This window comes from Aquila chrysaetos, chromosome 21, assembly GCF_900496995.4.
Source record: "Aquila chrysaetos chrysaetos chromosome 21, bAquChr1.4, whole genome shotgun sequence".
In the NCBI taxonomy this organism is placed as follows: domain Eukaryota; kingdom Metazoa; phylum Chordata; class Aves; order Accipitriformes; family Accipitridae; genus Aquila; species Aquila chrysaetos.
In genome coordinates this window covers 1,565,292-1,626,239 of record NC_044024.1, presented here as the reverse complement: position 1 = coordinate 1,626,239, position 60,948 = coordinate 1,565,292, and the positions used below count along the sequence as shown (strand labels likewise).

General features: G+C 57.2%; 1 protein-coding gene across 1 annotated transcript; it reads right to left on the bottom strand.

The window, feature by feature from the left end:
• Positions 1–5,587: 5,587 nt before the first annotated feature.
• NALF2 (NALCN channel auxiliary factor 2) lies at positions 5,588–37,871 on the bottom strand. Its single transcript, XM_029997016.1, has 4 exons — positions 36,986–37,871; positions 14,175–14,346; positions 12,902–13,595; positions 5,588–6,567 (listed from the first exon to the last, which is right to left on the bottom strand). Exons 1-3 carry the CDS (start codon positions 37,778–37,780, stop codon positions 13,177–13,179), a joined length of 1,386 nt encoding a protein of 461 aa, XP_029852876.1. The 5' UTR covers positions 37,781–37,871; the 3' UTR covers positions 5,588–6,567; positions 12,902–13,176.
• Between the last annotated feature and the right edge of the window lie 23,077 nt (positions 37,872–60,948).

The following is a 60,948-nucleotide window of genomic DNA, read 5'->3' as shown; positions in this document are numbered from 1 at the left end:
TTCTTGCACTTAACACTTCCCTCTCCAAAGGGAAACCAGATCCTACACACTTTTCCTTACAGGAAGCTGCCCAAAGGGCAGTGCCAGGGATGGATCCATGTTGGATAGCACTAGGTGAATACACATGGCATGTCTGTGTTGCTCCCCTAACACAACGCCAAATTCACCTCCAGAATCTCCTTCTGTGAACCCTCACCTTCACCAGCTGAAGACTCTTGATTGCTCTCACCAGGAGTGAGTTTTCTTAATGTACAGCTAATGTCATAACAGGGATTAGGTGTTTGTGGAGGAGGACAGAAACAGGACACTGATCTGAGGGGTCATGGCTGGAACGGGGTTGCAAGTGGGAATACTCCTTGGGGCCCAAGAAGAGCAGGGGGTTGACAGGGAATAAAAAAAAAAGTGGACTTCTTTTTAGATAAGACAGTTTGACTGGAAATAACTCATAACTAAGCACATCCCACCTTCCAGATCTATTTGCTCATTAGGGCAACAGGAGGAGGATTGTGTCCAGGTCTTCCCAAACTCAGCCCACAACATCCAGCCTAACCTCACCTAACTCCTCTGCTGCTGTCTAAAGAGAAGTTCCCAGGACGGGACAAGCACATTCCCGCTGATAACCACCAAATCTTCTCAGCAGCTGGGGATCTGCCCTTCTGTAGAAGGGGAACAAAATGACCGAGGCCATCCCACTTCCAGTGCTTCACTCTCAGGCTTTAACAATATTTTTTTTTATTATTTTTTATTTTCAGAATACTGGGACCTACAGTTTCACCTGATATGGTTTAATTAACACGGTTTTCAGGTAAACTCCTGTCTCAGGGCAAGCTCACAAAAGAGGACGATCATCCAAGTCCCACATGGCACCAGCAACACCTTCTCCTGGGCCTGACCCTCTCCTTGAAATATGCATCTCTGTCAATAAAGATGAAAGAAAGGAAAGGAACTTCCACTGCTTTCACATGAAGGCAGAAGAAACACCCCTTCCCAGCCCTTTCCCATCAAGGGGCTTCACTTCCGTACAATTAAAGCTGAATTAATAAGGACACTGATGTTTTCAGTGGAGGAGACACATCAGTATGACCTTGATCTTCCTCAGTTACTGAAACAGATCTAACAGAATGACACAGACCATCGTGCAGTGTCAAGGCCATGATCCAAAGCGGGCAAGAGACAGACAGACCAGGAAAAATAGAGCAAGAGAGGAAGAAGTCACACAGCAAAACCCACCTGGCTTATAGCATCTAACATATAAAATCCAGATAAATCCACTTTCTACAGCTCATCTAGGCAACTCCTGCTCTGCTATGGCAAGGGGGTTGCTAATGACAAATAAATTGTAAGCTCTTACTTAATGCAAATTTTAGACAAAAAGAAGAGAACAAAGGAGTCCTCCAGGCAAAAAAAAAAAAATGTGGAAAATTATGATCATTAATAATTTCTTCAACTCTTAACTACAAGATTTTCATCAGTTTTCTGAGGTGGCATCACACTAACTTCCCAGTCACAAAATCCATAAACCCACAAAAAATACCTGTTTGGCCACATAAAAATAAACAAAGAACTCCTCGCCAACAGCAGGGTGCTCTGATTTGAATATACCCAGAACATACAGACTTTGAAAGGCCTAGAAACATCCTTGAGCTTCCTGGTAGGTAGAAAACAGAGCTTGAAACAGCATTCTTACACTGAAGAGTCAGAAGAACAAGAAAACACAGGCTCTCTCTTCAGGATTCTTACTCTCCCGTACTCAAATGTTGCTGTGAAAAATGAGGCTCTTGAGCACAGTTTTAGATCTGCGGTAACAAGTTGCCTGATTTTCATGAGTCCTGAGTAATTCTCCACCCGGGGAGGACAGAGAAGCTCCAGGAGCTCTGAAATTGCTCAGAAATGGAATTACACAGTTAGCATGGTTTTTACACGCACATGCTTGAAAATGATACTTTTTTTCCTTTTTTGATAAACCAGAATGCAGAACCTATATAAATGTATAAATAAGCACTATATAAATAAGTAGAGAAACAAAGGGAACTCCTAGTTCACATCCAGAAGAGATGATGTTAGAAATCCAGACCCCATCCATGATTTCAGTGTCCGGAAAGTCCCATCTTGCACCTCAAAGCATTTCCAAGCCTGGAGTTTGATTTGGGTCTGCAGTGCTTTGTAATGTTTTCTAAGGGGTGCAGCATTTTCCATCCTCTTTCCCGCAGAAATATTTTTTACACTGCCCGTTTCAGTTTTTATGGACTCACAAGGCAAATTTACAGCTGAGAAACTTCTCTCTCGCTCCATGCTGCCTTCCAACTTTGATGTCCGCAGGCCTATAGACATGAAAATTTATATTCAACTTAACTCACATCAACTTCAAACCCCTGCTAATGAAATCCCTGGGAACCGGCATGTTCCTGGGTGGATTTTCAGCTGCTGCATCAGCTTGGGCACCACGTGCCCACCGAGACCCTTCCCCACGCTTTGCCCAGTGCTCATTGCAAGTTCAGGAACAGCATCGCTGCTCCCCGGGCTGGGCAGGCACATACCTTCTTGCCCCCTTCTCCAGCCCCATAAATCCTGAGGTCTTTTTATATGGCGGCCAAGCCCCAACAGGTCCCTCTTTCAGGGCATCCTGGAGGCAGGGAGACAGGGCACGCTTGCGGTACCTCTCTTCCGAGGGGAGAGATGCTTGGGGTCTGTCACACCACGGGCGGCCTGGAGAGGCTGGGCAAGGGATGCGGTGTCTCAGACGACGAGATGCAGGGACACCAGAAGGAGCCGCCGAGAACAAATAACTGCGCAAGCACGCACCACGGCACTCCAGCAGTCACTGCCATGGGAGCGGGGATACCGGCGGAGCAGCTGGGTCCGAGAATGCAGCTACACAAATTCAGCAGTTAAACATCAATGCAGAGCTGTTACGTAAAGAGATACTGGGAAATGCCTTGCATCTGGCTCAGAAATCCCATTAATTGCGTGTTGCCGTATGCTTGCCCTGCTCTTGTAGGGCTCCCCTAAACATCTGCCACGGCAGCACACGCGGCACCCTGAGCCCAGCCCAGCAGAACCACCCCGCGGTGTTACCTCCTGCAGCCTCAGCAAGCAGCTCAAGCGACATCTCCCACCCTTTGCCTGCGTTCTCCCTGCCAGACCAGAGACTCAACCTTTTCATCTCCAGCAGCAGGTCCATTTTCAAAGGCTTCGTAGCAAACAGCCACCACCTACCCAGTGCGGCAGAGATGCCAGCCGGTGCTTTCTCATCGCTGCAGCAGGAGGTCGGTAGGAACAAACGATGGCATGTGATTTGCCGGGACCTGTCCTGCCAGCAGCGCTCCCAAAGGAAAAAGTGATCCCAAGCACATTTTCTGAGAAATCTGGTGCTGTCTGTATCCTGAGACTATTTAGCAGCTCAAGCCCTTTGCAGGACTCTCATGTGTAGTTTCTAGAGCCCAGCTGAGGCCCAGAGCTGCTCAAATTGGGGCAGTTCAGGACACACCCATGAGGAACCACTATTGAAAGCACCTTAAAAGCAAGTGGGGAGCCCTGCAAACCTTAGGCAATGGCTGAGTTGGATTTAATTGCCTACAGCAGGATAGATGCTAACCTGAGACACCTGAGTGCTATTCTGGAGAGAGCCGCTGGCGTATGCTTTTCTGTTTGTCTGTGGGGCTAAGCATGATCCCCTCTATGCAAATAGTAAGAGACCCCCCTTGTTCTGTTAGCTGGCCATCATGCTTCTCCATTACAAATTCACGCTTCATCCTGGAAATCATCTTGACTTTGCCTTATCTTTACACCTTGGTGGCACCAGCACATGGTACTCTCTGAAAATCAAAACAATAGGCTGGCACAGAGCAGGACAAAAGGATTTTAGAAAAAAGGACCCCAGCATTGCTGATTTGCATCAACTGTGCTCCTGTATGGCATCTACACTGTCCCCTCACTTCCCTACCAGAGCTGTGAAGGTTTCCTGAGAAATTGGGTGGGAATTCACACAGTTATTGCTGCTGGAGACCTTGTGAGGGGTAGCAGATGACTTAATGTGACTTAAGAAACAAGCGAGCAGCACGGTTTCAGTTAAAAATGGGCTGGGATAATGTTGATCTCTAGTTGCCCTAACTGGGAGTAGCACCGTGACCGTCCCGACTGCCCGTCCCAGTGTCCCGAACCTCCTGCCTCTGGGTTTTGTGGACAAAAAGACAACCAGGCGGTTGCGTCAATGAAATGGCTCCCTCTGAAAGGAGGTGTGATGCCATCTTCTACCCAGCTAGTGGGTACCCTGAGCAAAGCATTGTGGAAATGAAAATCAGGTACCGATCCATCTGCTACCATTAGTGGCCAGGGAAGAGATGCGTACCTGCGTAAAAAGGTGCGCGGGTCAGGACAGGCAGTCCTGGAATACTTTGGATTTTTTGCAGCTGAAGGGCTGAATATGGATATTGGCTCCACGCGGGGCAAAGAGGAGAGAAGAGCCAACGGTGTCCCCGCAGGCAAAAGGAGAGGAAAGGGGACGGTGCAGCAGCAGGAACCCTGGGCTCAGCCCAGCCGGGCGCCAGCAGCCCCGGCTCCACGCCTGAGCACAAGCCTTCCAGCACAGCATCCCGCTCCTGGGCCGGCTCCTCTCTTTGAGGAACTCGAGAAAATAGATTTTTTGGTTTTTTTTCCTTTCTAAGCCACAAAGGAAACCGGTCTCTTGTAGACGATTTGGTGTGGGCAGAGGGGAATGAGAACCTTGCGAGAGGCCAGAAAATGACACCTTCAGTTCTAGCCGTGATATATCCCGCTAATTATTTACCCACCCAGCCCCGCATGGAGCTACACACCGGACACCCCACTCCCTGGCCGTGCTCTCTGTGCCTCCCTGCCTGCACCCACCACTTCTTCTTCTCTGCCCCAGTTTCACAGCAGAGCCGATGCCTCCCAGTGCCCTCCCCTCGTGTTCGCCTTCTGCACCAATCTGCTTTTTAAAAAATTATTTCTATCTCCGTCCAATGTCCTTCCTTTTTTTGCTCTCTTTTCCTCGTCTTCTTTCCAAACTAAGGATTTTCAGCTCGGGGTAGGAATGGCCAAAGTGTAACTTCAGAGTTTTATTACATGGCCTTTTGCAGCCTGGCATGCAGCATTCAATTTGGAGCGGAGTGTCCTAGCTCTGTTGCATGCCGAGATCTGTTGTCCAGATGAATTAATTCCAGATTATATGTGGGTGTGGACTTCAGCTGGGCAAAATTTGGATACCCTGGTTTAGTCATTATTCTCTGATGAATCTCTTGGTGACAGTCTTTGCCCCTATTGTTCTGAGGTGAGCCCCATGGCAAGAAATGTGAAGGCAAGAAACAAAAGAATATAAAGAAAGGTTACGAAATCAAATTCAGTAAGGCAGGGTTATTGTCCCTCCATTCTGCCTCTTCTGTCCTCCATGTGAGATTGGATTTCGCAGGAAAAAAACACCCGTAGGACAGACAGACCGAGTTTGCAGGGCAGGTTCTGGTGGGGAGCAGGGGGCCGGCAGCCCGTCCCACCGTGTCTCCCTGGACGGCGAGCAGCACGCCGGGACCTACACGGCCCAAATTAAACCGCAGAGAAAGGGAGGAGGATGTTATCATCAATTCTTAACATTTTATTTCTTTACTGGGTTAAACAAGGAGCGGAGAAAACCTCTGCCCCAAAATACAACAGAACTGAAAGCATTACAGGTACAGAGACTATTGAACACAGAGAGTAGTAGGATAATATTTTTAATACAACTGAATTATAGCATGGTTTTGTGTTTTTGTTGGGTTTTTTTGTTTGTTTTCTGTCAAACCATTTTGGAAAATAAATGTAATAGGAACTAGTGCAAAAAAGTTCTAAACATGAAGCACAGTGTATAAAATGGCATAAGAAAACTGTCCCCTCGAGGACACAGTCACTTTCTTATGACAGAGGGGAGAAAGAGAAACAGAAGGGGGGTGGGAACAGAGAGGGAGGGTCCGGGAGGCAGAGGAAGAAAGCTGGAAAGAAAGAGAAACCGGGCAGGGGGATTAGAAAGAATATTTTGACTTCAGCAGTATGGTTGGTTTTGTTGGTTTTTTTCACCCCGCCACCACGTACTGTAAAAGGACCTTTTTTGTTGTAGGTCTGAGCTCTGTAACCACCGACATTTCACGAGCACTTGAGAAGGGTTCGGTCACAAGCAGCCTGGTCACACACACACAGGCAAAGCCATCCCGGTCCCTGCCGAGGTCCCCCCCGCGCCTCGTGCCCGCCGGCGTGCCGGGACCCCCCAGCCCGGCCCTCGCCGGCAGCAGAGGGGCAGAGAGAGACCTCGCCTCGGCTGCCAGAAACGGCATCTCCCGTGCTCCCAACGGAGAAGGGCAAGAGGGCAAGGATGCTTTCTTTGGGGCTCTCTTCGGTGCTCTCCCTTAAAACGGTTCTTGTTGAACCGCGGCGGTTGCTTCTCTTGCTTTGTGGCATCCCCGCCGGACCAGCGCATTGAATTTCTTCCAAATTTAAACTCCCGTGAACGTACGGGAGTATCTCAGGTTTTGAAGGCATCCCGCAACTGTGATGTCTGAATGTACTGAAGGCTAGAAGAAGCTGGATTCATTTTGGTTTGGAAAAGAAAAGAGAGCTTGGTTAGAGGGATGGCTGGGGGCACCCGCCACCGGCCGAGGACCTAGGGAAGAAGAGATGCTTCCTCCCAGGCATCTCAGCAGCGAATTCCCACGGGGAACGTGCCCCTGCGGTTCCCAAGGTGTGTTATCCAGGACTGAAACCATCCCGGTAAGAAAGGCAGCTCTCCAGTTTGCTTTCACCACGGAGCCGCTCAGCCTACTGCCCCCAAGAAACTGGCTGGATGCTATTTTAAGTAGAGCTGGTTGGAATTCCTTACAAATTGCTATTCTCTCCGAATCCACTGCCACCAGTTCCAACTGTGCGAGCAGAAAAAGTGTGATTGATTTTTTTCATTTTATTTTTTGAAAATGAAAGGTTTTGTGGGAAAGAGCTGTTCTTGATACATTTCTCAATTTGAAAAAAATTGGTCATAATTATCAATATGGCTTGTTTTGACAAGTTTCAAAATAAAAAAAAATAACTGTCTGGCTTGAAATGTCTTTTTGTTTCGCAACTCAAGCACGTACAGTTCCCAAATACGTTTAAAAATGGTAAAACCAACCCCAAATTTCATAAGCCAAACCTAATTTTTTTTTTGAGTTTCAGTTTACAACAAGCAAAGTTGTCGACTTCCCGGGCCGAAAAAGAATCATCATAAAATGCTAACGAGACTGGAAACCACTCCTGACCTTGTTTCGAACAAAAGTACTAGATACGCAGCGTATGAAAGGAAGCTGGAGGAATGGCGTTTAGTAACTCAGCCCATCTGCCCGTGAACACCCAGTCCTGCGAGCGAGGGCTGAGAGCTTTGATAAAATCCCCAACAACTTTTAAAAGGAATTATTTAATTTTATTTACGATCCTTATTTGAAAATGATTTATCCTTCGCGTACGACCACAGCCTTTCCTTTGCTCCCTTCATCCCAGAAGGGCAGAACTGAAGATCCCTTTGGAAACTGCTGATGCCGGTGACCTCCCTCGCAGGGTCTCAGTGCAGCTGTGCACGACCCGGGATGGAGGAAAACCTCCTCCTTCCCCTACGCCCAGCGGGATGAGCATCCACCAGCCTACGTCCCGGGAGGAGGTAGCTGCACGTCCTGCAGGGACCACGCTGCGGAAGGCCTCATGTGGGACCCCCCCCCCGCCAAGGACCAGCCCGCGTTTTTGGGAGCCCCATTTTGGGGAGGATGCTCTTCTCCGCTCAGCCGTGAGGAGCGTGGTTGGTGCTGGCTTCGTTGTTTGAGATGGAGCCTGGGGCTGCAGGAATGGTGTAAACCGCTGGGATTTTTCAGGAGTCAGGTGCTGGCTCTTGGCTGGCACTCAGAGGGCAAGCAGAGCAGGCTTATTCCTATCCACCTCCCTGCAGTGATGTGCAGGACTGGAAGCAATCACCCAAAGAGCCACATGGACCAAGAACACCCCAAAAGAGCTGCTGAAAACCTTCACTCCTGAAAGAAACCTAAAGGATGCTTGGACCTGTGCAGCCCCCCCAGAGCCGCCGTGATCCAGGAGCTCCAAAGAGGCTCCTCCTGGGGCGAGAAGGGGCCATCACGGGGTTTCGTCACCCCGCTGGGATGCCCAAGAGCTGACTTTTTGTTTGATGGGCTAAAGTAGATCGTTATTAACGTCATGCCTAAACATTAGCCACTGCCCTTCCTAACTTTCCAAGTATAATTTAAGAGAGATTTATAGCCCCATGGATGGGAAGCCACAGGGCAGCTCAAAAAGTCCATAAACAAAATTGTCTGCCACATCACATAGATTTTAATAGGGATTTTCGCAGAATCCAACTATGTTTGTCTCTACCAATGTCTATAGGCATTCCTTTCCAGGGTGGTAGCGAGGTATCATGTTATAATTTATCACAAGCCGCTGCATGACTTTTTGAGGGCAGAGCCTTCAATCCCAAGGCTGAGCACAAGGCAGTGCCCCCTCGCTGCAGGACGGGGGGGACCCTGTCCCACCGGCAGCGCAAACGGCCCCGCTCCGTGCTGTAACTCACCCACCTCCCCGGCAAACGCGGCGCGGGGAGACCTCGCCGGCCAGAAGGGACCCACAGAGCTCGGCAATGGGAAGCTCCGTCGCATCGCCGAGGAGGATCCTGCCCTGGGAGCAGCAGATATCAGGGATTTTCTTTTTTCTTTTTTTAAACGCGGGCAGAGGAACCCTCTCCCAGCATCGCCTGCAGTCCTGAGTGGCAGTGAATGAACTGCCCTGACATCTCCTATTGAAGCAAAGCAAAATGTGTTGAACAAAAACCATTTCAAGATGTTTTCTGAGTGTTGCCAAGTTACTCAACATGTTCTGCTTTAGTTGTCAGATGCTTTCAAAGCGATTTCCCTAACTCAGAGCACGAATGGTGAGGGCTCTCCCTGGGAATCTTTTGCCTGGGGCTACCATGGATCTGTATTTTCATAAGAAAAAGGCTCAACTAATGATTAATCTTCACCAGAGGAAGCAGGGCCTTTCTTTGGGATTTTTCTTCAGTTATTTTTAATTAATTTGTACAACTGGCAGTTACATTAAAGTGCAAAACCCAGGACTAACGCTCCAGCCGGGCAGGACCCAGCTACCTTTCCTCCTGCAGCCCTGTCTGCTCTGCCCGCACCCGCTCCTGCATCCAGATCCCCCCCGGGACAGCATCACCCCTCGGCTCCCCCAGGCAGAGAAAGCCTCTTGCCAAGGAGGGCAGGGAGGAATCACTGCTTTCCGATGGGCATTTTTCTCCGAGCAGAGAGAAGTTTATCCACTGAAGGAAAGGTTGAGGTTTACATATTAATACCAATGCGTGGCGCCTTCTTTGGGGGGAAGAAAATAAGATCATTGAATTGAAAAGGAGAAAGCACCTTGGTTTGAAATTCCTGGCAGGATAAATCCTGGTGTTTTCCAAGGTCCCAGGAGGCTGCAGGAGCGCAGCTCTGCCAAGGGCTCCTGGTCCCAGGCCTGCGTTGGGCACAGGAGGGGCTCGGGCTGAAGCCTACCTGCACGCACAGGGCAGAGAAACCATTTCTCTCCTTATCCCAGGCACATTCACTCCACATTTTAATAAAAATAATGTCAGTGGTATTAACGGAGACATGTTAACGTCTCCTTTCTGGACTTTTCTTTTATATAGCAAAGAGAAAGCTAATATGGATGGAGGATTATTAAGGTTGTAATGTCAGACCAAAGAGAAGGTTTTTATCCGACAGCCTTATAATGATGGACTGCGACATACACCGCTTCCAGCTGCTCCGTCCTGTTCTGTGAACAGCCTAGTCTGGATTCATTTAACGAGATTGGCAAAGTGTTGAATACAGCATATGGTGCCCTAAAACCACAGAACTTATTGACAGCAGCCCAGACTCGCTAAATAAAAGAACTCCTTCCAAAAGCCTTGGTCTGTGAAGACTCAGCACTTTCCTTCCAGTCACACTAGGTAAAATCCCAGCCCTGCGCCTGCCAGCGCGGCTCCGCACCCCGCGCGCTCCCCCTGCCCGCGGACCCGGCAGCATCCCTGCCGACCCGGCACGTTATCCTCACGTGAACACCTCCCGGGAAGCCGCAGCTTGGAAAACGTGCGGATCTCCTCCGGCTACAGCCTAACTGCCTCCTCGCTCCCCGGCTGACGAGGCTGACGCAACGACACCTCCTCAGTAATCACGCTAAAGACCCCATTTTTGAAATGGCTCAGCTTTCAGATTCTTTGGGATGGAGCGTGGGCTCCCCGCCTCCCGAGATGAAGCTCATCAGCTGGTGTTATGGAAGGTGACGACATTTGTCACAGCTCCCAGGTTATTCCAGCAAAACCCTGCCAGCCTCCCCTAGTCCCTGAAGATAACTTGGGCTAATCTGACCTCGCTCCCGCAGCTCCGTGGCAATCGCCCGTCACAAAACCTCCGCGCTCGGAGCCACCACAACCCGCCCCAGCCTGGACTGATGCCAACGCGCTGGTCCATCACTCCGCTCGCCGGCGGTGCAGAACAGCTTCCAGGCAAGCAGAAGGGCACGAACCCCTCAAGAACGGTCTTTGCACGGGGTTTACACACGCACACGGGGTGCAGAAGAGCGAGCCGGTAACACCACGTCGCCTGCGAGCGTGCGGGCTCGGGCGCTGCTCAGCGTCACACCAGCAGACAATGAATAGGGCCAGTGACTCAGGGCCACTTGCTGACGCACCACACTGGGCTATTCTTCTCTCTCTAGATGAGTCGTTCGAAGATTGGATGCAGCCTATCTCTGAGAGAGGCGCCTGGAATTAGCTTAACTCTTGGCAGTACATGAAAAATCTAATTTCCTTAAGAGTGAACCGGATCCGGCTGTCTCGAGGCAGGCACAGGACTGTGCTCCCTCCCTCGGTCTGGCTGTATGCTTTTGCTAGTCATCAAAGCAGCTACACGACTCACGTCTTAGCAGCAGAGCAAACGGAGGACTCAGATCCCTGTTTGCTGAACTGTTGCATGTCCCAAGTTCTCAGATTGGTGTGAACTAGACTGAAAATAGACAGATGCTGTGAGGAATAGTCAAACGAGAATCGTCCTACCTTTTCTGGGTAGCAACAGCAAGGAAATCTGCTCGGGAAACACTCTCTGCATCTTCTGTGACCACCACCTCTCCCAGCCCGATAACCAAGGGACAGCGGGTTCACAGGCTTTTTTATCTGCGGGACTTTGGTAACAGGCAACTGATAATGTGTAAACATTACCCCAAAGCTCTGAGATTCAAGTCAAAGCAGAAATCAAACATTCAGCTGCTTCTCAGAGCCTCTTTGGTCTGGAAATGGGCTGGAAACGTCAGGAAACCTGTCCTTCCCATGAGATGCCCGGTACTTCCTTCTTCCAGCCGGGTAGGAAGTAGCTTTGCTCATGGGGCTCTGCTTGGTTTTGCTTCACCTCAACAGACCAGAAACCACAAAGCTCTTACAGTCCTCAACTCCGTGACTTCTTGGACCCTCGCAGGGACCTGGGATCGGTTTGAGATGCAGCAGGACATTCCTCCTGCTCCAGCAGCGATCCACCCTGGGCTCTGCTGTCGGCTCCCCGTCAAGAGGCAGCCTAGAAACAGACGGACCGTCACACGTCCTCTGTAGGCAACGAGCAAGTTCACATCCGAATCGTGACCGGGACATTTTGCAGCTGACTAGTGCTAAAACGCACCCTCCTCCTTCCCCTCGCCCACAGCCAGAATAAACTTTCTCGTCTCTGGTGCCTGGCCCGGCGGCGCAGCGCCGTCCCCCGTGCACCACCTCACAGTATTCATGCTGGGAACAGTTCCCGGTGGGTGGGTGGAGAACTTGGGAGTTTCCTAGGAAAGCAGGATCTGATGTCTGTTTGGGGCTGAATCCCTGGATATGCTGAGCTCAGGTTAAAAAAAAAACCAAAAAAAAACCACTAAGTGAGCCAAATGAGGCTGCACCAGCCAGCACCTTGCCCGGCTGAGTCCAGCTGCCCCAGCTGGGCTCCTAGAAATTTTCTTATCTGGGGGGCATCTGTGGATAGAAAGTATTCATAAAAACTCTCTTCCCCAGCTGGGCTTTATTAGCGCCTCTTCTTTGTGTGGGAGACTCTCCCTACAAGCCAGATTTCTCCAGCCCTTTTTGCCCAGTCCTTCTGCCATCCAGTCGATGATTTGTAGCTGGGAAGCATGGAAGGATGCCTTCTGATGCCCCGCATCCAACTGTTAACGACGCGCGATTCCCCTCCCTCTCTTAGCCTGTGCACTGCTGGAGTCACATCTCCCTAACTCCTCTCGGACACCAGCCACTCCGGTCAGGAAAGAAAGCAAAAAAGGTTAAACCAAATCATGGGGACACTTGGCAAAGTGGGACGTGGGAATGCTGGGGACGTCCCTCCTGCTCCATGCCTCCCCCCTCCCTCTCCACCTCCTTGCACAGAGGAGCAGGAGAGGCAAGGCTGGAGGAGCAGGTCGGGGACGTAACGAGACGAACCCCGAGTAGTACCACAGTGTAGCATAAAAGCGTCCCACTCCTGTCCCCCAAATCCCACCAGCGAGGGGAATGCCGCGCTGAGGACGCTGCACCCCGCGAGGATGGCTCTGCCTTGAGTCGGTGGGTTTGTCCCCTGGGACAGGAGGAGCGGGGGGGCAAGGCTGTGCCAAGAGGGGCTGCCTCCCTGCCCGCCTGGCCCTTCGGGATTTACAGACCGAGGAGGAAAAGAAATGGGTGCTGGGCCGACCGTCAAACCCTTGGCATGTCGCTGGCAGGTAAGGTGCGGGCGCCCAAGGCACTCGCGGCAGGCGGCCGGGAGATGCGCGGCAGTCCCACGGGGACACCTCTTCCCAAGGGACCCCCCTCCCCTCCGCTCCCCCCGTGCCGTACCTTCCCGCGCCGGCGCCTCGGCGAGGCCGGGCACGCCACGCTGCCCGGCTGCTACTGACCGAACCCTTCTCAAAGCCGAGTCCCGCAGCCCTGTGCGCATTAGAGACTCTTCATCACGGGGATGCCCCGCGGCGAGCAGCTCTTGGGGGTATGTGCGGGGGTGTGTGTGTGTGCGTCACCCCCAATCCCGTGCCTCCCATTGGAGGAATAGCATGTGCCCCCCTTAGTGGAAAAAGATCTGGCGTTCTTCTTGGAGGTCGGCTTTCCCCTCCGTGTCACTCGTCCCGTGCCACGCTCTCCTCCAGGGCGGGCAGGGCCTCCAGGCTAAGCCCTCCGCCGGCCGCCCCGCCGCCGCCGTGCACGCTCGAGAAGGACACCATGGTGTGGAGAAGCATCAGGACCAGCACGCACAGTCTGATCCTGCTGCTGCCGAGGCGAGACCCTGCGGAGACCGGCAGCAAGGATGGGGAGTGGGGCTGGTGGTACTGGTGGTGGTGGTGGTGGTGGTGGTAGAGGTGGTAGTGGTTCTGCCGCTGGTGATGGAGGTGGGGGTCGTGGCGGTGGAAATGGAGTGACTCTGACGCGGTGGATTCGGGGGATGTGTTGCCGTTGCTGTCTGGGGGGTGGTCGCAGGAGTCCCATTGCACCTCGCAGCACTTGGCCTCCTCGTCGGGCAGCTGGTTCTCCAGCAGCCCTGCGGGAAGGAAGCGGAGGAAGAGGAGGGGGTCAGCGGGAGACTGCGGACGGGGCTGCGGAGGGAGCGAGCCCCGGTGCCTGCCAGCCGCGCACCGCGGGACGGGCAGAACCTGAGAACCGGGACACCCAGAGACCCCCCGGGACCGGCCCTCGACGGGGCTGCGAGCCTGCAGACCGGCAAGCAGAGACCACCGCCTCAGGGTGCGTTCGGGACTCCCCGAACGCCGCTTGTAGCAGTCAAACATCCCGGCCCTGCTTCAATCCCGTCACCTTCAGCCCCTTACATGCTTGCTTTAGCTTTCAATTAGAGGTAGGGCTGTCACGTCCTGCGCTAAGCTGTCGGGCTGTTGCTGTGTCTCCGTTAACCGCTCACGCCTCACCCCCAGACGGCCACGTTTCGGCAGTCAGGCAGTGCTTCCACGCTGTACCTCCTCCCCCTCCGCCCCCAAAAAGCCTTCAAAATCTGGTGCGTGGCTTGCAAAAGTGCGACGGGGCTCATCAGCACCCACCCCTGCCCTGTCCCCTCGTGCCCCCCGGGGCGTGCGGGAGCCCGGCCCCGCTCCCCGGACCTCCTTACCCGTACAGATGAAGCCAGGCAAACCTCCATAGATCAGCTCGTCATTGTCCGGTAACACAAACGGGCACCTGGTCTGCACCTCCAGGCAGTATTGCTTGCATGGGATCCGGTGTCGGCACTGTTGTTGGGTCACGTTGAAATACTCGGAGCACAGCCAGGCCTTGTAGACAGCCTAGGGGAAGCCACCGAGAGGGACATGTCACCTCCCCAAACACCGGGGTAGCCGAAGCATCGCAGAGACACGGGGTAAAAAGGGGAAGGGAGAACTCCTCTCGGCTCACGTGAGAAATCGGGGTCGCTTACTGAACTCACCGATCAATTAGAATAAACCGCTGAAGCGTTGGGACTGTGGACCTCATCTAACAAACTAAATCCACCAAAAAAAGAAAGCGAATTAACCACACGGACTAACGTCCCCTACAGACAGGCACTGCGACAGACTGCCATGACTCTGCCAAGACGGGTGGCCCGAGAGCTCGGTCCATCACGTGAAAAATTCAAGCGCTGCTTATCCCCTGTCCCAGAGCATCTTCCTCCTGCCAGAGACACCCCGCCAATCCCCCGCGGCAGGGTAGGGATTTATGCCTCCTCTGAAGCACTTTGGTCCCCATTGGCTCTGAACACGGGACAGCAAAACAGACCGCGGGCTGATCCTTTACTGGAAATTTTCAAAGGTCTCTGCCTGCTGGAAAAGCTGCCAGCCAGAAGCAGGCAGGCACCGCCGGGATGCGGTACCCGCGGCCACTGCAGCCTCAGGCTTGTCCCTCTCTGCCACCAAGTAACACCTTCCTCACCTTCCCCACTCATCTACCTGGTTCTGGGGGAGATTCCCATCTGGCACTTTTCGCTGTGCTGTGTGTTTTGGCTCAAATGGGCAGACCTTGCAGGGGAACACGTTCATTTTACAGGCATATTTTGACACTCAAACGAATGTACCAAAGAGCGGTACAGATGCCCCCATGCGCTCTGCTCGCCTCTCCGCTGGTTAGAGCTGTACTTGCCAACATTTCCAGAAGCAAAAGCAACCTGGGGGTTCACCTGCGACTGCATGGCTGTGCCACAACCCCTGCCTCTCCAGTCTGCCTGGTTCCCAGTTCCCGATCCCCCTCCCTCGGGTCCTCCACCACTGCCACAGCCACTCACGAGCAGGGGAGAGAAAGCAGCTTTCATCTGCAGCTGACCGAGATGACCTTCCTCAGCAAAACCCAGCTCTTCCCTTCCACCCTCTGTGCGTTCGTGCCCATCGCAGCTGGCTGGGCACAGCCCAGATGGTTTCGGTTAAGACCGTATCTCCTGCATCCCCCCTTATCTCCCAAAGCATCAGGCACCGGTGGAAATTGTTTGTCTTCGCTTGCTGTAAAAGGGAGGGAGATCTCTCATTTCTCGTGGTAAGCAGTCATTCCTCAGGCTGCAAGAAACCCATGACACCGCTGGGAAGAGCAGCACCCTCTGTGGCACTTCCAGCTCATCTATGAATATATCTAGGCACTAGCAATAGAGTTAAGGTCATGTTAATGACCACATCCAACTTCCTTTGAAACCAACTAGAAAGGACTCCCCGTGATTCAAAGGGAATGAATTTCCCTCCTCGGCGTGCTTGGAGAAAAACCCGTGCTCCTCCTTCCAGCTGCATTTTTATTTTCTGGAGGCTTTAAAAACATCACTTCTTTGTTTCCCCATGTTTCCATAGATCCTTATCATCATTTGTTTGGACCATGGTAGTGTCTCAGGATTAAAGCTGGTTGGGAAATTCTTGGCTAGTTATTTTAGTTTCTTTTTTTTTTTTTTTTTTCCTGGAAAATGCCAAATCATGAAAACCAGAATTTTCATGGAAGCATGTTAGTTTTGGTGAAACTTTCATCACAAGAAGTTTAATCGGGACCAGGACACAACATATGGAGCAAGCCTTTCAGAGCAGTCAATAGCCCTGTGGTCAGGGCTTTCAGCTGAGATGTGGGAAATTCAGCTGCGGTCCTGCTTTTTCTCCCTAGCCTGTTGGATGTTAATTACTTAGACAAAGTGGAACGGCTCCAGAGAAGGGACTGACTCTGCAAGCAGACTGTGAGGACACAACCGGGAGGGAGAGCTTCGAGGTCTGGATCGGCATCTGTCCTAGCTGATTCCCCCAGGACCGAGGAGGAGGAGGAGGAGGGGAGACAGGCCAGCACGGCCCATGCTCCAGGGATGCCCCAGCCCCAGCTGCAGTCCATGTCCTCCCCACCAGCCTCTGCTCCCGAGGGGACAGTGGGGCAGTGAGGAGGACACAGAAGGACCCCTCAGGAGGGTGGCACACGACACCCCGCAAGCGCGATGAGCTTTTCTCCTTTGGGAAAGCATCCACGGGACCTCAATGGGACGTAAAGGAAGGTTAGACGTCTCAGCGGACACCGATGCCTTACGATAGATGGGACGGAGAACCAGAAGGTGTAAAACGGGCTTCAAACCATCCACTGACTGTCCAGGACTTAGCCAGATGGGACACATCTTTACTTCAGGCCGAGGACTCAGCAAGTCCCTACCTCGACACGATGCTGTTGTTTACACACGACTACAGACATGCACGTAATCTGGAGCAAACTGGAGAGGTCCCTGCCTCAGAGAGCTTGCAGCTGCAAAGACATGCTATGGGACAGCCCGAAACGTGGGGATGCCTCCGGGAGGGATGTACCGAGGATGGCAGACAGCAGCCCCAGGAGAGCGGGCAGCCGCCCTGCAGGCAGGGGCACCGGCTCCCCGGGCTGAAGGTGATGCCTTCCCCTTCTCCCTGTTAGAGGGCACAAGCATCCCACCGCAGCCCCGACGGGCCGGGCAGGCAGCGGGCAGGCATGTGGACCTGCCCCCAGCAAGCACTCCTGTCGAAATCGCTATGAAACATGTTTTCCAAAGAGTTTCTAGGTCTATTGGAGATTTAAGGTATTCAGGAAGGGGTGAATTTCCTTAATTTCAATCTTCTAAAAATTGGTTATTATTTTAATTATGATTAATTATCTGTGTTAGTTATTTGGGCTGCCTTTATTGGCAATAGAGGGCAGCCTGAGAACAACGCAACCCTCCGAAGCACCCCGACCACCCAACAGCGAGGAGGCTGGAGGTGCTGCTCTCTTTCCCTGTTGGCTGGAGAGGATTTCTGACAGCTAGCATCGACTAGCTGCTTGAATTTTAAATGGCTGAAGTTGGGTGGGATGAATTCTCCCCAAAGTCATAAAGTTTTCGGGATTAAAAACTGGATGCATTAACTACACCACAAACAGCCTGCAAATTTAAACAAGAATTAAGATACGTACCAGAAAAAGATAACTTGCCACTCCCTTTTTGTGAGTAATCATTTGGGCTTTTTCTATGCAACAAGTCTACCAGTCACATAGCACCAAACAGTGCCCTGCCACTTCAGTCTCTCTCTTGCACACGCTCTTCAGTGCTCCACGGTAATGAACAATAAATAGCAAATAGGTGAAGTGCAGCATTTATATACAGCTCGCAGTGCCGTATTTGCTCACAAAAATTCTGTTGCAAGTGCCAAAGTGACAGCATACGCAACAGCAGACCCCAGCATCCATCCACAAACGGGTCAGGAATGGGAAGGGGATCAACTCTGCAACGTGATCCACAACCAAGGTGCTGCCCGGGGCCGGCGGTGGGTGCTCGCCTCCCCGGGGCGAGCAGCGGCGCGAGGATGCTGCTCCACGCTTCCCCGGTGCCAAGGGGACACAGAAGTGCTGCACGTGGACCCTCACAAGCGACGGCTGCAGGATAACTGCTCCCTAAGGACAAGGTCACCCTTGTCAGCCCCGGAGGACCCCCCGAAGCCCGGCGCAGCCTGCACGGACCCAGACGGGTGCCACCGGTGTGCCCGGCCCCACCTGCCAGCCTGGAGGGTGCAGGTGGAAGGACCACGTGGGACACACCGAATCCATCCCTCCCGCTCACCCTGTTTTCCAGGCCCTCATCCGACTTAGCGTTAAACGTCTCCATCAATGGGACTTCCTCGTGTTTCCGGAGGAGGTTGTTTCACTGCTGAAAGCACTCGTCTCGCTGCCTACAACTTTTCCTTCATACTTGACCTACATTTTTCCATCCAAAAGTTCATTCCCTTCAATCATTCCATAAACCATCCCTCTCCCTCCTCTCTGTTTACACATTTCTAATATTTGCAGATGTATCACGCTCCCCATTTAGTCATAACTTAGGCAAGCTTGACTGATTTACTCTCTCACATTTCCTGCGAGTCTCCCTCCCAGCCCTTTAATCATCTCTGACTCTCCCCCGCGCTGCTTCCCAGGTCCTGGCTGCATTCACGGCTCCCACCTGGGGACACGTGCAGCCCGGAGAGGAGGGATGCTACACCGCGTCCCGTGGCAGAGGACCGTGGCTGTCACCTGCACTGTCCCAGCCCCGGCGTTGGGCTGCGGCAGACTCCTGAGAGCTTGGTAGGAAGGAGCTCGGGCTCATCCCGCTCTCCTGAGGAAACACAGCTTGCAGATGCAGACTCTGCATGGATCTGTACGCTCTCCCCCTAAAATGTTTCTGTTGACTCCTATCAGGGAAGTTTGGCAGAGGGTTGGGGTCTCAGACAACAACATTCCCGTGAATTTAATGAAAATCCTGAGTGAAAGGCTGCAAAGAGCTGGTGATACCTCAGCCACCGGAGAAGGCAGAAGAGGTGCTCTCACCCAGAAACTGCGACCAGGCACCAGGACTTCCCGGGTGCCTTCCCTTTTCCCTTCCCTTTCCAGGGCACCCACTTGCCCAGAGGGAAGCGCTGGAGCCGTGCGGCTACCCCGGTCCCAGCCAGCCCTCGCCTTGCCGGGCTGTGGGCCCTCCAGGTGTTGCAGCAGGCATTCCTGCAGCTGTGCATGATGGAAACTGCCCACGTCTGTTCAAAAATAAGGACACCAAAGACCTGCTGGTGGTCCTGGGCCAGCAGCTGCCCTGCTCCACCGGCATGAGGCTGAGATGTGGGCAGATCTCTGGGAGACACCAGTCATCCTCCCGTCACACATCTGCAAAAATCAGTGTTACAGGCAAGGAGCAAACTCTCCGGGATGCTCAAGCAGCAGCCTTATGGCTTTGGTTTTTCAACAGCTTTCAGTATGTCTGAGCTTACCCCATACAACCTGCTTTCTCTTGCTGTTACAAAGGACGTGTGAGAATTTAGGACAGGAAGAAATTTATTCTCTGCTTAAATCAATGGGGAAAGCTCACTGTTTTCCATCCTTGCCCTTTATGGTTTCTTCAGGAAGTGAGTTTGGTTGCAATCAGCGTTTCTTCCATTCTGTTTTTGCTTTTGGCTGATCTCCAGCCTGGCCAAGTAAATGTAAGTGACCTGAACTCCAAAAAGCTCTATTTCGGTGCCCTCTTCCTGCATTTTTAGCTCAGAGGACTGGCTAGATGACTCCAAGAAAGCACAAGGAGTTTTGCTGCCTAGGAAAGGGGCCAACTTCAGACACCCAATTTATATGTGAGGAGGAGGACAGGCTATCTATCTGCATCTGAATTTTGCAGGTGTGCCGAAATACCCCATCATAAAAGACATTAAAAAGAAACAAAATGAACTGGATTTCCAATAGCTATCTAATTAAGCTACCTGCCTGCTCACACTTCCACCGATATCTGAAAGCAGCAGTCAGAGGGATGGCCTTTTCGCAGGCACTTCTGTGCCAAATTGAGTTCCTTGCTGCCTGCACTTCTCCTGCTGCCTGCGCTTCTCCCGCTGCCTCCTGTCAGTACCAGGGTATCATCCCCCATCAAACAGCTTTTCCAGAGCCTTTCTGCGCTCTTAGTATTTCTGCACAAAATAACGTACTCATTTTTTTAAATTAATTTGGCCATTTCAACACCAATCTAGTTGCTACCAGTATTTTGTCAACACTGGCATTGACTGTCAAACCACTCCAGCTAAATTTTGGGAGAACCAAGGGGCAGGGATGGGATGCAGCACCTTTGCAGAGGACGCAGTGTTCGGGATAGTCTGGATGCCTGCTGAGACCACCAGCTGTAAATAACCCAACGAGCCGCTGTTTTCCCATCAGAGCAGAAATCAACACGGTGCTACCGGCCGATCCTCCCACCGAGGGGACGCTCGAGGAGAGCGGAGCCCTGACCAGCAGTAATAAGCGGTTACACCAGGTGCAGGCAAATTGGATGCTTTGAGAAACCAAGCGCGCGTTTATAGCTTGGCAAAGCTGCCCGGGGCTGTATTTAATTGCAATAATACTGGGCTCTGCTGACTAATGTGAGGAAGTGCTGGGGTCAGCTCTGGAAGGAGACCCAGGAGCGTGCTCGGGCCGGTGGCTGGGGGTTCGCACTGGAAGCTGCTGGGCTCTGCCATCACGACTTTTCCTCCTCCTCCTCCTCCTCCTCCTCCTCTTTGCTGCTGCTGAGGCCACGAGTGCCCGACCCGGCTGCAGCTGCGTGGGGCTGGCAAGGTGCACGAGCATCCCGCAAGCCCCCACCGGGCTCGCTGCTCCCTCGGACCCGACCCCCAGCAGTGCCAGGGAACCTGCCCAAAACCCTTCTCCCAAAACCGTCCCGTTCACCTGCACCAGCCAGGACCTCGCTCACGTCTTGCTCATCAGGACACCGTGTGCTCCCAGCCATCAGCTTCCAGGTGGGCCGAGAGGAGAAACCCCTGCCAGACCCTCCCTCCCCAGCCGAGAGCTGCCCCCTCCTCTCCCAGAGCGGTTCCCGGGACTCACATTTCCATCATGGCCCGAGATGAGCATCTGGAGCGGCTGCGCCTCATTAATCTTGGACACCGGGAAATGAGTACTGCTAATGAGCCGCTCGGGCACCTCTCCAAGCTCTGGCACATCAGGATGCGGCGCGGGAAGCAGGACGTGCAGGGGGGGAATGAAGAGCCCCCTTGGATGGCAGAGGATTAAGGGAATGCTAACGTCCACGGCTGGCCAGGAGGAGTCACAAACACAAGCTCCAATGTCCAATTACCATTGTATTCAATTACTGCCGCCTGCAATTCTGACATTAACAATGTTGAGGTTTTTAAACAGCTTTTTTTTTTTTTTTTTAAATTAGCCTTGCTATAGGCTGTTCTAACATCATATCTGTAACAGCTGTTTTTTTGGTAACTTCTTTGATAGTTCTGGAGCTGTGTTATCCCTGCCTTGCCACATTCACATGCTCTACTTTGGAGCGGGGGCGGAGGGCAGGAAAACACAACCCAACCTCAAAACCCAACAACTGTGTGCGATTTTTTCTTTTTTGTATTGTTTTTACTTTTTTTTTTTTTTTTTTTTACATATAAAGTTGACTTATGCCTGGCGATGACAGCGCTGGAGCCGTGGATCCTCCGTTTCACAACCGGGGGAGGCAAGACCGGGGCGCCGCTGCCCATTGTACCCCGGCACTGTAGGGCATGGAGGGGAGTCAGCGTCTGCGGCTCCCGGCATCGTGACAGAGGCTGCCAGCAGGAACGGCGTGGGATGGGGACGAGCGCTCGGTGGGAACGGGGCCGGCCACACGCAGGCTGTGGGGTGCTGGGAACGGCACCGGTGCAAACGCCGGCTGCTTGCCAGAGCCGGTGTTCCTCAAACATCGCTGGAAACGCTGTGCCGTTGGACCGGTGTCCCGCCGGCTGCCGACCAGGGCCAGCTGGCACGTGCCCGTGCCGGGCTCTCCGCTGCCCTGCAGCCCACCCATCTCCAGGGTTTGTTTTCCCATTAGTTTTCCCCCAGCCATCCCGTGCCGGGGCAGAATGGGCATGGGGGGGGGGCTGAGCCAGGTCCGGCACTGACCAGGCACATCCTCAGGGAGGGTCCTGGGCAGGGGAACCCCCCCTGTGCTCCCCAGCCACGGCTTCCCACCCATGTCCCGTGACCAGACCCATGTCTCTTGACCTCATTGATGAAGTCACTCCCAAATTATGCGGAAGCAATGTAAGTCAGAGCTACTCCCTCACAACGCCTTAGTGGCTTCATGAAGCAGCTCATCGTTTTTAGCATTTTAGTTTTAATTCCCAGTTCTTGGACTAAAGAGATTATCTGAATGCCCCTTCTTTTATAGGGGAACAGAAAAAAAGCCCTCCCAAAATAACCCCCCCTCCAAGCTACTCAAAACAACTCGAGACACACACAACTCCCTAAGCACTCGTCTTTCAAAACTAAGAGAAAACAGCTTTAAAGCATGACCTCCATGCACCTTATGCACTCCAAAGCCCAATAACAATCCTACCGCACTGAAGTTCATGATGTCGGGTAGCTCGACACACACCTTGGGAACACCTGGAGCGGGTAAAGGACAGGAGAACAAGCATCTCAACCTGCCTCTCCAAACACACGCACACCTTCAACGCCCATGGGTGTGCTGGGCCAGTGGCAGCACCCAGCCCAGGGGATGCTATCAGGGGATGACCACCACGTTTACAGGCTCATTTCTTTGCTAATCTGCTCATTGCAACCGAGGGCTGCTGTGTGCAGAGCCCAGGGAAAAGCCTCGTCTCATCCCAGCAGATGCAACTCTCACCTTGGAACAAACCCAGGAGGAATAGCCCGTAATTGCGGTTTGTACCAAAATGGGAAGCATCCCTTGGAATAGCGGTGCTCGCGGTCTCGCTTCAGACACCGGACAGCCCTCGGCAGCACTGCGGCCGGGACTGCGCTTAGGAGACACGGCACTTGCCATCCCAGCGCAGCTGTGTGGCTGCATCTATCTATTACACAGCAAGCAAGAAAAAAAAAAAAAATACTAATTCATGTCACAGCTGGACGAATGGAAAGGCAGTGACCACTGCCAAGCCCCCTCGCTTTCCACGGCTGGTACCTACGGTACCCCGTTTCCCCGCATGCTCCAGCAAAACACCCTGTACAGATTCTCGGCGCGGTGCAGGGTCACAGCACCCAGTGCAGGAGCCGGCACTGCAGCCACAGCGACGCGGGGTGCCGGGGCAGAGGTGCGGGACCCCGGGCCACAGGGCAGGCGGTGCTGCCCGCTCCCTGCCCAGCGCTGCCCGGAGCCCCTTCCCTCCCACCGCAGCTCCCATTTTGCCCAGTGCAGGTTTCCCATGGTGGCCCCGCGGCCATCAGGACCTGGACGGGTCTTACCCACGGGGTCCAGCCGCCCGCCCGCAGCCACCCAGCCCTGCACAGCTGCCCCTGCAGACCCCAGCCCACTGCGGTAGGCTTTTGATACGTATCACTGCTCAAAAACATTACAATTCCCATGAAATAATATTTGCGTTTAATTATCAAACTCCACCTTGGGATAGACACATCCTTCCTCCAACGGAGGATGATGATGGGGTGTGTAAGCGCTCTGCTCACTTCTGCCCACAGACCCCAGCTCTCGCTCCAGCACATGTGATGTCGGCGGTGTGTTCAGCCCCCCCCCCCCGCACCCTGGGTCTGTCCCCTCTATTTGCCCTGTGCTTTCTTCTGGCAGTGACTACCCGTGCTTGGACAGTGTCTAGTACAATGTGGCCCCAGTCTTGGTGGGCTGCCTGCAGGCGCTGCTGTAAAACAAATGTACTGAATCCAAACAAAATGCACATGGAGCCTGCTCCTTCTGGAAGTGCCTTGGAAGGAAGGACTGGGCCCCATTGTGCTACAGGCTGCACAACACCAGCAGTAGACACTCTCTGTCCTGAGAAACGTCTGATGCACACAAGCCCGAGAGCACAGTAAAGGCAGAAAGGACCGGCACTCCCACGCTGAGCCCACCGAGCGAGAGGGGCAACAGTAAATCCAGACCCCTGCTTTATGCTCTCCTTTCAAGAAGGGTTTTGGCTGGGTTTTAGGGAGGAGAAGACCAGCGAGGCCAGGACGGGAGCGTGAAGGTATGCATGGGAAGGGGACGGACATCAGGAGAGCTGGCCGGGAGACTGGGACAAACAACCAGTGGCCAGGGAGTGAGCAGCTTCTCCTCAGCACTTGAGGGACTTTGTCCTTCTCCATCTCCCCTGTGACACCGCATGGCCAGAGCCCAAGGGGGAAGGTGTCCCAGGGCTGCGGGAAGGCCAGGACATTCAGGCACCAAGCCCCCTCCCCGAAGACCCGACCCTGCCGGCTCGCGAGGGCTCCGGCACACCAGCACAGACATCGTGGCCCCAGCCAAGGGGTGGGAAACACCAAAACAGACCGGCGTCACCTGGCCCAGACATGCCAAACCAGACTGGACATTCCTCGGCCACCCGGGCACGACGGCACCTACCCCCATCCAGCTCCTGTGGGTTGGCCACAGAGGAGCAGGGAGAAGGGACAGCTTGGTCACCCAGCCATCGCTCGCTGGGGATGTGCCAAGTCCTCCCTCCCAAAAACACTCCGGGTACCGTGCAGCCACGGATGCATTTCGGCAGGTCCCCGGAGCCCCAGCTCTTCCCCCCCTCCTGCCACAGGGCAGCGATGCCGCTGGGATGCTCCAGCATCAAGTTCAGCTTCCATGTCTGGGCAGAGGAGCCCGGCACTCTCTGCTTGCGGCCAGGCTGCACCCCTGCACCGGGACTAAGCCTTCAGCCTCCCAGAGAAGCTCCTGACACAACACCTTTTTGTGGGAAGGCCAGCGGGAAGCGGAGGAGGCAGAGAGGCCCTTCGCCGGCGTGCAGCCACGTGGGGAGTGTTTCTGCGCTGGCCCCTGGCAAAGCGGGGTTGGGAGCGTGGGATGCTGAGGGGGCTCAAGACAGCAACAAAACCCAAATAACCCAGTAATAAAGAATGAGCGACTCCAACTACCCACCTACAGACTTGTCAAGTGTCATAACGAGACAACAATGAGAAATTAAATTTCCCCCGAGCAGCGAGCCCGAGGCCACGGGAGGCTCGAGCAGCTCCAGCGACAGATGCTGGCTGCAAGGGCAACCAAATAACGGCTCCTTAACAGCCCCCCCCCAGCACACGGTCCTGCCTGGTTGCCTTGCAGAGTGGGCTGGACTAAACGCTAACACCAAGAGATGGCAAGAACAGAAAGAAGAGCAGAAGGCGGCAAGAAAAAGCCAAGCAGAGGCTGGGAGAGGAGCATTTCACTCCAGAGTGGCACTTCTTTAAGCAACTATAACTGAACCATGGCTTGGCTACAAAAAAATGGAGAAAATGTGGACATGGCTAGGGGAAGCATCCCATCCCAAGTGCTGCTCTCCTGCAGTGGGAGCCTGGCCGCAGGAAGAGGGAATCCAGAGGACCATTAATCAGCATCCTAAAAATAACTCCTGGGGGTTTCAGAGCACCTCGGAAGGTGCTTGGCGAGGCAGGCAGGAGGGCTGCTCATGAGCACAGTGATGTCTTTGCAGTAGTTGCACTAGCCGGCACGGCTCCGGAAAGACACCTGCCCATCACTCACCGGTTAGCCCCCCGGTGAGGCTGCAGGTAACCAGTGGGTTAGTTAGCAGCCTAGTCTGCTATCAGCCCAATTAGTTAAAAAGTAATTAAAGACCACTACGAAGCTGAAGGTGAACATGATCGAGTCAGGACAGAGGGAAAGTCAGGTCCCTGCAATCTATTAGGATCGCTTGAGGAATTCACTCCCATTAGATAGTGCTGCAGCCAGGAGCTTAGCAGGATTCAAAAGTAGATTAAACATTTATACAGATAATGAGAACATCCTGTTACATTAGATAGGATATAAAAAAATAAAGGCTAGACACTTCAGTGCCACGAGCCATAAATTACCCACCAGCTGATGGGGGCGAGGAAGAAGTTCTCCGGCAGAGCGGGTGCATCTACCACCCAAGGAAGCGGTTAGGCTGGAGCATCATTTTCAGGAGGGTGCGAGTGCACAGCCCAGCAAGGGCTACGCTGGGCTGTCACGACGGGGCTGCCATCGCAACTGATGCACGTGGAAGGGCCCAATCCTGCACGTTGCCAGGAGCCCCTTGCTCTCACTCAAGTGCTTGAATGGTGCACAGCCTCCCGCAAGGTCCAATTTCATAGGAACGGGAGCACAACATGGTACAGGATCTAAGGCACACCCTGCCGCGGGAGGAACCTGGCCTGCATCACGCCATGCTTGGTGTGCCTCACGGAGGGGAGCCAGCAGCAGGATCTGGCCCATCCCAGCTCCCTTGTGCAGCAAACAGCAGGGAGACAGGAGCATCCCGCCTCGACAGCCCGGCTCCCAGGCACCTTTTGCGGTCAGAGGGAGATGCACAGTCTCCCACGCCGATGCGGGGGTTGTTCAGGCGGCTACAAGGGTCTGTTACACTTAACTTGTGTGCAGAGGTTCCTTAAATGCAGCAAAAAATGATTTCCTAGATGCTTATCACCATTCCTGGCAGCTTCTACTGATGGAGACAACAGGACTGGACATGGCTTGTGTCAGATCTGAGAGCTGGAACCTCTGGTTTTTTATCCCTGGCTGAAAACCGCTTGCAGAAATCTCCCCTTCCCTTCCAGATGGGGCCTTAACGCACCCAAGGAGGTGGGGAAAAACCCAGGATGACTCTCGGTCTCCATGGTGAGCAGCAGGCAGATGCTCCCGGCCGGCCGGCATCCCTCCTCCTCAGGCAGCGAGCCTCAAGAAATGTGCTCCTGCAGGAAAGCCCCATCCCTGCCGCTCTCCCCTGGAGCAAGCCCAGCACAGGCTGGGGCTCTCCTCTCTTTGTAAAGCTGCCACAAATGCAGCTGCACGTCTGCTCTGTCCTCCAGGATGCGGGCAAGCCCCAGGGGCTCCCCCAGCCGCTGCTGCCTGCCAGACCCTTGAAAACAGCCGGCGTCTGAAGCCTTGGGGCTGCATGCCCAGCACCCCGTCACCCACAGAGCAAACGGGTGTGGGAGGGAAGGCAGCGAGTTGCAGGCAGGGTGCTGCAAGACAAGGGGGCGAGCAAAGGGGTCGGCGTCTTTGGTAACACTAACACACAGAGACTTGAATGTCCAAAGCATGGTGTTAATTATCCTCTGTAGAGTGGAAGTGCTTCCCCTGCATTTCCATGAGCAAGAAGTGTCCAGAGACCTGCCCCATGCCCTGGGCTCATCACTGCGTCCAAGCCAGTCCTCCATCCCAGCAGCTACCGCTGTTCCTCGACAATCTCATTTTAACAGGAGAGCAACGAACGATGACAAACAAGTAACGCATCGCAGCAAATAAATGCTGCTCTTGCATATGTACGCAGAGACTTCTGCGGACACTGCTTCACCAGCCACGCTGCAGAGGTAACAGGGGAACACCGGGCAAAGTTCATAAACACCACAGAGTCAAATGCCTTGATTTTCACAAGTACCTCCTCAGATATATTTTCCACATGCCCAACCAGCTCAGTATGGGGGTGCAATGCTCCAAGTGCTTCCAACCCCAGGTATGACAGCTAGCAGGTTTGCTTTGTGGGCACGGCTGGGCTTAGGGCATGGGGCAGGGAAACTGCAGCCCGCTTAGAAGAAATGGCCTCATGGGGCCATTACAAGGATCCAAATAACTTACGGGTGTACAGATCCAAACCACGCACCTAAAATTCACCTAGAGACTAAGCAGCAGGCAGCAAAAATCACAGGACTTTGGTGTTGCACATGCCCTGCCTGCACAAGCATCCCTCCTCAACAGGCAGGCGCATGCACTCCCTGGACAGAGATTTCCAATCCCCACCAGTCCTGCAGGAAGCAGAGCTGGGCTGAGGGGGGATGATGGGTGCGCTGGACAGGTTACAAAATTTTGCCAAACACAAACAGCATTTCTACAGATGGCGTTTCTGCCAGCAGCCATGCCCTGAAGAACCCCAGGGATCAAATAAGGATCTGAAGACCGCATCCAGGAGCAAACCCCCTCCCCGACAGCACTAGGCAGCCAGTGCTGGGAGCCAGCAAAACACGCAGTGCTTCTCCACCCCAGCAACACCTCTCCTGTCACCTACCCCTGCCTGCCCCCGCCACGCAGCCTGAGCAACTGGCTGGGACCAGGAGGAGCACCGGACACCTCAGAGACCTTTGGGATGGAGATGGGAGCGAGGACTGCAGGAAACATCTCAAACATACCCTCGGAGAGCTCTGCAAACCCAGCCAGCGTCTGCACACCCAAATATGCCCTCTCCCCATGCTGGGGGCTGCAGATCCGTTAGCAACGGCTCACACACAGCAAGGGGGAGAGGAGGAAAATAATCATCACCAACACCTGACCCTGCTTGCCCCGGGCTCAGCCGGGGCTGCCAGACCCTGCCTGCTTGCCTGTACCTCCTGCCCAGCCAGGGCTCAAAGAGCCGGGACCCCCCCAGGTGTGAGGAACACGCAGGGGAGGAGATGAGGACTTCTCCCTACCTCCGTGAGCATCTCCTGCCCTGGTTTCCAGAGGCAGGTTTGTGCAGCGGGCGAGCTGCCGAAGCGGCGTTGGTAAGGTGGCTGCCTGGGAATGTTCTGCCTAAGGGTCTTTTTCCCACTTTTTGAAAATGCCAGTTCTTGGAAACTGAAGCATCTCAAGGGAAGACAGTAGCTCAGAGATGCTTCCCTGGTCTAGAATGGAAATTCTAGTGAAACCAGGTGGAGGCCCCCCATGAGCGAGGCTGGATGGGGCCCGGGGTGGGATGAGGGAAACCAGGACCTGCCCCCACCGGTCCCCAGCAGCCACCAGAACCAGGGGCTTTGGGGACGATGCTGGTGACCCTGTTGTGAGGAATAAACCACCCAGAGCAGAGCTCCCATCTAACTTTGGGCTGGCGGTAGTTGCTTTGTATCCTCAAGCATGAGGACTTATCTCCTTTTACAGCTTACTTCTTGGTTATGGTGTCATTCTTACTCTCCACCATCCAGATCCATGGAATACGACACTGGAGACCAGAGGCAGGCCAGGGAGAGAGCCAGGTCTGGCGGGCATTGAACATTGCACTCTTATTACGTTAAACACAAAAATACAGCTCTTGCTCCCCCCGCACTGGTCAGCCCCTACTGCCCTTCCCAAACCACGTCTGTTCAGAAACTTCTGAGAAAATCTCTGCTTGTCTCCTCTCCCTCCGTAACAAGCAGCACCAGACAGCGCTGGGGACCAGTGCAGCATGGTGCCTGCGGGCACGAGGGGCACCGGGCTCCCTGTTCTGGGGAAACACAGGTGCCGGCACAGTCCTCGCCAGGAAAGCCCCCATCCCTGCCACCGGTGCCAGCTCCAGTCCCCCCTCTCCAGCAACCCTCGCCGCCGCACCACCCCTTCGCCCTCCCACCCCTCTGCAGCCTCCATTCACCAGAAGCGCTGCAGAAGCTGCCGCGCAGAGATAAGATGTCAGCCAAGATGCCGAACACGTGTATCTTTTATTCCCGAGGGGATGAGCAGGGCAGGCAGCGTTTCCTTCCCCAGCCGGGACCAGGAGCACCGGGATGCTCACGCAGGCAGGGCTCTGGAAAGCCAAAAACTTGCCAGGTGATGCTGTTTCACGCTGCCTTTTTTAACACAACAGCCATATCAGCAGAGTTTTGGGGGAACCCACGCTGGCTGTGTGCACCCAGCACCGCTCCTTCCTCTGACACCCCGGGAGCGTGGCTGGGAGAGAGGCCCCGGGGAGAAGCCAAGAGCAAAAGCCATGTGTGGAAGAGGAGCGAGGCCGAACTGGTCGAGCTTCCCCAGGCAGGCAGCTGCCGGCTCTGCCCACAGGAGCTGGGGCTGCAGGCAGCGTGGACAGACGGCTACTTCTCGCCCAAGCAGCCTCCACGTCTCATTCACAGATTTGCCGTCCCTGAGTCATTGCCCTTCAAACGACAGCGGAGCCAAGCTTCCTCTGCGAGGAGCCAGGCATGAGTTGCATCCTAATGGCATCCCGGTGACAGCGGGAATAGCCCCTGGCAGCCAGGTATATCCTGCACTCCTGCCTCTGCTGCCTCCGACCCCGGCAGGCAGCTCTGGAGCTGGGCAGCAGAGGAAAAGCCCTGTGGGGCATCTGTGGGGCCAGGCCTGGGGCTGTGGGATGTTTTGGAGAGACCCCGCTGCCTCCTGGGGTGCAGAAGGGCTGGGGCTGCTGCATGCGGTCCTCGGGGCTCCCAGGTGCTGAGCCCTGCAGTGGTGCCTGGGGTGTCTGCCGCGGGGAGAGGCCAGGCTCTGTGTGATGCCTGTCATGCACAAAAAGCTCCTTTCCTCATCCAAAAGATGCCTGTCCCCAGACAGGGACTGCATGAAGTCCTGCATTCAAGCATCCCCTTCCATCTCTCAGTGCCTGGCTATGGGGAGTGTGCTGCCTCCTCTCCCCCAGCAGCAAAAGGATGCTCGCACGGCGGCAGCCGGCGTGACACTAGCAGATCCCTTTGTCCGTGGGGACAGTGCGTATTGCTGCCTGTTATGAAAAGCAGAATTGCAAGCCGTCCCCGATCTGGGCCATGCCAGGCAGCCCGTGGCAACAGAAGCGTACAGCAAGGCAGGGGGTTGTGTCATTTTACCAGGTCACACATTTTGCCGATACCGCCGCACACGCTGCTGAGCTCACCGACTCCCAGAGGCTGCCCGCGCTCAACAGGACCACGGCACGCCGGATGCTTTCCAAAAGGCATCGTTAGCTGCCGAAGTATCGCACCGTGCCTCTGCCGCCGGAGCTGAGCCTGCTTCTCCGAGGAGCTCGTTCCACCCCACCGGTGAAGCCCCCGCACACATCGTGCTCCCGAGGATGGGCATACGCGGGGAGGAACCCAGGCTCGCGTGCATCCAGCACCGGCGGCAGCAGGCAGAGCCGGGAGCACACGGGCGCAGGAACAGGCGCTGGCACCTGCGTCACTTGTAGCTACTCGGTGACAGTTTGATGGAGACAGATCTCTCGCCCTCCCTCGCGCTCCTCCCCGTACCATTTGCTGACCTGCCTGTTGCTGCACAGAGACTTGCTGCCTTCATAAACTTCTATTTTTTTCCCCTTAAGCACCACCGACAGACGTTAACAGGCGAGGACTAATAGATAACCAACCAGCCCAAAGCAGGCAGCCAAACACCACTGAAATCAGCAGTAAATCCCCCCCATTCACACCCCCACCCAACAGCCCAGCCAAGCGCTGGAGGGGGAGCACCCCACTCCAGGCTGCTTCACTCCACAGCAATCGCGGGGGTCTGGCTGCCAGCCCACTGCACACTTCCAGGCATCTTGAGATGTCTCAACCCCAAGCAAAGCTCAGGACTGACCACGCACCGGCTCAGCATCCCCCTTCCCTCCCGGCTTGCAGCACTCCCACGCATCCTGGGCACCGCCGGAGCATTTCTGACACCTTGACACTTTTTTTTTATCACAGAGCAAACTCCTTTCATCAGTCAGTTTTTGGCTCTTCTGTTTTTCAATCTTTGATCTCTGTTTTCAAGCATCTAGGTGACACCCGACGCAAGGCGCAGGAATTGGGCCATGCCAGAGGCTGTGGCTGCAGTAACTGCATGCCTAAACCCACACATTCCTTTCGTTCAAATTCTTTATATAATTTAATCACATCTTTGTGCACGGCTGAAAAAAATTACCTTTGCTGACATGGAATTGGTGTGCAATGTGGAGCTGCTTGGCTAAGCTCATGCATGTGGTCTTGCTAAAGCCACCAAATGACGTTCTGCGCTGATCCACTGGAATTACTCTGGAATTTACTCTGGAACTTTTTTCACCTCATGAAATGCCAGTAAAGCTCCACCTCACCGGCCAGGCTTGTTCCTGAGGAAAAGCTCCAGGTGCAGACACCAAACGTGCCTGCATGCTTGGGAGCAGCCTTTTCCCCTCCCAGGTACTGCTGCTCCTGGTGCAGCACCCACAAACCCATTAATGCTGCAAAAGGGGACCAGGCCCAGGGTGCAGTTTTGCAGTCACCCATCAGCGGATTCTCTGGAAGCCGCAATATTAATGTAACCCCGCATTTTTTGTTAAAAACAAAAAAAAACAAACAAAAAACCCCAACAAAGCGCAAGATTTTGGTGAAACCACTTTTGCTATGGGTCTCAAGAGACCTCCCCTCTTCGCGCGGGTCTCCATGCAACGAGCCATCCAGGCTCGGAGCCAGAGTGCACTAGGTTGAGCGACATTTTGGATAAGCCCAGCCCAGACAAACTCAACTTGAGCTGCTTTTGTGAAGATAAAACGCTGCTTTGGTTCCCCCAAGAGGCGTCCCTGGCACCAGGATACCCCCAAGACACGGCCCTCCCAAACCTCCCGGCCCCGGCGTGCTTGGGTTTCCAAAAGATGCTCTGCAGGGAGGAATGCTCAGCAGAGATGCCAATCGCTGATGCTATTTCTGGCTAAACAAGAGCAAGAAAACAGGACCCACGGAGGGTGTGGAACCCAGGCACAACAGGTTTGCTCCCCAGCTGCTCGGTGCAGGTTGTGCTGCTCGGTACTGGCTGTGCCAGGCATGATGCCGCGGCACCTTCCAGCGGGGACCGGCCTCCGTCTCTCACCGCATCGCCTGCGCACCCACGGCAGGGAAACACCGACATGTTGCAAAAGCCTCGGGAGTGAAATCCTGCTCTGCCAGGCTCCCCGAGACGGGCTCTCTGGTAGGTAACGGGGAAACCAGAGGTGCAGAAACAGATCTGGCCAGGGTTGCAGCCAGGATGCAACAGCCACCGGCCCACACGTGCAGAGAAACCCCGGTAATCTAATATAATTTGAGATGCTACAGGTCCTGTCCAGCCTCGCCTTCCCACCAGCGCTCTGTTACCAGCCCCGGCCCTGCAGCTCCTGGCTGTCAGTCCTTCTCTCTCCACAGCTCTGTTTCTTGCAACCTAATGAGTCCTTAATTCAGCAGGCTTTGTCCCATAGATCTTGATTTGCCCTAGTACTGGTGGGAGTGTGCACTTTTAGGGAGAGCTCTCCACAGCGGCTGCTGGTGAGGGAGACAGCACAAACACAGTGCTCTGCCCTTACAGAAGCAAACCTCTCATCTGGCACGGGCCGAGCAGGAGCAATGCTGCTTTTTGCCTGTTCAGAAAGACGGAAAAAAGGCACAAACCAGCCACAAGCATCCTGCAGGGCGTCACTTTGGAGGAACGGGGATTTCTTCCTGCACTAAGTCCTGCAAAGCCTGAGCTGACAGCTCGCATGCTGCAAGGGCTGCCGCTGCCCCGCGTTTCCCGAGGGACATTCAGCCGCAACATCCACATCCCTGGGCCGCGACCTCCTTGAGCCCTTTTGAAGGATGCTACCAACCTGTCACCACAACCACTCAGTGCACAAAGTTCATCATGTCTTGCAGTGACAAAGGGTAAAAGTCGCGCAGGAAGAGGGGAGATAGAGGTGGCAGGCAGCTGCTCCCGACTCATTTAATGAATTCTCCCTCTTACAGGCAGAAAACCACAAGTACATTTGACCTCTTTTATGCCTATCACCGCTAACTAGCACCGTGACCCCAGCAGCTGGCACTCAGGTCTTCTTCATTGCAAGAGGTGAAATGTATTTCAGACAACGGATGGACTTTGCGGATCTGCTTTGCCCTCTCCCTCCCCTGTTCGCACTGTGCCAGGGAGCCTGCCTGCAAGGGGCTGAGAGAGCCAGCCTCCACAAAACCCCATCACATCTAAAAAGGAAACAAACAACAAACCCGAGAAACATATTTACACGTTTCACCATCTCAGCCATAGGGATTTTTGGTGTTAGTTGTAGGAACAATAAGTGAAACATTTTCGGAGTGTGATTTGGAAGCTGAGGATGCTGCACAGGAATAACAACGTATGCAGAAAGTGGGATCTGCCTGGGAATTATTTCTGAGCAGGAAATAAAAAGGCCTAGGAGAGTATTACAGCAATGAGTAATCTCAGCAGCTGAATTACAGAGAGACCCCACCATTTCATGATATTTCTATCTCCTGCAGCTCCCAGGGAGATTTTTGCCCAGCCTTCCCTGAGTGCTCCCCCAAGCTCCAGGCACCGACAGATCCAGGGTTTGGATACTCAGGATGCTGCTCAGCCTCCTGGCAGCACCTGCCTTTCCCCCGCTGAGCGCAGCACCCCTAAACCAGGGGCAGCCCTCAGGATGCTTTATTAACAGGGAACGACAGGACTTGTGTCTCCTGAAACTAACCTGCAACGCTCAGCCATTTCCAAGTTTTTAACTCGGGGTCAAACCTGCTGCCGTACGAAGGAACCGGCTGCTCCAGTGGAGCTTTTGTTGTTGTTTTAAAGCAGATGCAATAAAAAACCAAAATCACCGGGGTGATTCGGCTGTCAAAGAGCTCTGTGTGTGCTGTTTACTGAGCCGCACAGCTCCTCAGGGACAAAATTATGGGGGGATACGTGGCTCTGCAGAGGGAGGCTGTGTGCAGGTGAGCTGGAGCTGCTTTGTTTCCCCGCCTTCCTTTTTTCCAGCTGCTATTATGGAATAGGAAAGATGCAAATGGGAGGCAGCACTAACCCCTCCAGCACTGACCTCCCACGGCGAGCATGGTCCCCTGCCCCGCATACTCACCCAGCCCCAGAAATATTATTTAAAACCTGTTCACCCAGCTACAGGGCTCTCCACAGCCAGAGTGCCGCTACAAGGATTTTGCGGGAGCCTCTCACGTTGGCTGAGCTGTCTGCTGTATTTTCCTCCACTCGCTCTCCTATTCTGCTGTCATTTGCTCTCATAACATAGAATCATAGAATGGTTTGGGTTGGAAGGGACCTTAAAGATCATCTAGCTCCAACCATTGAGCGGTAGCTCTCTGCTGTCGCTTACAAGTGGGCATTATTCAGCATCTGGATAGGAATTACAAATTCAGGCTGCTTTAAAAACCCCGCCAGCCAGATTTTTTTCAACACAACGAGTAACTGCAGCCCCTGCTGAAGTCCAGGGGACTCGAAATCAGGCCAAAACTCACTCGTCACCACCACGCTGGATGAGTTTGACGTTAGCCTCATTTCAGAGATGGGGAACAGTCACCGAGAGGGCAACGTTGAGACTCGCAGCTGTGAAAGTCTGAAGTAAGGCACCTAAATACGTATTGAAGCACCTTAAATAAGTGGCCTGATTTTCATGAGAGACTGAAACGAGCGGGAGCTGCGAGGGCTCGGGTCGGTGCGTGCAGGCTCGGGCACCCACACTGGAAATTTCCTCGCGGGTGGCCCGGGCGAGCGCATACAGGTTGGCCCTGCTGCTCGCGCCCTCCTGTTGCTTCCCAAATGCCGCCTGTGAAATCGCAAAGCTGGTCTCACAGATGCTCTAAGGATGCAACCGTCAACGTGACACGGAGCAAGTTAGGCGGTACGTGTCTCGCCACTGCTACCTTCAGCTCTGCATCTTCTAAGCTCGTTTCCCGCTTTCCCATCAAGGATGTTAAGACCAGGGACACTTAACGAAGATGCATCTAAGCACAGCTCTGTTTCTAGATGCTTTAGAGTCCATGGGAACACCTCCTTGCCCAAGACCCAAAGGTAATGATTATTTTCTTATCTTTCTTTGCTACTCTCTCGAGGTTTCTATACCAGTGAGCACAAGCAAGACGGACTCAGCAGAGATGGACGCTAAGCCTGAAGTGAGGGCGTCTGTGCACGCTACAGGAGACAGCACGAGGAGACCCTGCTTCTGCTGGGCCCCCGGGAGCGGGAGCAGCGCAATGGCAGGCAGTGCTGAATCCCTTCATGCACCGCGGAAGCGGAGCAGCAGGACCAAACCACTCGGTGCAGGCTGAATACCATGTACCTTTGAAACCGCAGGGGGAATTTGGGCAAGCAGATTGTAATTACCTGGCCTGGCACCGGCCCAGAACGCCAGCACTAGCTCCTTTCCAAAACCGGCTCCTTACAAAAGCAATGCAGAAATGCGGGCGTGAGAGTGGCGGCCAGGATCTCGCTGTTGTGCCCTTGATGAAAGACACCACCTCGGTGTCCCGAACGCCGTGCCCCGGTGCTGCTCCCGTGCTTTCCCAGGGGACGATCACTGCACCGAGAGCTGCCCGTGCTGCCACCGCAGCTCCAAGTGTCCCTCAAAACTCTCCCAGAAGAGCAGTGGCCAAGCCCCGTCCTGTCACCGGGGGGGATGCTCTGCCACCGTCCCTCTGGGGACGATGCTGTAACACATCCCGCTGCCTCTTCCCCAAGACACGGCTCCGAGAAAGGGAAAGCAGGTTTAATTATCAAGACTGTTACGCTTCCCAGAGGCGATGTCCAGAGGGAGCGCGCACAGGTGAGCCAGGCAGCCTGGAGGAGGCGGAGGCTGGAGGAGCTGCGGCACTGGGGCTCCGGAGAAAGCAGGGGAGCGCCCAGCAGAACTGCGCCGGGCTCCGGATGGAGACGCGACCACAGCTCTCGTTTCGGAGAGGAGACGGCACCATGCTGAGGCTCGATCGGACTGATGCTGGGGAAGGCAACCCATTCGCTTTCGGAACGTGGACCGTGCACCAGGGCTGGGGGGAATGCCGAGGGGGAGGCGCATCCCGGCCCATCTCCCCGGGGAGAAGGGGCGCAAGGGCTGGAAAACGGCCGCTGCACGCGGGGAAGGGGCTCCGGCACCGCGGTTCATCTCAGGTCACCGCTTTGCCTACACACCTCGGCTTAACGACGGCCGGGCAGAGCCCTGGGCCGCCCCAGCCCTGCGCAGCACCCCTCCGCAGCAGCGGCAGGCCAGAGGCGGCGGTGAGGGACCCCGCACCTACCCCCGGCCGGGCCTGCGTGCGCAGGGGTGCGGGCGCCTACGTGTAAAGGGGCGTGGGTGAGGCTGGCAGGGAGCGGGGCGTCAGGATCCCGCCTGCCCGCGGACAGGCGTGAAGGGACGCGTGAGCGCCCGCACGCTCAGGCCGAGCCCCGCTCTGCCCTCTCGCTCCTGCTGCCCCCCCCCCCTGTTCCCGGCTGCCCCGAGGGCTCCAGACCCGTCCTGCCAGGCTTGGGTCTCGGGGGGGGGGGGGGGGGGGGCGCAGAGGGAGAGCCCCCCAGCCCGCCGTGCGGCTCCGTCAGCCCTGCGGGGCTCGGCTCGGCTCAAGCCCGGGCTGCCCAGCCGGCGGCTCGGGGTGGGAACGACGGAGCCCCGGAGCACCCCCTCCTACCTTGCAGTCCGTCAGGCAGGATCTGACCGAGTACTCTTCCGATTGCAAGTACTTCTCCAGCAAGAGGTCGAACTCCTCGTATTTTTCCTGAGCGTGTTGGTCCAGCCGCTGGTACGCCTGGACGCAGCTGCTACAGGCCTCCCCGCCCAGCGCCCCGGCCGCCGCCACCACCAAGTCCACCATCAGGTTGTCCACGCTGCAGTCCAGGCCGTCCGGGCCGGCCATCTCCCGCAGCAGGTCCCAGATCGTGTAAGTATCACAAAAGGAGAGGTTGAAGTTCCTAAAGTAAGCCTGCAGGAAGGTCCTCTTGGAGGAGGAGGAGGAGGAGGGAGAGGCGAAGAAGGGGGCGGCGGCGGGGGGCGAGCGGAGGGCCGCGCCGGCCGGCGAGCCCCGCGGCCGCTGCAGGGCGTGCAGCCGGGCGCAGGCCGAGTCCAGGTCGCCGCGGCCGGCGGCGGCGGCGGCGGCGGGGCAGGGGCCGGGGCCCCGGCCCCGGCTGAGGTTGCCGAGCAGGGCCTCGCAGCTGCCGCCCGCCGGTTCGGCCGCCAGCAGGGCCCGCGGCCCGCGGCTCCGCGGCCGCCCGGCGCCGCTCCGCTCCCGCGCCCGCAGCTTGGCCCCGGCGCAGAGCCACAGATGGTCGGAGAGAAGGACGGTGAAGAAGAGGAGCGAGGCCAGCGAGAGGCGCCATTTCTGCGCCCGCTCCGGGTCGGCCACCGGCTTGTCGCTGCGGCGCGGCGCGCAGCACACCGCCCCGCCGCCGGCGCCCCCGCGGGGGTACATCCAGGCGCCGCGGATCATGCTGCGGGGGCGGCGCGGGGGGGTGCCGGCGGCGGCGACGACGACGACGACGACGACGGCGGCGGCGGCGGCTGCGGCGGCCGGGCGCGCCGCGCTGCCGCCGCCGTCACCTGCGGCCGCCGAGCCGAGCCGCCGCCGTCGCCGCCGCCGCCGCCGCCGCCGTCGCCGCCATGCCCGCGCCCCCGCCTACAGGCCGTCGCCGGCCGCCGCGCTGGCTCGGCCCCGCCGCCGCCGCCGCCGCCGCTCCCCGCCCCGGCCCCGGCCGCGGCGCGCCGCCCGCCGCTCGGGGGCATGCCCCGGCCCCGCTCACTCGGCTTTCCGCTTCCCCGTCGGCTGCGCCAGCTCGCGGGCCCCGCCGCGCCCGCCGCCGCCGGGCCCCATGCCCTCAGTCTGTCGCCATCTTCGGCCGCGCCGCCAACACCTTGAGGAGCCGCGCCGCCCTGCGCCTGCGCGACCGCCCGGTTCCCCCCCCGCCCCCCCGCCGCCACCGCTCCCCGCCGCCGCCGCCGCCGCCGCCCCCCGCCGCCCGGCCCGGGCTACCGGCGGCGGCAGGTGCCGTGGTGCTGAAGGACAGCTCCGCCCGCCCCGCCGCTACCGGCGACCGGGGCGCGCCGCGGGCAAGCGCTGCCCGAACCCCCGACCCCCTCCCCGGGGGAGGCGGCGGCGGCGGCGGGCGGGATGCGGGTGTCCCCGTCCCCTCACCGGGGAGCCCCGTCCCCCGCCGGTGTCCCGGGAGCTCGGCGGGGTTTGTGGCGTTCTCACCCCGCTCGGGCCCCGGCCGACATCGCGGCGGGCGAAGCCGAGCGGCGGCGCGCCGCCCTCGGTGGCCCGTTAACGGGGGCAGAGCCCGGGAGGAGAGAGGGGCGGCGGGGTGCTCCGCCAACGACGGCAAGGGACTCGGTGCCCCCCGGGCGTCGCGCAGCTCTCCCGGGGCAGACGGAGGTCGGGCGGCCCCCTGGGCGCTCGCTGCCCGCTCGCCCTCGGCCCCCCCTTGGCCTGAAAAGAGCCCCCAACAATTCCCTTTCGGGGTCACGGGGAGAGAGAGAGAATTCTGACCGGGCGCCGAAACGAGGAGGAAGCCAGCTTCCAGGGAACGTCGCTGCTTTGTGTCCCAAACCCTCCTGGCACCCCGTTAGGGGTTTCTTGGGCTAGTTAAACAAGAGACCGTCACTTGCTGGGAGCGAAAAATAAACAGAGCTCCGCAACATGAAATCCTGCTCCGAGGCTCCTTCTCCGTACGCGAAGCCACCCTCACCCTCGGGCACTAACCTGGCGGAGGGAACTGGTTCAAGTGTTCCTATTTCTGGGGTTTTCATCAAGCCCTGTCCCAAAGTGAACCAGCTCCTTCTTGCCGCTCAGCCGTGCCGACAGCCCTTCAGCAACGGAGGTGCTGGAGCTGGGCATCTGGGCTCCCTCGGGCTGGCCCGGGCGGGATCCCGCAGGCACGGGCAAAGTCACCGGGGGCTTTGTCCTTCTCCTGTTTGTCAGCCTGACCGGCGAGGAGAGCGAGCCCCGCGGGAACGGGGAGCTCACGGCGTTTGGGCATGCACGGGAGAGCTGGCGTCTCAGCTGGTGCTCAGAGCACCGCTCTGATGCGAGCACAAGCCGTGGAAATCCTCCTGCCCACCGCACTCCTGATCCCAAATGCCCAGGCCCAGGCCAGCAGATCAGGATTTGGCTTCGCTACGGCCACCGCTTGGGCCCCCCACTCCTGTTTAAAGCCACCCTCCTCTGAAGGCAGGCCCTGCGCAACAGGGCGCGGGCCACCGACCTCTCTCTGCGGCAGCAAGGGCTGCGCGGGGGGCCGTACAGCTGGACCTGAACTCCCACCCCTCCTGCCACGCAGCATGCCCGGAGCAAAGAGTGCATTAATCACGAAGGCCGACGTGTCTGAGCTGCACATCCTCAAACAGTTAGCTCTGCTCCGGCTGAGGCACTGAGGTGAGAAAATATCTGGTGTAGAGCCAGGAGAGGTTTTACAGCTGGAACGAACAAATGTCGAACATCACCAAAAGTGATATAAGGAAGACTGCAACCCAGGCTGGAGGCTGAACTTCTCTGAGCCGTGGCACAGACACCTGCAGCTCCTGGAGCACAGGGCAGAGCTCAGCAGGCAGCTTTCCTCTGGATCTTCCACCCCGTCCCTTTCTGCCCCTCCAGCGTGCCCATGGCCCAGCGGGGGAGGAGATGCTGGAATAGCAGAGAGCGCTATTCCTGGAGGTCTGGGGTTTCTCTGGTGGGGTTCCTTTCCCGGGACTGCCAGCACCTGCCTTGTACATGCAGGATCAGACCAAGGGCTGGGGCACTGGAGCTGTTACTCTGGAAATAAATACTAACTGTGCTCCCTCTGTATTTGCGATGAAATGGCTCTGATACCTCAGGTACAAATGCCTCACCATCCTGTCCATGGCATGGGAGCAGTGTGTCCCACAGCTCCGGTGCCTGCGCTGCGCAGGCAGAGCTCACCGGCACGCGAGCGACAGGTAGGAAGCACAAGGCTGTGACTGCAGCAGCTCCTTGCTGCTGGGAACGGAGACCCAGCCTGCCCAGCAGAGCCGAGCATCCTGCTTTCTGATGGGAATCAAGGCACCAGGCACTAGGTACATGGGGAAAAATTCAAGCGGTCTGAGAATACTGGGTACAGGCTCTGGGCACGCTGGCAGGGACCTTGGCTCCCTAAGCGGTGCTGCCTAGCCAAGGGGCAGCAGCCTCGGGTCTCCAGTTCAGTCTTCCACACTCTTGACAGGCTGTGTTGCCTGGTGGCTTTTCCCTCCCCATGGTACCACCTTTTCAGCCCAGAGGGGTTTTAAGTTTTATGCTCTGCACATCCAAAATGGCTCAGGGAGAGTGCTCCAGGCTGAAGGCCAGCAGTATAGCGTGTTGTCAGGCCCCAAAAGAGCTGAGGCAATAACAGAGCCCCTCAAACCCTTGCATACCCCATTATGTCTCTGACACCGAGCCCTGCCGTCCTTTGGCCCTGGCTGCTGGTGGCAGCTCTTCCCTTTCTAGTGCTCTGCATGCTGGTGCTGGGAAGCTCAGAACGGGAAGGGAAACAACATCCCAGATTGCCAGCAGTGGCTTTAGTGGCCCCTGCTAAAGGCTAGCTGGCTCCCACTTATGCCCAGCGCTCTAGGTTCTGTTTATGTCAGCAGAGTGGATCTTCTCTTCCTTCTGTCTTCCGTGGGGAGCGGCTCTTTAAGCCTCTTTCAAGCCTTTTCTCTCTTATTTCCCACTTACCTCTCCAAAGCCCTACTGTTCCCATCCTATTTCGGCTTTTTCCCCAGCCAGAGGACTCTGCTTTCTTCCTGCCCCTGCACTCCCGGTCCTTTTGTGCACCTGGGGCAAGTGGGTACTTGCAGGCTGAATGCAACCAGAAGGACGGGCAGCAGGGAGGGCATGGGGAGGACTTCCCGGGAAGCCCACCCGTGCAGGCAGACGCTGTGAGCCTGAGCTCATCCCCGGCCTCAGCTTCCCTGCGTGCTCGTGCAGGGCTTGGACAGGAGCTCATCGCTCCCATACCTGTTGGGAGCAGTTCTCCTCTGCAGAGCCTGTACCCTGCTCAGCATCACCCAGCTGAGATGAGGCTGCACAGGCACTGCCCTGTTTGGTGAAGGGCTTTGTTTCCAAGGCACAGCGCTGTTCCCACCCGGGAGTTTCCCCTTGCTGGGAAAACATTAACCGCTCCTCCCACTCCCTGCTCTTGCATTGCAAAAACAGCAGCTTACACATGGCCCTTCGTGAGATAATGGGTTCTTTGCTCAGCCTTCCTCGGGTTTCTCTCCATTTGCTGCTGCTGCTGGTATTCACAGGACAACGTGGTTTATTGATGTTTTTCTTACAACCAAGCCAGCATAGGCTGGCTCTCAGGACCAGGGTTCCTCAGCTGGGAGAGGCAGCTCTGGACCAGCCTCTGCCCCAGTGCTCCAGAGGCTTCCCCAAGGAGCACCAGCACCTTTGGGGATTTGGAGAGTTCCCATCCTTACCTGATGCTAATCAGCTAGCTGACTAATCAGGCAGACCCTCAGGTGGGGATAAGCCAGCAAGGAAGTCACCACCAGCATAAGGCCAGTGTTTTCTTACTTACAGCATGCTGCAGTGGACAAGGCTTGCCCTGGTCTTTGCGAAGGGCTCTCCACAATGCGCTTTTATGGGATCTCGAGGATCTTCTGGGAAAGGCAAATTATTAACCGCAACAGGAGGGGGCCCAGGCACCAGAGGAAGGGATGAGGAAGACCACCCCAAGCTCCAAGCAGCAATCAGAGGCACCAAGGGACACACATCCCCAGGGACAGTCGCAGCACCTTGAAGACGACACTCAGACACGACGGGGTGGCAGGAGGGATGGTTGCACCAGACACGTGTATGCGCCCACGTCACCCTGCCGCAGGCACACACAGCGCTGCGATGCAACCACCTCTGCACCCAGCCAGCATTTGGGAAAGGCCACTCCAGACCAGCCCCAAATACCCAGGGTGCAGGGAAACCTTTGCTTGCTGTGATTAAACTCAGATGGAGAAGAGACAGAGCTTGGCTGGCTGCTTTGGGGCCTGAGCCAGCAAGAGGGTAGGCCAGGGCAGGTAGCCTTCTGTGCCCCAGCTCCCGCGAGAGTCCTTGCTTGGCGCAGCCCCAGAGGAGAGCCCAGACTTGGGAGGTCACTGCCAGCCCCTGCCTCGCGGGGCAGAGGGAGGACCTGCAGCCAGAGGAATCACAGGGGCAGCAGTCCTGCCCGAGGGCTTGACCCAGGAGCAGTCCCGGCCATGCTCATCCCCGTGCATCCTGCAGCCGAGCCCCTGAGCCGCAGGACTCTGCCTGGGCTCAGTATAGGGTATAGCTGGGCTCAGGCATGTGTGTGTGTGTGTGTGCGTGCGTGAACTCTCCTGCCCAGACCCTTTCCCTGCCTCCCAGTGCTGCTCTGCAGCCCCCTCCCTTTACTCCTTACCTGGCTGCGGTGGCCAATGTCTGGCTCAGTGTCATTGAAATCCCACCCTGAAGCACAAACCCTATGCTCCCACTGAAGGCTGGCAGCAGGAGATGCTTTACCCATCGTAGGAGAGTTACATGCGCTGAGCTGGAATGAGCCTTGCCTCGTGATCGCACATCTGGTTTGCAATGCAGTGACAGACATAGCAAGCCCTGCTGCTTACCAGCTCCCAGCCAGGAGGGAGGTGAGGGACCGCACAGCTGGAGCAAGCACTGCTGGGGTCTCAGGGGGATCTCCTAAGGGATGCCCTCAGTGTGGGATGCTTTGCTGCAGCCAGAATGCAGCTGAGGTTACTTCAGACAGAGAGAGGCCCTGAGAGCTCCCCAGCCACAGCAGCCCTTGCTCTGGCAGCAAGTAAATCAAGTGCAATCAGATGCAACAGCCAGAAGGTGGGCAAGAAGTGGATGTACACTTGCGCCTTCTTGCAATGAGGCTGGGAAAGGTGGGGAAGCCATGCCTTGGTGCCCAGGGATTGCCACTTTGGTGTCAGACCTTGGTAGTCCCCTGCCTGGCATCACCCATGGGACCCACTTGCTCTTGTCTTGCACCAGGCTGCGAGGGGACGGCTGCCTGCAGGGACGGGGGCTCAGGGAGCCCCTCTGCAGGGGGGACCCCGCCATCTCACCCCGCTGGCGCTGCCCATACTGCTCTCATTCACAAATCCTCATCCCCAGGCTGGCTCCACGCCCTCCCGACCTCGGTGGCCCTCGTGCGGCGCCGCTTGGTCGCGTTTCTAGACATACCCGGGATGATGTCAACAGCGTCCAGCCCTGCTTCTATACGGCCCTCCTGGGAAAGCCTTCAGACCACATAGCTGAGTTGCTGGCCAGACCTGCCAGGCCCCCGGCTCCTTGGGCAAGGGCTCCTATTTCTTCAGCTCCCAAACAATGGGTGGTGGTGGGGGCTCTCAGCTGGTCTCCAGGGCACGGGCTGGTTTTCCCATCAGGTCCCATGGCTGGAGCCGCCACATCACCTCTCAGCACAGCCCCGCGTCCCGGGACCCGTGGGACACAGCCCAGGGGGAAGCTGCCTCGCACCCATTCCTGGGAATAGCCACGGTCGCAAGCCTCTCCTCCCGGGAAAGAGGGGAGCTGCTGGGTGCAGGTGGCAGCTGCAGCAGCAATGGCAGCCGGTGATGAAAGAGCCCACAGGACCGGGCTCCCAGCACTGCCAGTGCTCCCAGAAGGGGGCCTGTAATGGTGGCACCTTAACAAGAGCCTGTGCCAGTGGTGAGAGGGACCCACCAGCTGCCTGAGACCTCATACACTCGTGTTGTGCCAGAGCAGTGCTGCACCAGGCTGGAGAAGAGGGTATGGCTGAGCTCCCCATCTCCCTGTTACTTGCCTCATCCCCTGCCCTCTCGCTGCGTCCTTTTCTTGCATTATCGATGAGGCAGGAATTAGTTTGGGTTTCCATCCTACATTTGCAGGAGACAGGCCATTCTGACCCCCCTCGCCCCAGTGCCTCTCCCTTCTGCCTGCCCCACGGCTTTGCTGGGAGCATTTTGACTGGGTCCCCTGGGGCCCGGCTCTGCCAGCTGCACAGGGTGGTCCTCTCTGCCCAGCCTGTCCCAGCTGCTCGCTCTGCAGCCCAGGCATCATGGGGTGAAGCGGCCAGCCTGGCGCCAGACCAGTATCTCCAGAAGGAAGGAGTGGGGATGGACAGAGAGCACAGAACTCGTTGCCCTCCCAGTGCTGCTGCCCTCAGAGTAGGTGCCTCCTGTGGGTCCTCCCTGTGGGAACCCCAATCTGCGTCCATCCCACACCAGGTCCTGCTGCCCTGCACCCCAGTACAGGCCAGGGATCCCCACCTCAGAGGGGAGCAGGGGTGGGGTGGGATGCAGCACCGTCTGCTCTCCCTGCAGACCTCCACCCCGGGCTTTTCCCATTCCTTCCCTGATGTTTCTTACCTGGATGCACATGCTTCACCAGTGGTCCTACACTTACCTGGGGTGAGACGTCTCCGTGTTTCAGGCTCCGCCACCCCATGCTGCCCCATGGCCCTCTGCCCCTTGCCCCCCACCTGCTCCCCAGCCTGCTCTGCTCCCCCCAGCTGCAGTCAGGCTCTGGATCCAAGGGGTCAGGAGAGCAGTGGCAAAGGTGGCACAGCACGCCACGCTGGCAGGGCAGCTGCCCAGCCAGGGACAGCCTCTGTGGCTGCCCGGCACAGCTCCCCTGGCCTGGCTGCAGCCCCATGCTGCTCCCAGCTGTGAGTGCTTAGAGCAAGGGAGGGGAGCAGGGAGAGGGTTTTACAGCCCACAAAAGCAGATGTTGCTAATTGAGCCTTTGAGCTGCATGCCAAGCCATGGCATGGAGGCTCTGCCCGGGTTTCAGAACCACTGCCAGGTCGCTGGCTTTGAAGACGGTGGGGGTGGGAGAAGGGGCTGGCAAGGGGGAGGCCATGCATGCCTATCAGATTCAGCACACAGCCCCCAGCCAGGCTGATAGACCCGTGTCTCTACACCAGCGGCTGCTGAGGCTCGAAGCTCATCCCACTGGAGCAAAGAAGCCCTGGAGTGAGGGTCCTCACATCTGCTCCTCAGGCATGTCTGGGCCAGGACAGGTTCATGCCTTGGCACAGGAGGGAAGGTGGTGCCTACGGATACCAGTGGCTACTCATTTCCCTTTTATTTTCTTTGATGGTTAAAGATGAAGAAGCCCTCGTTAGCAATGGCAGGTGCTGGAGCTGCCTAGGAAGGAGAGGGGATCTGACCATCTGACTTGATCAGAGCATCCTCCCCGTCAGCCTGGATGCTTGCCAGTAGTCACAGCCTCTGAGCAGCTGGTTTTCTGATCACGGAGCCACCCTTTGCTCCCCAAACCCTCTGACTTCCCTTTCCTCACCTTTCTGGCCACACTCGGTTAGAGCCTGAGTTTATCTCACCAGTACCCAACTCTGCCCAGAGAGCCGGCCGCCTTCCCTCTGTGCCAGTCTCGCTGTCTGTCCCAGCGGGGTGACCGCGGGTGTCACCTAGGCTCCCGCTGAGAACACCGGGCCAGCTACCTGCATTCGTCTGCGAGAACCTCTCCCCGTAGCATCTCCCCCCCCTTCCTCGCTCCCTGCAACCGGCGGGCAAAGCCGAGCCATCCCCGCCGCTCTGCTGCCCTCCCGCGGGCCGCCGCCGCCGCTGCGCCCTTCTTGCGCGCCCAGTTGCGCGGGCGCGCAGCGGGACCGGGGCTCCCCCGGCGCTGCGGGGTGTCCCGTGTGTGTGTGTGTCCCCCACCCCGGGGAGCAGCTCCGCACCCCAGCACAAAGCTTCGCCCACGCGTGGGCATCCCTCGGAGACGCCGCGTGCCGGCAGCGGCTCCTGGCGTGGGTTGGGTGCGCTCGGGCCACGGGCGCTGCTCACACGCGTGTGCAAGCGGAGGTGCTGCACCCCCTCCTCCCTCTCTGCCCAGGTGCTCGGCCAGCGCATGCTCGCGAACTTGTCCGTGCTGGTTTTTCTGGTTCGCCCTTCACCTCGAACAACACTCGAGAACGCGTCCGCGCTGTTTTCTGGTTCGCCCTTCACCTCGAACAACACTCACGAACGCGTCCGCGCTGTTTTCTGGTTCGCCCTTTACCTTGAATGCTGGCCACCTGCCTCCCACGCCTTTGTGCCCGACTCCTGCTCACAGTGTGCCCAGGGCTCCCAGCTCCTCCAGGGTGGCAGGTCCCCCTGCACCCCACTGCGTCCCTGCGCTGCCCATCCCTTTGCTCCGCAAAGGGGCCAAAGCGTTTGCCCCACTCTACAGTGTCTTTTTGGCTCCAATATAATAAAAAACAAGGGATGCTGGGGAAATGGTCCCAGGAGGAAAGCAGGAAACAAGGCTTCCCTGCAGCACAGGAGGACTTCATCAGGAGTCGGGCTGAGGGATGGAGAAGGCTGTGGTGAAAACAAACTCTGTGCAGGGAGGGAAAGGGGGGATGAGCAGAGAGGGGAGTGCAGGAAGAAAGCACCCTCACCTCTCGGGAGAGCCCCCAGCCTGGCCCAGCCCTGTACCCAGGCACAGGAGGATTAATCTCTGCAGCGTGCATCATACGCAGGAGCAACTCACCCTTCTCACCCAGCCAAGCACAGCCCCCGGCAGAAGCCCCGAGCAGGCACTCCCACTAAAACAATCAACCACTGCTGAAACCCACAGCCATCACCCTGGGACAGCAGGGAGGGACATGGTGTGGTGGGAGAGCAGGGGCAGTGTGGGGGCACCAGGGCCAGGGGAGCCCCAGAACAGCCCAGAGCACCCAGTCCAGCTGGCAGGCAGTGCGGTGAAGGGCCTGGGGCTCACACCCATCCCCGTGGCCCAGGGCTGGGTGTCCCTCTGTGCAGCGATGGCAGTGGTGACAGAGCCTCCCTCCTGCCCACAGCCCCAGCGGGGACGGGGCTGGTGTCACCTCGATGGGGCTGGAGCACAGCTAAGGGCTGTGGGAGCTGAGCCTGCTGCCCCAAAGCCCTACCAGGGAGAAGAAGGGTGGCTGCTCCCCAAGGACAGCCAAGCTGGGAGCCAGGGGTGACCCCAGCACAGGCAGCACCCTCACCCACCCTCTGCCCGCAGGGCGGGCAGAGCCAAATGCTGGCAACACAGCTCATCCCATCGGCAGCCCCAGCCAAGGCAAGTACCGAGCCAGGTCCAAGGTCCCTCCAGGCAGGAGCAAAGGGAGGCAGGGCTGGAGGCACGGCCGCACCACAGCTCTGAAGACCCCCAGGAGAAAGCTGGGGCTGGAGACAAGCGGCGATGGGCATCCACATCCCACCGCAGAGATGAGTTACCTGCACAGCTGAGGTCCACTCTGGAGGCAGGGCTGGAGACAGGCATGCCTGCACCAAGGTGAGGAATGGGCTAAGGGCTCCAGGCTGAGCTTAAATGGAGCCACAGGCAGGGGTGGGGAGCCCCAGGTGGGGCTGCTCAGGGTCTGACAGCCCCGTGCCTCTGCCTTAGCTCTCTCCTTTCCCCCTCCCTTATGCCTGTGTTGGCTCCCTGATGTGGTTTAACCCCAGCCAGCAACTAAGCACCATGCAACCGCTCACTCACTTGTCCCCCACCCAGTGGGATGGGGGAAAAAATTGGAAGAAAAAAAGTAAAACTCATGGGTTGAGATAAGAACAGTTTAATAGAACAGAGAGGAAGAAAATAATAATGATAATAATAACAACAATAAAATGACAAGAATAATAATAAAAGGATTGGAATATACAAGTGATGCACAATGCAATTGCTCACCACCTGCCAACCAATGCCCAGTTAGTTCCCGAGCGGCGACTCCCCCCAGCCCCACTCCCCCCAGTTTATATACTGGGCATGATGTCACATGGTATGGAACACCCCTTTGGCCAGTTTGGGTCAGCTGTCCTGGCTGTGTCCCCTCCCAACTTCTTGTGCTCCTCCAGCCTTCTTGCTGGCTGGGCATGAGAAGCTGAAAAATCCTTGACTTAGTCTAAACATTACTTAGCAACAACTGAAAACATCAGTGTGTTATCAACATTCTTCTCATACTGAACCCAAAATACCGTAGCACTATACCAGCTACAAGGAAGACAATTAACTCTATCCCAGCTGAAACCAGGACACTCCCCAGGCACCGTGTGAGTGGCTGCTGCATCCCTCTGCCCACCCGTCGGAACAAAGCAAGCCTCCCCAAAATAGTGGGAGACAGATAAGTTGGAGGTCAAAAAAGATTGGAGGCTGAAAAAAGTAGGAGGCCAAGCAGAAGTGGGAGGCTGAAAAAAATGTGGTGGCCTAAAAAGTTTGAGGCTGAGAAAATTGTAGGGGGAAATGGCATCTGAGGCTGAAAGAGTCTGATGAAGAGTGGATGCCAAAGAAGAGTGGGAGGTTGAAAAAGAGTGGGAGGCTGAGTAAAGAAGGTAGAGGCCAAAAAAGATTGGAGATGGAGTAAACAAAGAAGGCTGAAAAAGAAATGGAAGCTAAAAACTGGGAGAAGGCTGGAAAGGAAGTCGAGTCAAAAAGAAGATTGGAGACAGAGAAAAAGCAGAGGCTGAGGAGTGCAAGATCAAAACATGGCTGGGAGGTCAGAAAAAAGAGAGGCTGTGAAAGGGTAGGAGGCCAAGAAAGGGTGGGAGGGGGAAAGAAATGGAGAGGCTAAAAAGGGTAGAAGGCCAAAGGAAAAGTAGAGGGGGAAAGAAATGCAGAGGCTAAAAAGGGTAGGAGGCCAAAGGAAAAGTAGAGGTCAAAAAAAGTGGAGGCTGAAAACGAGTGGGAGGCTGGAGGGCAAGTAGAGGCCAGGAAAAAGGGGAGGCCGAAAAGGGGTGGGAGGCTGATAAAATTTTAGGATGAAATGGAGTCTGAGATTGAAAGAGTCTGACAGAGTGGAGGCCACTGAAGAATGGGAGGCTGAAAAGGAGTGGGACTCTAAAGAAAAAGTGGAGACCATTAAAAAGAGTGGAGGCGAATATAAAGCTGAGGCCAAATAGGGGTAGAAGGCTAAGGGGGGTGAGGGAGGTGGGGAAAAAAAGTGAAGGGCAAAGAGCGGGATGCTGAATAAATAGCGGAGCCCCCCCCAAAAATGTAGAGGTTGACAAGGAGATGGAGGCTGAAAAGTGGGATGTGGGTCTTGGTGGGGCAGGGCTTCCTCCTTGCCTTGCCCTGCCTTGCCTTTCCTTGCCTTGCCTTGCCCTGCCCTGCCTTTTTCAGTGCCTTGCCTTGCCCTGCCTTGCCTTTTTCCTTGCCTTGCCTTGCCCTGCCTTGCCTTTTTCCTTGCCTTGCCTTGCCCTGCCTGCCCGGCCGTGGCCCCACGGAGCCGTGTCATGGAGCCGGGCGTGCACTAGAGGACAGCCGAGCTCCACGCAAGCGGCCCGGGCAGGAGCCCCCGCACACTCTGCCCTGCCTGCCAGCAGCCCCCGCCCCCGAGCCCCCTGCCCTGCCCGGGAGCACTCTGTAGCCCCCGAAAATCCTGGCCGTGAGCACTCCGCAGCCCCGAGCATCCCTGCCAGCCCCGAGCATCCCCACAGCCCCCAGCGTCCCTGCCGGTCCTGAACACCCTGCCAGCCCCGAGCATCCCTGCCAGCCTCGAACGCTCTTCCAGCCCCGAGCAGCCCTGCAGCCCAGAGAACCCCTGGCAGCCCCAAGCGTCCCTGGCAGCATTCCTGGCAGCATCCCTGGCAGCATTCCTGGCCAGCATCCCTGGAGCTCTGAGCATCCCCCAGCCCCGAGCATCCCCCAGCCCCGAGCGCAGCCCAGTTTGTCGCAGGGCTCGCAGGCCTCCCAGACCTGGAGGCTGATGCCACTTCCTAAAACACTGCCGAGCAAGTCATGGCAAAGATGAAATTGGGGGGGATTTGGTATTTCTGCTGGTGCGTGGGGTTTAGAGATCCTTGTGCTTTATTTAAATCCAGAACCGGGAGCGTTACTTCGGGGGAAGTAGTTGCGAAGGTTCCCACTCACGGCTCTGCCCCGGAGCTGATGCCGTTGCATAGTAAATATGGGAAATGCTTCCTTTCTTCTCAGTTTCAGGTCAGACAGGGTGGGGACCTCTGTGGGCTGGGGAGCTGCAGCAGGCCCTGCTGCCAGGAGCTGCTGCTCGCATTAAAATTAAGGAAGAAGAAAAGGATATGGGAAATCCCAGCCATGGTAGTGTGGTGGGCATACAGCCCGTCCCAGGGGTCCCCCCAGCCAGCCCCCCGCTGAGCCGCAGCCTGTCCCCGCAGAGGTGGCTCACAGCTCAGTCCGGGAACCAGCTCTGCCGCCCAGATCCGGAAAGTGTTTCCTGATGTTTAACCTCCACTTCACCCCATCCTCCACGTGGATACGGGCAGCCGTGTCCTCCCTCACCAGCGCGTCCTCTTCCCGCACACCCGCTGCGTCCTCCCTCCTCTGCTGCTCTTGTCCCCAGGCTGCGAAGGGTGTCGGGTCCCTTGCCCCGCTCACGCTGCTCTCCCACGCATCTCCTTCCAGAGGGGTCTGCGCATCCATTCCTTCCTGCAAGGAAAGAGCAGAGGCCGGACCAGCTGGACGGGCACCTCTTTAGCGTGGCTCCACGGGGCTGGGATGTGCCTTCCCGCGCAGCCCGTCCCCTCGCCGGGGCAGGCAGCACTGCCTCAGCACCTGCGTCCATCACCCAGCGTGGGAGGCTGGGTGTCCCCTGCCCACGCCGCCACCCGCTCTGGGGGCTCAGGACTGCCGTGGGGTCTGGCCCGTGGGCATGCGGCTGCCGGGGCAGCACATCCTCACCGGCTCGGCACAGGGACCACCGCGGGGTGGGCAGGGCAGGGGGGCTGGGGTTCATGGACCCTGCTCGGGGTGAGTAGAGCAGCTGTGTTTACTTTCCATCTGCTGGAGGGAACAACAGGGGATTTTTTTTTTTTTATTTCATTTTATTTTTTTGAGGCTTTGTGTGTCCTTCACCAGCCAGAAACCGTCATGTAAACATCCTGCTGCTTTGCCAGGAGGAGAGAACGTGGTGATGGAGGAGGTGTCCCGCCTCCCGCTTTGCAGGGCTGCCCCTCTTGCACACCCACCCACCTACCATAGGGCCAGGTAGCACAGGAGGGTGCTGACATCCCCCCCCAGCTCAGTGTGGTCCCTGCGGCAGCGGGGCCGGACCGGTGAAGGGTGCGCAGGTGACCCCACGAGTCCCCAGGAAAACACGAGACACCAGGGCTGCAGCCTGCTGCCGGTGCCAGCCCCGAGCACAGCGGCCAACTGCCGACTATCCTGCAAAAAATGGTTCATGCTCTCCCTGCAGGCAGGGGCTGCCCAGGCTGCCTGGAGGGAGAGGAGGTGGTGTCGGGGCGTTTTTGGGCAGTACCTCTCTGGGGGAAGAGAGAGGAGGATGTCCTGGGGGCAGCGGGTTGGGATGCCCCAGGGAATGCCACCAACCCGTGCGGTGCCTGCTGTAGCCTGTGGGCAGTGGAGGATCAGCAGGAGAACGCGTGGGACACAGTGTGCAGGGGGAGACTTAGAGAGAGACAAGAGCAGCACCTGGATTTGGGACTGCGGTGAAAGTGTGGGGTTTGCTCCAAGCACCCCCTGAGGCTTTGCTTTGCTTTGCTTTGCTTTGCTTTGCTTTGCTTTCCTTTCCTTTCCTTTCCCTCTATACTCCAGGCAGGGGCACCGGCACCCTCGTGGTGGGGTCTGCGGCTGCGATAACCATCAGGGTGCCCCAGGCAGCATCCACGAGTCCTGTGATTTGAATCCCAATGACCAGGGACTCTTCCTTAAGCAGTTTCCCCCAGTCCCTAGATAGGAGAGGGGTCTCTAGCCCTGCGGGGTCTGAGGGGGAGTGTGGAGGTCATCAGGAACATACCCCCCCCCCCCAAGCCTCGTTGTACAGAGAAAGCTCGGCTGCTACCTCCCTGCAGCACTCGTGACACCCCGCTACCCTCCCCTCGATGGCAGAGCCAGGGCAGTGGCCCCGCATCCCCTCCTGTGTGCCCAGTCCCTGTGGCTCCCGGGGTGGGGGACATGGGGGATGTGGGGGACACGGGGCAGGCGGCTGCAGCGCTGGTGGCAGACGGCTCCGGAAGAATGCAGTCAATCGCTTTGTAAAGATTTCTGAACCCTCGTGCTGTGCCTGTTCGGGAGGCGAAGGGAAGGCCCTTAGCACACACCGCCGCCTCTGCCAAGGCTTAATCAGCAGGTTTGTTCCGAGTTGTGGCCAGCCTGATTAATCCAGGCTGTCTCTGCTGGGATGCTGATTTCAGAGCCTGCTGCTGAGAGCAAATTTTGGGCTATTATGCACAGAAAATTGTTCAGGTTCTGGCTGAATTATCGGTGTCCAGGGAAACGGAGCAATACCTCGGTGGGACTGATGCTAATGGCTTGCAGTGGTGCCGGTGCCCCTCTGTGGGTGTCAGAAGGGCTCAGGGGGCCTGGGACAAACCCCGAGGCTCAGAGGCACACCAGTCCTGCCCTGTCCATGAGAGACGAGACCCACTGCTGGCCCAGAGCATCATCATCTCCAGTGAGGAGGAGAAGAAGCATCTGACTTTGAAGAAAACATTACCCTCCCAACCCCAGCACTCAGGCCAACGGTTGACTCACTTAACATCATCCCCTTCTTGGGGAAACATCATTTCCTTCTTGGCCAAGGAAACTTGGAAGAGTGCGGTCAGGCAATGCCCTAGCCCAGCTGCCTTCACTCCTCGCAGCCCGGAGAGGGGCAGGGGCCACATGTGCTGCCCCGGGGCTGGGCGAAGGTGGGTTTTTGCTGAAATGCGGTGTCTGCTGCCGAGCCTGTGCCCCGGGAGCGATGCTCTCTGGAGCATGCACGGCAATGCCAGCGCTGGGGGTGATGCTGCAGCCGTGGCAGCAGAGCATCCTCCGTTCGGACAGGCGGCACGTGGAGCATCCTCGGCGAGCACCGTGGCAGCCCCGTGGCTGGGGACCGGGATGAGGGCTGCGGGGCCATCCAGCCACTGGCGGGGCCGGGAGCGCAGCTCCAGCGCCTGGGTGATGCTTGGCGGCGGCGGCAGCTTTGCTTTATTTACTCTGCAACTTTGGCTATGGCTGGAGTTTGTTAAGGGGTCAGGCTGATTGGGTTGTTTTCCTGTACTTTACAATTTCCTATGTGGTACTTTAATAGACGTTAGGGCGCCTACAGCTACAGAGAGGCACTTTATTTTATTTTAGAAATGGAAGTAAATAAAGAAATAAATGCACCCAGGCATCGCCTCCCCCTCCCTGGCCGCCTCGCTCACTCGCTATCTCTCTGCAGTCCCTCACCGGCTTGTTCTGGCTTGGGGGAACCTTGTTTAAACCAACCACAATATATTTTTAACGAGGACTGTTAATTAGCCCCGGCCCCAGCCCGCTGCGCATGGCTTCCTCGAAGCTGGGCCGGGGCTCTCCGGAGCAGCGTGGCGGCAGCTCTTTCCTTGGTGCAAACACCAAGATCCTAAAAAGCACCAAGCAAGTGGCTTTAAGCTCTTCCCAAGAGGATGCTTCTCTGGGAAGGGTTTTGCTGGGATCCAGCAGAGGAGCCCAGGAGGGATGGGGAGGACCTGGCCGTGATGCTGGCACACCCTTGGGGCACGCAGTGCTCTCCCCTCCGCCGCTGCAGGTTTAGTCCGGGATGGTTGCGACCCGGCACATCGCATCGCCCGCTGCCGCCGCTCGGCTCTGCGGCTTCTTCCCTTGAAGATGAGGCAGGGCTTGGGCATGGGGCTGCCCTGGGTGCAGCCGGAGGGCAGGTCCCCCATCGCCACTGGGGTGATGTGCCCCCCACGGCACAGCGGGTGCCCGTGTGCTCGGTTGGCACCACTGTACCCGCTGGCATCCTGCTCCGGGGTGCGGGTAGCTGCCGCCCCGAGGGCCTGCCCCTGGCACTTGTTTTTGCTCAAACAGTGGGGCTGGTGTGTTGATAAGGTGCCAGCGGTGCCTTTCTCTGGGCCTTTCCCTGCTCTCCCAGGCCCTGAGGGCAAACATTCCTGGCATATTTGTCATGTTCGGCTCAATACAGCATCCTTCAGAAAAGAAAAAAATCAAATAAAAGAAAATCCGGTTCTTCCACTGCTCCCTTTAGCGTTCTTTTACACTTAAGCTTTTCAATTCCAGCTCTGAATAACACTCTTTATGGGGAGGCCTGAAAAGCTGCAGCCTCCACTGAGCTGGCGCAGGGGTGGAGGGTGAGCAGGGCTGCCGGGGGGTGTGGGGGGACCCCCCGGCTGTTGCCCCTGCTCCTGGCACCCACAGGGACCCTGCTGCCGTCCAGCCCTGCGGCATGGGGAGGAGGGAGCTGGAGGTGCAATGGGGCTGCTGCCGGGCTGCGGTGGGCAGGTGCCCATGGGGCTTGCAGGTGGCAGGGACATGGGACGGGTGGCACTGGGCGGCCTTAAACTAGACCTGGGGACTGATAAATAAAAGGGTTTCACGTGTGCATTTTTATTGAGGTAAGCCAAAAGGCGCCTGGATCCCAAGGATGCCCTGGCACCCCCGGCACCCGGGGTGCTGAGCCCGCCGTGCTGGGCTGGGGCAGTGGCACCGGACCTGTCACCCCGTGGTGGAGCGCTCGCAGGCGGTGTGTGGTGATGTCCGGCACAGCCGCTCTCCTCTTCACCTTACCCCCTTGCCTTTTCAACTTTTCCATCCCATTCCCCTCCCCGCGTCGCCTGCCGCCCTCCTTTTACGCCATTTCTTCCACCAAAGCGCTAAAACCGCCGTCCTGCACGTTTATAAACGTTCGTTTTCGAGGCTGAGGCTTTGGTAGCAGGTGAGCTTCCATCTCAAAGTCCTGTAATAAATCGCCCTTTCTGGCCACCCGTTCCCCAGCAGCCCCCGCACGCAGCCCGCTCGCCCTGCCCTGCCGCACGGGCACTCCCCGGTGCTGCCCGTGCCACGGCTTGCCGGGAGCCAGGGCTGCCTGCTCCCTTTCAAAGGACACCTGGGTACGGGGGCGAGCAGCACGCGGCTTCAGAGAGTTCTCCGAGCTTGGGAAAAAGCCTCCGAGGCTCTTCCCCAGCTGTTTGCCTCCCCAAGACTCGTGGATTAGACCACGCCGCTGGCACGCTGCCTCCCCGACGCTCTCGATACCACCTCTGCAGCGGACACGCACAAGCCCGGGCACTGCCGGGAGCTGCCGGCGAGGCAGGCTGGGATGGGGACCGCGGCGTGCCGGGCTGGGCTCCGGCACGGCTGTCCCCCACGCACGGGGGTCTGGGAGAGGTCAACGGGGCCGGGTGGGCGAGGGGGGCGGCGGGGGCGGCCGGGAAGGGGCGCGGGCAGAGCCCCCGCTCCCCGCATGCAGCTGGCCGCGATGCGCTGCCGGGGGGCCCGGCGATGCTCATTTCTTTCCCACTCCCTCCCCCTCGTCCTCCCCCGAGGAAAGTGATGTTTTTGGAGAAGAATGAAAGGAAAGCCGGGGAACGCTCGCTGTGCTAATTCTGTCAGGGAGCCAAGAAATATGAAGCGCCCCTTTGTTTTTTTGAGCAATTATCCTCCACGATTTGGCTTTTTGTATCTCCGTGCGTGTAAAACTAGTCATTATATCCTCCCTTATCTGCGGGGAGCGCGCTGCCTCCTCTCCGTGCCGCCCTGCGTTCCCACCCCTCTCCTCTCACCCGTCCCCCCGCAGCACCGGCTGCATCGCACTGGCATCCGAGCCCAGGTCCCCCCTGCCCTTGCTGCGTAGCGAGTCAGAAAGACGCAGAGCATCCCTAAAATCGGTCCTGAGCAAGGGCATTCGCTCACAGCAGTTTCTAACCTGAGCGTTGTGGCTGTTTTCCCATAGCCATTGCCTGCAGCACCCCGGCATCACCCTGGAAGGGGTCACCCTCGCCCCACCTCTAGCCCAAACTGACCCATTGGGTAACTTAGAGCAGCCTTTGGGCTGGTCCGTCCTGCACCAGCTGCGTGTAGCTCCATCAGCCTTTCCCCCAATGCCTGCTGCTCTGCTTAGCGCAGCTGCAGAGCACCCTAAGGTACCCCTAAAACTGCTCTGCGCATGGGGAGGGTGCAGGGGGCTCTGCCACCCCCAGCTCCGGTGCAGCACGGAGCAAGGAGAGCGGGGCCACCCACCCTGTCCTTGGCCGGGGCTGCCCCAGCTGCTCTCTGCCCTTGCTGCTCTAAAGGGAATTTACCCCACCCCAGCTTTTATGACTGTTTAAACACGTGAAGCTGCCGCACGCTCCACCCGCCCGAGCCCGACGCCTTGCAGAGGAAGAGCGGCCGTGTCCCACTTTGCAATTTTGCCTCCCGAGGCTTCATTTGATGGGAGATGCTCCCAGCTCCCCCACACGCTGCGATTTCCCGCAGCCAATTTCCCCTGCAACACTTGTCCCGATGAGACTTGCTCCTTCCTTTAGCTCCTTATCAGCCCTTATGTGTCAGAGCCTTGCAGGCAGGTACGGTGGCGTTTGCCCGAGGGGGGCACAGAGGGATGAGACCCTGGGGGACAGCAAAGGGGAGGCAGCTGCTTTCGGCCTCTCATCCAGCAGCTCCAAATTCAGGTCAGGGCTGTGCTGTGAGCGGCGATGCCTCTGTGCGTGTGTTTGTGTGAGTGTTGGTGTGTGTGTTTGTGCTGCCCTTCGGGTCCCGCTCTAGAAACCAGTGATAAAGCAACTGCTGTACCACTCCGGGGCGTCTCTGATGCTCTGGGACCGCTGGGGTCCCTCGATGGCTGCAGTCCCACCCGGGGAGCTGCGTGGGGAGGTGGCAGGAGCGCGGCTTTGAGCTCCGTGTGCTGCACTAGATCCCACCACGCAGCTTTCCAAAAGGGCTTCAGAGATGGGTTTTGGGGGCTGGCAAATGCTCTGCAATGGCCCGAGAGTGTCCCCCTCTGTCTGCTGCTCCCCACTTGGCTCTCCATCACAGAGGCTCCTTCCACGGCACCTTTCTGAGCCAAGGGCTCCCCGAGACACTGCTTATCTCTCTGCAGGGCTGGCAGTTTTTATGAGGGGCTTTTCTTTAAGACGCAGAGCAAATCTGTTGCTTATAAATGCAGAGCCCGGTATGCTGCAGGTACAGCGGGTGCTGCAGGAGCCAGCCCCGGCTGGTGACACAGGTCTGGGGTCCTCTCCACAACGCTACCAGCGTAAAATGTGGCATTGGAAATAGCTGCCAGATAAAAACCTGCCTGGCTTTGCTGGCTGAAGGATCCGAGCAACGTTCCTGCCTTTAGCAGCCCTCACATCTGTCCTTCTCCCACAGAAGGGGCTCGAGACCTCCACACGCACAGAGATTGCGGCAGCCAGCAGGCTGGAGCGCTCCGTGCATCCCCGTGCAGAGTTCAGCCGTGGGGTTTCGGCCAGGAAAGCCACAGCAGGATAAACAAGGCTTCGCTCCTTGGGCCGCCCGCACGGCCAGCTCCGGAGAGCATCGCAGAACCCCCCTCCCGCACCCCTCCTCCAGCTGCAGCTGCCTCCGGTTTGCAGAGGGTCCGGGTGGGCCGGTAAACACTGCTGGCGGTCCGTAAACAGGCTGGGGCTAAACAGGACATGAACGATCGCATCCGTCCTTGGGCTGCGCCAGGGCCGGCACTGCCGGTGCACGGACACGGCGCTTCCCGGTGGGACCGGGGGAACCGGGCTGGGTGCCAGCGGTGCTGGGGGGTGCTGAGCCCCCGCTGGGTCGCAGCACATAGCGCCCAGCCACGGCGTCCCGCTCCTGCAATCCTGCACCCTCCGAGTCCCCCCCAACACAGGGGGATGTGCGGATGCTCCGCGTTCACTCCGCATGCAGCCGGGATGGTTTGCCTCCGTTTTCTCTTGCTTGCAAAGGAAGGCTGGAAGGCAGCAGCTGCAAAAGCTCCTGGTGAAAAACAAGAAACCTGTGACTTGAATTTGGTTTTCATATCTGTCTGAAGGTGCTTTGTACAGGCTTGGAGCTAGTGATCCTGCGCGAGCGCTAATGGGAGCTGCTGCGATTCTGGGAGAATTCAGTGGCAGTTACGCATGAGTTGGCTTAGTGCTGACAGATGAGCCCTGTAACTTGCTCTCCAGCTACCTGGAAGAAGCAGTGAAACCCATTTCGTATGGTGATGGCTGGGAAGAGCAGAAGCCCCTGCCCAAGGCAATGCTGGGCTCGTGCGAAGTCTGGACAAAAATTAGACTGCTTGTTTAATGAGCTTCCCGCAGGATGAAGACATGAGCAGAGCTTGGGTTTTGAAGCCGTGGAGGGGGAGACAGCAGCACTGGTGGGTGCAGGGGGGGTCTGGGGGCTGCTGGGGCAGGGCTGGCCCCGGCAGGCAGGCAGGGGTGCACCCCGCACACCCCACATCTGCACAGGGCAACTTATTTTCTTATCAGAAACGACCTGGCAAAGCCTCAAGCGCCGGCGAATTGCTTCAGCTCAAATAAACGAGCTGACAGCTCCATGAGACGGGGGTCTCCTGGCAGAGGGCGGCGGGGGGACAAGCCAGCCGCTCGGGTTTTGGCCGTTCCTTGGGAACATCTTTGCCTGAAGGCTTTAATGGCAAACACAAATGTGTGCGACTAGGTGTAAGCCAAGGAGCCTGTGCCAGGTCTTGCTACCTACTTAATACCTGGGGCCTGTTCAATTATGATGACTCCCTCCTGGGTAATGAATATTTTTAGCACTCTGCTATAGTGATTTTAGTGCCTGGAGAGGCCGGTTCCTGGCCGGCCTCAGAAGGCGGTGCTGGGGCTGCTTATGTTATTCCAAAGATGTCTTCCCCTATACAGATCCCAAGGGACCTACAGAATATCCTGATCTCTTTCTCTTTTGTTGTTTTTTTTTTAACTTTCTCTGATGTAAGCGGAAATAAATCTGCTGCTTTGGAAGCGGGGGAAACTGCCGGTCCCCTCTCTGCTTTGGCATCAGGCTCAGAGCTTGGACAAAGGGCAGATCTGTCCCTGCTCGCCCCCTCCGGAGCCTGGGGCCGAAGAAAAGGTCCGTGCTGAGAGCAGAAAGGGGGGTTCGCCCCTACCCTTTGGTCTGCGCGAGGGGCTCCATCTGGAAGCACTAAGGATGGAGGGGAAACTGAGTTTCTAATATTGTGTTTGGCTGCAATCTTGTTGTAGCGACTGCTGTTAATGCAAATCCCGTGTTGATTTTCTCCAGCTCACTTAGCTCGGTCGCAAGGCAAAAAAGCAGGATTTCTCTCCAGCTGGAGCCAGGAGGCAGGGCTGCGGAGGAGGAGAGGGGGGGTCAGTCAGGCAGGGGCGAGGGCATCGGGGCATCGAAGCCGTCCCTGGCTTCACCCACGCGCTCCCCCGGGCAGCGTGGGGAGGAGCCCACCGGGGTCTCCTTGTGCGCCCCCCGGACATCCCTCTGGTGTATTTGAGATCATACTCCCCAAATTGCGGGCAGTTGCTGTGTCCGGGGGATAAACACCCACCCTGTGCCCCGAGAAAGAGACGGCACAGCCTGAGCTGCAGCCTGCACCCGAGGAAGGGTTTCTGAGGTGTATCCTACCCAGTGGGCACCCGCTCCCTTCAGAGGGTTCTACTTTATTTATTGCCGTTAGAAGACTCTTTTTCTTGCAGGCTTAAGTAGAAATATGGGATGGTCCATGACTCCTGAAGAGGAGCGTTGAGAATGAGTGCGGGCAGCTCGCCACGAGCACCCGCAGACACTTGAGGCAGAATCCGCTTTTCCAAAAGCAATCTGTGGCTCAGTCACCTGTTGATTAATACCACGGCTCCGCGAGGTTTCCTCATGCCTGTGAGCCTCCCGGGTGATATCTCCTCGAGTGGCTCGAGCTGCCTCTAATCCCCGGGCAGAGGAGAGCAGAGGCGATGCTGCTGGCAGCTCGGTGCAGAGGGATGTTTCCCGCTGGCCGGGGCTGTGGGGACGCATTGCTGATAACTTGGAGATCCTTTTGGGTGGGAGGTGGCCGGGTGCGACCGAGCATCCATCCGGACTGCGCTGAGGAGGGCACACGTGGCAGCCCCGGGGTCACTTCTCGCCTTGGACTGAGCTCTGGAGAACTTCAACCAGGAATGACAATAATTCATCTGACGTGGGGAGCGAGCACCGACACCTCTCTTCGACCATGGTCTGGAGCTGCTGATCGCGGGTGAGGGTTTTCCTGCTCTCAAAGGGACCCGCGCCGCGTGTAGCTGCCCCACAGCCTCCCCTCCCCGCACCGAGGGTAGGGGCAGGGTCAGCAGGTGACAATTTGAGCAAAAACTGATCCCATACCAGGTTCTTGAAGTCATTTTGCTTTTGTAATGTGCTAATTCCTGGGCCCAGAGAATAATTGATTCCAGATCCTAGAGCATTTTTGCAGGAGGGCGATGGGTCTTGGCAGCCCTTCCCACCTCCAGCGCGAGCGGCGCGGGGAACCCGCGGGAAGGACGGCAGCGGGGAGGGCATCAGCTCCCCGTGCCGCTGCAGCGCGTGGTCCTGCAGAGCCAGGGTGGCCGTGGGTGGCCGTCGTGCACGCCACACCGCCCAATCTGCCCGCTGTGACCGCGGGTACACCCCCCTGCTGATCCTACCCACCCGCCCTGGCTGCTGCACGTGTCCCCCGCCGCGGGGGACATCTGCTCGTGCTTTTCTCTTTCCCCCGGCTCTCCAGGCCGGAGGTGCAGCTTCAATCTTTCCGAGAGTTCAGGAAGGTCAAAGGCTTTTTTCAGTGGTTCTCATGGGGCTGCGTCTTCCCCAGATTGCATCAAGGCGAGAGGCTCTGCATTATCCGCCGTGTCCGACCCCGCGGTTAGCTCATTCCTTGGCCGGGATGTTCCCATCCCGGTCGGATTTATTCACCCATCTGCTGGTCCCACAGAATGTGGATCCTGTGGGGCTGCCTTTGGATCTGCCTTCCTGGAGACCTCCGGCCAAAGCATCTGCAC

Excerpts from the sequence above, each read along its gene's own strand:
- NALF2 (XM_029997016.1), bottom strand. The coding sequence starts at position 37,780 with ATGATCCGCGGCGCCTGGATGTACCCCCGCGGGGGCGCCGGCGGCGGG. Across the intron at positions 14,347-36,985 it reads CCTGCCTGACGGACTGCAAG|GCTGTCTACAAGGCCTGGCT; the intron begins GTAGGAGGGGGT and ends GGCTTCCCCTAG. Across the intron at positions 13,596-14,174 it reads GCCTGGCTTCATCTGTACGG|GGCTGCTGGAGAACCAGCTG; the intron begins GTAAGGAGGTCC and ends TCCTTCCCGCAG.